Source organism: Molossus molossus, unplaced genomic scaffold, assembly GCF_014108415.1.
Source record: "Molossus molossus isolate mMolMol1 unplaced genomic scaffold, mMolMol1.p scaffold_m16_p_6, whole genome shotgun sequence".
NCBI lineage: Eukaryota > Metazoa > Chordata > Mammalia > Chiroptera > Molossidae > Molossus > Molossus molossus.
The window spans coordinates 28,548,872-28,620,960 of NW_023425399.1; the positions used below are offsets into that span (position 1 = coordinate 28,548,872).

Below are 72,089 nucleotides of genomic sequence, written 5' to 3' on the forward strand. Positions count from 1 at the left end.
GGTGAGATCCACCATTCATTCATTCACTCAGCTTTCAGTTGGCTTTTCACTCTGTGTGTAGCATTGAGGTAGGCCCTAGGGATTCAAAATGAGTGACCAGATCCCTGATATTCAAGAGCTTGCTTTGCTCTTGGCGGAGGAGGGAATTCCACTGAGTCCTGAGAGATGGCTCAGGTCTGGGAGAGAAGAGGGAGTATCAGTTAAAGATGGGGACACTCTTTCTTAGAGGCCAAGTTTCTTGACACTCCACTGTGGTCTTGGCTTGCCCATTCATTCATTCATTTATGAAATATGTGTGGAGCATCTACTTATTTTTAGGGTAATTTTGTTGGTATCTTTCTTAAAGGAATATCCCTGATAGGTAGGTCTTTCATCATGGCATGTCTATGTCTTACTCCTTGAGGAATTCAGACAGCGAAGAGATGGAGTAGGTTCAATGTTTTGGTATCTGTCTTTTCTGATAACTCTCCGACTTTCCCAGTTGCTCTTTGGTTCTCTGTTGACTTCAGACCAGAACTGAATCTAGATCCAGTTTGCTGGAGTCAGAGCCCTGAGGGCCTGAATGCCTTCAGGGAAGTGGAAAGGGTCCTTGGCAGTGTGGCGTTTCCACTCCCCATCCAAGCCTTGGGACTAGGGTTGCCAGATAGCGTTGCAGTGTTATTCCAAAACATTGTTCATTGTTTATATGACATTTATATTTCACTGGGAATCCTGCATTTTAATTTGTAAGTCTGGCAGCCCTGCCTGGGCAGGGCTCTGGCCTGAGAAAGACCAGCAGAGCCACCTCTCAGGTTTTCAAGAGCTTCTTTCCCTATAAATCTTCCCCTCGCCCTGCTGGACCCTGAGGGACCCTGCTGGCGACTCTCCGCAGCTGGCCCTCATGGACGGGTGGAGTGTCAGTGGCCCAGTGTGAGGACCTTACACTGGAGGCCAGGATAGCTTGGTTCTAAACCATGGCCTGCCACCAACACGTTCAGTGACCTTGCACAGGACAGTTTGTTTCTCTAGGCCTGATTTTCTTATTTAGAAAACGAGAGAGCTGAGGGTTCTATGGACCATTCAAACATCACACATGGATTTAGCTTTAGAGTATGACCATGACATGGTCACTTGTCCACTCTGTACCTAGTCAGGACTGTGTGTGTGTGTGTGTGTGTGTGTGTGTGTGTGTGTGTGTTGAGGTATGGATGAGAGATCCCAAACTGCCCTAGATATTGCAGGAAATGGCTTGGTAAGTGCTAATTGCCATGAATTTTGATTGTGCAGTGTAGAAATGATCTTGTACTGACAATGATGGGGGTGGGTGAGGAGCAGTCAGATCCCTGTTCCATTTCTGTCTCAGTTTACCTCTCCTGGAGTGACACTGTGCTCGTGCCTTTGCATCCCCTGGAGAAAACAAAAGTTCTTTCTTTTGTTTCTGGAATACAGCAGGCTGGCAAAAGGGAACAAGAGACAGTGGCAGACTGTTGAGTAGACAGGGGTCCAGTTCCTGCCTGAGCTGCCTGGGTCTCAGGTGGCCTCACCTAGGAGGCTGCTCCTGACAGCTCTGGCTATTCATTCGTTCAGTCTTGTTCTGAAACATAAGTCAAAGAAGAGGGGCAGATCTATACAAAAAAATGACTGCAATAGCACAGAAAAGTACATCACTTAAATGTTGCTTTTGTGCCTCACTCTAGGATCACAGACATTTGGCAGGACAAAGAGACAACTAACTGACAAAGCTTGTGCCAGGGCTGGGAAACCAAAAAGTGTATCCTCAGAGCTGTGTGGGAGACACAGATAGCATCAGGAGGATTGAGATATCTGTCACTCTGAAGTAGGACACTACTGGTTCCTGGGTTTTAGAGAGGAGCCGGTGTGTGTTGTGAACACCGTTGTGCTGTCCAGATCCCTGGAGACCCCTCTGCCCAGTTCTCCATGTACATGCCTAGCTGCTGTGCACTTTGCTGCAAACACTGGCACCTGTACCTTCTGGAAGATTGTCTTGGGCAGTGGAGCCACGTTGCCCCTAAAAGAGCTAGAGGGGTCTAGGCGTTCCGTGTCCTTTCCCCAAGCTCCTCCTTTCCTAGGCACAGACAGGCATTGGAGTTCAGTGGCTCAGCTCCCCGAGGTGTAGAAATTTTGAGGTGTAATATATACCCTGATCTCCCCATGGCAGGCTAACCTGGGGCCCCACCTGAAAAGCCCCCTACCTGGCTTCTTTCCCTTCCATTTCCTGTTTCCCCCTTTCTCTTTCTGGTTTTCCCCTGATTAATTATCTCATTCATTAAGAAACTTATTATTTCTTCTTCTTTTTTTTTTTTTAATCCTCACCCAAGGACATTTTTGCAATTTTTGTACAGATAGAGTGGGAGGGAGAGAGAGAGAGAGAAACATCAACGTGAAAGGGACACATCGAGTGGCTGCCACCCACACGACCGACCAGGGCCGGGGACAAACTGCAACCGAAGTACGTGCCCTTAGCGGGAACTGAACCCGGGTCTCTCCAGACCGCAGGCCAATGCTCTAACTGCTGAGCCAAACCGGCCAGGGCTATTTCTTCTTATTTTTTTAAATCCTCACCCGAGGATACTTTTACATTTATCTTCAGACAGAGTGGGAGGGAGAGAGAGAGAGAAACATTGATGCGAGAGAGATACATCGATTGGTTGCCACCCGCATGCCCTGAGGACATACTGCAACTGAGGTACGGTGCCCTTGGCTGGGATCAAACCTGGGACTCCCTGGTCCACAGGCCGACACTTTAATGGTTGAGCCAAACTGCCCAGGGCAAGAAACTTATTATTTCTTAATTGATCACTTACACCCGAACTTCAGTCTTAGCGTCAGATTCTGAACTGATTAAGAAGGTGGACAAACAAGTGTTTGAACCCAGGGAGGACAGTTTCATGAACATTCCAGGTTTTCAGGAAGGAAGATAATCAGGGGAGCATCAGCTTCACCCAGCTGGGGCCCAGAAGCAGTATCTTCATTCAGAGAAGACCTCAGAACTCTTGTGGAGAAAGAAGGGTGGATGTCAGGAACATCTTGGAGGTCTGCATAACAGTCTCCCATGGTTGTGTCTTCACTTGGGGATCCTTCAGATGATTTACATGGGAGACTCTTGATTTACCATTAAGAGCATGTGTTTTAGATCCAGACAGATCTGGGTTCCTGTCCCACTTCTACCCTCAACAATAGCATGTACTGGGGAAAATTACTCAAGCTCTCTGAGTCTTAATTTCTTCACTTATAAAATGGGACTAGTCATGGTTTACACCTCAGAGGGTAGCTAAAGGGTTAAATGCATTAATGTATGCGCTTTCCTGCTGGTGGTGAATGTATTGGTTCTGGTTCCCAAATCTCAGTGTTACCATAAGTGGAAGCCCACACCCTCTGTTTTACTAGGATGTTGCTCCAAGGTGGGACATGCCAACTGCTAAATAATACAGCCAGCTTGTGATTTTTACAAGAGTTGTTATGGCAACCATATCTTTAAAAGTCACTAAAAGTTGGCAAAAAACATGAAATTGGGACTAAGTGAAAACAAAAAGTGATAGGATGACATAAATAAACCTAGAAAGAAAAGAGAAGAAGGAACTAAGAATACAAGACACATACTAAGTCGGAGCAGGATAATTCTGTGTCCAAGTAAGGGTTGGAATCTGTCCCAGGTCTGGACAGAATGAAGGGGTGAACTTGGAATGGGCACTGTTACATGGTCTTGGCTGTAGCCCTTATCAGGGCTGCCTGAGCCATTCTGTTCTTTGTTGGCACCGCTTGGAAGAAGAGGAGGAGTCATCTCCCCCCATGTTGTACTGGCTTGAGATTTTTAGTCCTGCAGTCTTTCTTTCTTTCACTTCTGTCCCACCTGTCTTCACCTCCCCTGGGAGTTCCCTGGTGGGAGACATGCCCCCCTTGTCCTTTCTCCATAAATCACAGTAATCCCTGACATCAGAGAAAGTTCTCAGAGAAAGCCTCTCCACTCAGGAGTGGGAGAAGTCAGAGTTGTGGTCTCGCTGGTAGCTGGGTGGTTGGAATTGCATTATGGGAACCATGATGCCATGGTCTCTGCCGGTGGACACCTTGTGAGGGACTTAAGTGAGACCCCTGTCAGGAGGTCAGGAGAGTGCAAGTCTGGCCGTGATAGAGCTGAAGCTGTCATGTTTCAGGAGACATGAAGGGTGTGACATGAGAGGTGTAGGCTGTTTGTCTTGTTTGCCCACCCTGGATTTATTCTCTGCCCTGCTCTGTGCCTGGTGGCTAACCCTATGGATGGCAATTTTTTTTGGCTAATGTGCAGTTGGATTCTGGTTGGCTTTGACCACTGGAAGTCACCTGAGACTAGAGGGCAGCAGGGAGGAGAGGTCAGGGTATCCACCCATGCCGCTGCTTTGACAGTGGCTCCAGCTCTCTCCGGGCTCCTGTGTCACCATTTCCTGCCCTCTGCTGCTGGTGTCTGGGAGCCCAGTTACATTTTGTTGGTTCCCCTAGTCCCTCCCACACCTCTATAAATAGCCCCTTCATTAAAGTCTTCTCTCTTGAATCAGCTGAGTTGAATTCATTTCCTACTAAGACCTTGACTGACACATGAAGAAAGAATAAAGGCACCAAGGATACTAATTTAGGGGGAATTGTTTTTCCGGGGCAGCAGGGATGCAGGATGGAGGGGGAAGGAGCTATGGGGGGCAGGACCCAGGGATTAAGCCCAATAGTAGAGCTGGGTCATATGGGTCTAAATTAGAGATCATTTTTACTTGTCTGTGCTAGTGCTGAAACCTGGGAGACATCCTTCTGGTGAGGGGAGGAGGCAGGGGTTTTTGGGCAGTGCAGATACTTGAATTGGGGGTAAAGTTACATCTTTCCTCTGGAGAGCCTTTCTGCCTCCAGCAGGGTTCAGTCCCAGTGGGGTGGGGCATCCAGAGCTAGGCATGAGGCCAGAGTCAGACAACAGGCTAGGAGTCGTGAGAGAGAGTAAGTTCTGCCGAAGAAACTTGTGCAGGCAATGTGGATAAAGGCAGGGAGGCTCAAGGTTCCTCTCATGGTCTTAGAGAAGCCTAAGGAGGGATGAGACCAGGCGCAGGCAGAAATAGACACAAATCAGCTGGTGATAAACACACACTAGCAGAATCATAGCTCATGAGTTATGGAGCTTTGGCTTGCTCTTTAGTGCGGTAGGGGAGGGGAAGGCTAATTAAGATAAAGACATTTGCACAGCTGGTGTGGTTCAGTGGATTGAGTCACCCCATGGACTGAGAGGTCCTGGTTCAATTCTCAGTCAGGGCACATGCCTGGGTTGTGGGCTCAATCCGCTGTAGGGGGTGTGTAGGAGGCGGCCAATGGATGTTTCTCTCTCACATGGATGTTTTTATCTCTCTCTCTAAAAAAAAAAAAAATCAATAAAAGCACATTTAAAAAAAAGATAAAGACTTCTGGTCAAGATGGTGGCGTAGGTAAATGCAGTATCGCATCCTCCCACAACCACATCAAAGTTACAACTAAACTACAGAACTATCATTCAAAACCACTTGACATCGAGCTGAATGGAAGTCCTACAACTACGGAATTGGGGTAAAGTTGCAGCCACAACTTAAAGAAGCAGCCACAGCCCTGGTCGGTTTGGTCAGTGGTTAGAGCGTCGGCCTGCGGTCCAGAGGGACCCGGGTTTGGTTCCCGCTAAGGGTGCTACCTCGGTTGCAGTTTGTCCCCGGCCCTGTGTGCAGGTGACAGCCACTCGATGTGTCCCTTTCATGTCGATGTTTCTCTCTCTTCCTCCCGCTCTATCTGAATAAAAAAAAAAAAAGTGGAAAAATGTCCTCGGGTGAGGGGGAAAAAAAAAAAGGAGCAGCCATATCCAGACTGGTAGGAGGGGTGGAGGGGCTGGTTCCACACCCACGTGTGGTGGATAAAAATCAGGAGGATACCTCAGCTGGGAAGGTCCTTCCTGAGGACTGAGGGGTTCCCGTCCCACACCAGGTTCCAGTGCCAGGAAGAGAAGTCCCCATAACTTCTGGCTGGAAAAACCAGCAGGAACTGAGGCTCATGGAGGCTGAGGCGGCTGGAGCCCCAGGCAGCTCCTCTTAAAGGGCCCGCGCGCGAACTTATCGGACTCTCTCCCTCTAAGCTTGGAGGGGAGGCAGCTCGAGGGGCACCAGAGACATACAGGGAAGAACTGAGCTGTCGGCATTGGAGCAAGCGCTGGAGAGGGGGCTTTCTCTGGGACAAACGTGCTGTTGGAGGCCTTTGTTCCTTTGGTGAGCCCTTTGTTATAACCCAGTAATTCTCCATCTGCTAGAAGAAGGAACCTCTCCTGGGTTCCTTGAACCCGAGTTGTTTTTGCAAAAATTCTTGAAGAGGAAGGTATGCATCAGCCATGACCACAAGGGTATTGACCATGAGCTTAACTAATCAGGAGATGCCAGACGGGGCAATGAGACATTCAAGGCTGGGGTCTAGTAAATGTTAAGAAATATAAAATAAACAACTTGTACAGCTACTAACTGCTGATATCTGCTTCTGTACACATAGCTTGCTTGCTCTGCTAAACTCTTGAGTAACCCCTGTCCTATATAAACAACCCTCCCCCTGAGCTCGGGGCTGCAGTTCTCCTCTGTGTAGGTTGGCTGCAGTCCCTGTGCAGGTAATAAAGCTCCTAATATTCAAAACTACTTTGTGTCCGAGTGAGGTTGATTCTCCTGGATTACAACACCTTCCCTGGGGCGGCAGACAGCCGCCATATCTGGGACTCCAGCAACCTGGCTCACACTGGTTGCCCCGCCCTGGTGATTCCCTGAGGCCCCACCCCACCCAACTTTCAGGCCCACCCAAGCTGTTGCCAGTTGCTTAACCATAGGATTGGCCTGTCTTGGATCCTGCTTCAGGTTTTGCTAAATTCTTTCAAACAAGCAGCATCTGGTCTCAGACAGCCCCATACCTCTTGTTAAGTAATACACAGAAACAAATACAGTGAGGCAGCCAAAATGAGGAGAGAAAGAAACAGGTCCCAAATGAAAGAACAGAAAAAACCCCAGGAAAAGAACTAAGCGAAATGGAGATAAGCAACCTAACAGATGCTGAGTTCAAAATACTGCTTATAAGGAAGCTCAGTGAATTTAGTGAGAACCTCAGTGAACTTAGTGAGGGCCTCAAGAACATAAAAAAAGACAAGTCGGAAATGAAGGAGGCACTAACTGAAATAAAGAATAATTTATACAGATTCAATAGTAGAGTAGGTAAAGCCAAGAAGCAAATCATCGATTTGGAATATAAGGTAGCAAAAAATACACCTAATCAGAACAGCAAAAAGAAAAAAGAATAAAAAAAAAATGAGGATAGTGTAAGGAGCCTCTGGGACAACTTCAAGCGTGCCAACATTTGCATCTTGGGGGTGCCAGAAGGAGAAGAGAGAGAACAAGAAATAAAAAACCTATTTGAAACAATAATGGCAGAAAACTTTCCTAACTTGGTGAAGGAAACAGACATATAAGTCCAGGAAGCACAGAGAGTCCCAAACAGGGTGAACCCCAAGAGGCCCACATCAAGACACACCATCATCAAAATGCAAAAGGTTCAAGACAAAGAGAAAATCTTAAAAGCAGCAAGAGAAAAGCAGTTAGTTACCTACAAGGGAGTTCCCATAAGACTGTCAGCTGATTTTTCAAAAGAAACTTTGCAGGCCAGAAGGGACTGGCAAGAAATATTCAGAGTGATGAAAAGCAAGAGCCTACAACCAAGATTACTCTATCCTGCAAAGCTGTCATTTAGAATTGATGGCCATATAAAGAGTTTCCCAGATAAGAAAAAGTTAAATGAGTTCATTACCATCAAACCATTATTATATGAAATGATGAAGGGTCTTTTTGAAGAAAAAGATAAAATATATGAACAAACAAAATGGCAATGAATACATATCTATCGACAATAGAGCCTACAAGCAAAATGAACAAACAGAACAGAAACATTTTCTTCAATACAGAGAACATTTTGTTGGTTGCCAGATGGGAGGTGAATTGGGGGAATGGGTGAAAAAGGTGAAGGGATTAAGAAGTACAGATTGGTTGCTAGACTGACAACCCTGAATGGGAAGGGGGTTGGGGGGGAGGAAGAAATAAACCAAAGAAATTATATGCATAAAAATATATAAATAAATAAATAAAAACAATTATTTCGTACAAAATTAAAAAAAAGATAAAAACACTTGAAAGTAATGTCTGTGGCACAAGAAGGTCCATTGAACAATATGTTCACGAAGTGAGTTATGGTGTGTTTTCTGTGGTAGAGGAATTCTGTTGTAGTGTGTGGAGGTGTTATATTACATGGGTAGTATTATATATTACTTGGGTAGAGTCATTCATGGGCCAGCCTCCCAGCCCAGTGTCAGGAAAGTTTATCTTTTTTTGTTGTTGTTTTTAAAAGATTTTTTCTTTATTGATTTTAGAGAGAGAGGAAGGGGGAGGAAGAGAGAGACAGAAACATTGATGAGAGAGAACATCAATTGGCCGCTTCCTGCGTGACCCACATTGGAAATTTGGCCCACAACCTGGGCATGTGCCCTGACTGGGAATTGAACTGGAGACCTCCTGGTGCATGGGTTAATGCTCAATCACTGAGCCACACTGGCTGGGTGGGAGAGTTTATCTTTAGTCCTTCTTGAGCTGTCCATCTGGCAGTATCCAGGGCATCATGGTTCCCATGTCCATTTCTGCTCTCTTTACTGCTGGTGACTCAGGAATGCCTGGACACTGCATTCTCCTCATGACCTGGATGTTGCTGCCTCTCTGCAGGCATTAACACAAGGCTGAAGGGGGGAGGGACCACGTTTCCCTTTTCTGTCCTGACCCCTTATTCCTTTCAACACCTCCACAATAGAGTGTAAGGGGTGGTAGGAGGTGTAAATTTTTAGTGAAAGGAAAGTCAAGTTAAAAAAAAAAAAGTCAAGTGTGTAAAAGTTTCCTTTTATTTCTCTATTACTAAGATTGAATTAGCTCTTGAGCCGTGATTTCCACATTTTGGAGAAAAGTTGATTTTGCCAATTTCCATATATACATTCATCTATAGCTGGGGCTTTATATTCTGTTTCATTGGCCTATTTGTTTATCCCATCCCTGAATATCCCCCTCTTTTAATTTCTATAGCTTTATAATAAATATTGTTCTCGCCCTGGCCGGTTTGGCTCAGCGGTTAGAGCATCGGCCTGCGGTCCTGAGAGACCCGGGTTCGGTTCCCGCTAAGGGCGCGTACCTTGGTTGCAGTTTGTCCCCGGCCCTGGTCGGTTGTGCGGGTGGCAGCCACTCGATGTGTTCCTTTCACATCGATGTTTCTCTCTCTCTCTGTTCCTCTCTCTCCCTCCCACTCTACCTGAACAAAAAATGGAAAAATGTCCTCGGATGAGGATAAAAAGAATAAAAAATAAAAAATAAATAAACAAACAAATAAATAAATAAATATTGTTCTCTGGTAGAATACATCATTTCTTCAAAAAGGTGCCTTGGCTTAGATTTTGAGATAAACTTGTCAAGTTTGCTATTCATTTCTGTTTCTGAATCTTGTAGCCAACTACCGTGCTGTACTCTCCTAATAGTTTTATTACTATTTACTAGGTTCTTTTGGGTTTTCTGTGTAGACAGTCAAATCCTTTGCAGATAATGGCAATGGCATTCTTTTTTCCTAATTCTTATATATTTTTCCCTTGTCTTTTTATGCTGACTTCTAGTACAAGTTGAATGGAAGGGATGACAGCAGACACTGGTATCTTGTTCTTGCTTTAAAACAAAGCACCAGCTTCTCTTTAATTGTTATAGTGGAATTTCCACTCACTTCTTTAGAAACTCCATTGTTTACTCAAGGAATCTGCCCTACCCAGGATCTGCCCCCTTTCCCTGGCAGAATTTTCCCTGGTGCTGAGAAACGCCATCTATGAGAGTGACTTGCAGTGAGGGGTGGCTTTTGACATTCTAGTTTCCATAGGGAAAGGCCAGGATGAGCTCTTCCTTCCAGATTTCTCCCCATCTGCATATTTGCAGGCACACCTTCATCCTTCAGGTTTTGCAGGCAGTGACTGCTGAATCAGGCGGAAAGGCATGTGATGAGGTGTTCTCTCTCTGTCTCTCTTGGTCTCTCTGTCTCTGTCTCTCCCCCCCCACTTTTGCTTCCTCCGTCTCTCCAAGAACAAGTGATAATTGTCAGAGACAGTTCAAACCCAAATGGAGGCAGAATAACATGTTCCTTCACACTTTATAATGTTAAAAACCACATCTCCTCAGTGGAGTTAAAGTTCACATTTTTATGTGGGAGATCACCTACTCCTTTCTTTAGTCTCAGCTTCCACCTTCAGACTGTGCACCCGGGTCTACTGGGAATAAGAAATAGCACTACTTCTAAATGACTGTTCCCTCAGCTCTGCACAGACGGACTTGGAACAGCTCTGAAATTGCCACGTGGAGGCTCAATTAAAGTTTTAGCCAAGGGCTACCCTCCTTTCCTCTCTGGGATGGGGAGATTGTGGTTTTCTTCTTCCCATTCCATAATCATATTATAGAGCAGATGAGCTGTAGCTTTCAAGTTCAGTGTTTGTTTTTAGTGAGGAGAAAAAAAAAGACTGCTCTCCTGGACATGTTGTCCCCAGGAAGTGTGGCTGTGGTTTAAATGTGTTTGGCTCAGCAGTTAGAGCGTCGGCTCGCGGACAGAAGAGTCGTGGGTTTGATTCGGGTCAAGGGCACATACCTGGGTTGCGGTTCGGTCCCCAGCCTCGATTGGGGTCTTTCGGGAGGCAGCCAGTTGATGTTTCTCTCTCTCTCTCCCTCCCTCTTACCCCATCTGAAGATAAATGGAAAAGTGTCCTCGGGTGAGGATAAAAAAAAGAAAATGTGTGTTCCCATTGCAGACCTTCCTTTGCAAGGGGTTTCAATTTGTATCTAAGTGGCAGACATGTGTAGGAGGAAGGATGGGCAAGGTGTTGCTGGAAGTGGCAATTTGACCAATTCAAACCCTGAACTCCATGATTTCACTCAACTAGCACTTCAAATTATGTCTTGTGACAAACAAGGTTTCAACTCAGGAGATTATAATCAACTCTCATTACTCACAGTAGTTAGGTTCTATAAAGTTGCCACAAAACTGAGTTATTGAGTATATTGAACCATTGCTCCTACAGGAAGTATAGGGTTAGGTTTCTGTGAGCCTCTGGTCACAACATTTTTGTCAACCAATCATATATAACATTATTTGATATCTGTTTCTATTTAAAGACAGCTAATATATATTGCTGATCCATTAACACTAAACTCATGGCCAACAGCACTATAACTCATGCCTCAATGAAGCTTATCTAATATATGTATTTTTTCTTTCTTCTTGCATTTAGGAGCACTGGACAACACTTCAGCTGTCATTTAAAAAGCATAAAAATGCAAACAAACAAACAAAAAATGCACGGCACTACATAAAACATGAAAGGACATTTGTCTGTAGTATCAGAGCTAAAACAAGAAGGCAGAGTATCAGCTTGCTGGACCTCAGCTGAGAATATGTGTTTTGGGTGGTTCAAAAATTTCCCTGCTCTGTACATGTCTGCAGGTGACCATGAATATGCACTGGTACCAAGTTATAAATAAATTTTATCATGTAAGAGAACTAGCAAGTACAGAGTCCAAGAATAATGAGAATTGACTGTAAAAAGAAAAGAGGCTGTACATTTTAAAAATATTTTTTAAAAATTACTCTGTAAACATATTCTTTAAACAATGCCTGGATGAAGGTAGGTGCTGTGTGCTTCCAACAGCTATTCACGAAGGAGCCCCGAGAACAACTCACATGTCACTCTGCCCATTGACCTCACTTCCCATCAAGGACTTCCAGGCGGAGCAGGGGTGGGAGTAATGAACTGAGTTAAGTGATGGAGTGAATGGCATGGAGGTTTAAACATGCTTCCACACATCACATCCCACAGAGCCTGGCAACCAAGAATGTGGTGATAGAGGTACCTTATTTCCTCCCCTTTCCCCTAATTTGATTCCACCTCCTCTTTCTTCTCTTAAAAAAGGTGCCAAGATGTTAAGAGGATAGTTAGTAATGGGGAAGGTGTGAATGAACCCCTCTGGTTTAGGAATTCCTAAGTGTCCAAGGAGAAGTCATTCTAGATTTGTTATATAAGAACAGGTCCCGTGAAGGTGAAGGATGTGCAAGCAAGTACTTGGCTTCCGATGTGTTTTCTGACATTTTCATGCCTGAGATGTCTGATAAGTGTGTGTAGGTGGGAGGGAACGCAGCCACGTAGTTCTGCTTTGATGTCAGTCTAGGCAGGATTTTCCATGGCTTTTAATCTCTTTCTGTGGTAAACAACTCCAACACTGTTAATCTGCAGATTACGAGAACCAAAGACCAAGATGGAGCATCGCTGGCCTAGGAGCTGAGCACATCAGTGCTGTTCCTTGGGGCTGAGTTTGCTGTCTGACCGCCTGGACTCTGCTTGTTCCTCCTGCTTTTATTGCTCTCCCTAGACTTGACCTGTAGTCTGCCTTAACTGGCAGGCAGTATTGCCTGTCCCTTTCTGAACTGCCTGTTATGTCTTTCCAGGTAAACTACATTCTCTGGTTGACGTTGCTGATGTTGACAGGAGGGTAAACATCCAGCCAGAGGCATGTAGTCTGGAGAGGACCAAAGTGCTTCCTGATTCACCCTTAAAGACAGCAATGGAATTAGTTCCTGGTCTATCAGGATTTTATTGCTACAGCAACAAATCAACACAAACGTAGCGGTTTAAAACAATACAAATTTATTCCCTTACAGTTCTAGAGGTCAGAAGTCAAAAAAGGAGTCTAGGAGGCTAAAATCAGGGTGTTGACAGGGTGGTGTTCCTTCTGGAGACTCCAGAGGAGCATTTATTTTGTTGCCCTTTTCAGTTTTTATTTATTTATTTATGAGTGATATGATTTTATTGATATTTTTACAAAGAGAGGAAGGGAGAGAGAGATAGAAACATCAATGTGAGAGAGAAACATCGATCGGCTGCCTTTTGCACACCCCCTAACGGGGATTGAACCGGGACCTCTCAGTCCATGGGACGATGCTCAATCCACTGAGCCACACTGGCCGGGTGCCCTTTTCAGTTTTTAGATGGCTTCTGCATTCCTTGGTTTGTGGTCCCTTCCTCCATCTTAAAAGCATATCATTCCAACCTCTGTTTTTGTCAGCACTTCTCCGTTTTTCTGACTTTGTCCCTCTTGCCTTCCTCTTATGAGGATCTTTGTGATGACATTGGGCTCACCCCAGATAATGAAGGATTGTCTCTCCATCTCAAGATGCTTAACTGAATCACACAGGAAAACTTCCTTTTGCCATAAGATGATATATTGACAGGTCCTGGAGAATAGGTTTGGTCAAATAATGGGTTTAAGGGGTCATGATCCAGCCTGCAACCCTGGAAAATAGAAGAGTCACTCAGAACCATTCAGTGGGTGTGTAATCAACACTGGGCGATGTTTTTAGCTAAAATACTGCTTGGAGCAAAGAAGTCAGGCTCAGATGGAGTAATGTGAGAAACATCAGCATGATGTGTTTTTGTGATGCTATAATAAGACTCATATAAAGACATATTTTAAAAAGAATTATATTAAGAAATAAGAAATTTAAGATGTTATACTAAGAGCTGACGCTGGGGTTGCCCCTTCATGAAATGATGCTCAGAGATCTGGAAAGCAGCGGCGAACTAGAAAACAAAACGACTGTTGTGAAAACAGTGTGGCTGTGGATGGCAGTGCTTTCTGGGTCATCTAGGGACCTCCCAATTTTCCACTTCTTCTCCCTGACATTCCCACAACTCTCTGCGGATGGTAGGTGGTGGTAATAAAGAGGAGAAAAAGGAGGAAGAGGAGAAGGAGGAGAACTAGTTGCCAGAGTTTATTTATAGCGGCCTCTATGTGATACAATGACCACTTGCTGAAACAATACAAACACTGGACGTTAGGCACATTATCTAGGTGAATAAGGCAAACCGCATTTGAAGCCTTTTGTGAATTTTCCTGTTAGCTGAGGTAGCTCAAACAACTCAAATGATGAGGAAATCATCCAAATTTTCACTGTCCACTCCGTATCTGTCCAGGCCTTTAATAATCTGGCCTTCTCTAGGTTCAGTCAAGTAATGGATTAAATCTTTAAATTGACACAGAAATTTTAGTCACTATTCTTTTAATCAGCCATGAATCAGTATACCTAATCAAAATGTTATTTGGTCTATATTTCCCCATCTTTCCACAAGGCACCCTTGAGAGGAGGTCTCAGAAATGTAACCAAAACATAGAAAAGATAAAATCTTGACATTTCTGAAGGGCCCATTAGACCTTTGGGAATCCTCAATTGTATGACCAGTACAACAGTACTGTCTTCCATAAAATGTCATTTCTTCACAGACTGGAGCATTTGCTAAAGTGTTGTGAATCACTTCTTCCTGGTTTACATTCAATGTATAAATGAATACATTTCATTCATTCATGCCTTACGTTGGAATAAGCAAGGACATCGTGATATTCTTTAAATTTATCTGAACTTCTATTCTTTGGTTAAGAACTATCATTTTCTTAGGGGATTCTTAACTTCTCACTAATTAGATCTTCATTTCTTTCTTCACTTTTAATACCAATACCAATACCAACTTCCATCACCAGATAGCCACTGGCTTTCTTTTCGGGGGCTTTTTTTTTTTTTCTTTCACTAAGAGATACGGCCTTTTATTATTTCATGAGAGCAACTGGATATATAAGAAAGATCCATTGAAATGGGGCTGGCATGTGGTTGGCAAGGCCTAGCCATTGGTGTGCAAGATGGAAACTTCCACCTCTCAAAATAATAAATGACAACATCATGCATCTTTGTCATTGTTTATGAACAAAGTCACAAATATCAAAGCTGTCAATATCACCTGTATTTTCCTGTATAGTCCCTGTTGAGACAGACTGGCTTATTGTTTTGAGTGCTATTCCAGAGGATCTGGATCTAGATTCTGTGTGACAATTTCCATTTCTATTATGTGTTTCCAGTGTGACAGCTTCTCTTCTTCGTTTCTCCCCAACCCAGTCCCTAGTCTTCTGCTGCCTCTTCAACATTGTTATATGTGCAGTGTTTGTCGACACTGCACTTGGATGTACAGGGAAAAGATAGCTTCTTTTTTTTTTAATCCTCTCCTGAATATATTTTTCCATTTATCTTCGGATAGAGTGGGAGGGAGGGGAGAGAGAGAGGGAGAGAGAGAGAGAGAGAGAGAGAGAGAGAGAGAGAGAGAGAGAGAAGCATTGACGTAAGAGAGACACATCGATTGGTTGCTTCCCGCACAACCCCGACCAGGGCTGGGGACAAATTACAGCTGAGGTACATGCCCTTGGTTGGAATTGAACCTGCAACTTTTTGGTCTGAGGGCCGACGCTCTAACTGCTAAGCCAAACTGGCCAGGATGAAAACATGGCTTCTTGGCTTTTCTGTCTTTGATCAAAGCTTCATGAGCCTTCGTCTCATTGTGAAGTGGAGAAGCAAACTTAAATTTAAACTTAGCTATTGATGAAAAATAGTCTTTTTGAACTTTAATAGATTCTCTTCAGTTTAAATCACCCACTTTCCAATAAACAAATCTCTTGGATTTTAGTCCCTTTCCACTACTCCTTCCCATTATGGTGGAGCTTCCCACGACCTCATGTTGGAGGAGAGAGAAGACTCAGAATCATGTACTGTTATATGGATTATAGATCCTTGCTGGCTCCACTGCGGGATGGACTGCTGAGGAATATGGGGTCCCATTGTGTCTTTTGTAGTCTATTGTTCTGGATACTTGTTCTTGATTGCAAAGACCCCACTTCTAACGGCCTCTTTGACCCAACACCAGGCTTTTGTCCACTCATTTATGGCCCCTAAGTGGGACACAAAAATGTATAGATCCCTACCTGCTGATATATTGCTAGAAGTGGAATCACTAGGTCAAATGGCAGTTCCATTTTTAATTTTCTGAGGTAACACCATAGTGTTTTCCATAGTGGCTGCACCAGTCTGCATTCCTAATAGCAGTGTATTAGTGTCCCCTTTTTCCTACACCCTTGGTAATTTGTTGATGGCAGCCATTCTGGCAGATGTGAGGTGATATCTCACAGTCATTTTATTTTGCATCTCTCTGATGATTAGTGATGTTAAGTATTTTTTCATATGTCTCTTGGCCATTTGTATGTCCTGTTTGGAGAGGTATCTATTCGGGTCCTCTGCCCATTTTTAAATTGGATTGTTTGTCTTCCTTTTGTTGAGTTGTATGAGTACTCTATATATTTTGGATAATAATCCCTTATTTGATGTATCATTGGCAAATATGTTCTCCCAGAGAATAGGTTCCATTTTCATTTTGATGCGGGTTTCTTTTGCCATGCAGAAGCTTTTTAGTTTGATATAGTCCCATTAATTAGTTTTTTCCTTTGTTTCTCTTGCCTCAGATGATGTATCAGTGAAAATTCTGCTATGTGTGATGTCTGAGATTTTCCTGCCTACATTTTCTTCTAGGACTTTTATGGTTTCATGAATTATATTTAAGTCTTTTATCTATTTTGAATTTATTCTTGTGTATGGTATAAGTTGGTGGTCTAGTTTAATTTTTTTTGCCTGTGCCTGTCCAACTTTCCCAACATCATTTATTAAAGAGACTGACTTTTCTCCATTGTATGCTCTTCCCTCCTTTGTCGAATATTAATTGCGTATAATGTCTTGGGTCAGTTTCTGAGTTCTTTGTTCTGTTTCATTGATCTATATGCCTGTGGTTTTTTGTTGTTGTTGTTGTTTTTGCCAGTACCAGGCTGTTTTGATTACAATGGCTTTGTAGTATAACCTGATATCCGGTATTGTGATCCCTCCTGTTTTGTTCTTCTTTTTCAAGATTACTATAGCTATTTGGGGTCTTTTTTGGTTCCATATAAACAAAGGCATACAAGGACCTTGAGTATACATGGTCTTTTGTTCCAGGGGCTGACCTCCCTGCTTTTTGGGGACAAACCCCCTGCCTACTTTTCTGTTCAGTAATTACTTATTATTTCTAAGTTCCAATGAATCCCTCACCTCTAACCAATTTGTTATATCTGAAGAAAGTGTCACTTTTTTTTCCCCATACTAGTTTATCTCTTGGAAAAACTGTACTGTATTTGGAACTACTTGAACATCTGTAAAGAAACAAGTGGTTCAAGTAACCCTAAGAGGTGATGTGTGCCTGGTAGGTGGACCTCAATAGAAAGAGGCAGTAGTAATGGATGTGAAGAATGTACTCTCTGTCTTCTCTGGCTCCAGGCTTGCTTTGTCTTTGAATATGAGCAAACCCCTCTCCCACCACCTGCTTTTCCTGGGGCCCAAGTTGCCTCTCATCACAATATGCTGCCCCACATGGCTCCAGCATCACTTTCAAACAGTCCTCTGTACAGTCAAATCATATGTGTTTAGACCTCCACCAACAGGGGCATTTCTCTCACTCAAGAAAAGAAAGGCAGGAACACTGGATTGGTCCCGGTGTAATTCTCTCTCGTTTCTCTGGAATCCTGGAGTCTGGGTTATAAAGTCTCTTGAATGGGATGCACTCTGCTTACCAGAGGGAAGGAAGGTATATTTTGTGCAGCTTAAGATTCTCCCACAAGGTCAGAAACCAGCTTAAATTGCTCTTTAAGCATTTTTAGAGAGGGACCCCTCCTTTGGACTCAAAGGAAGGCAGTTACTGAGTTCAGTTTACTGAACCGGAGGGGGATCTTGGGGCAATGTTATGGCTCCAGCACATATTAGCCCTGTATCATTAAATCATTCCCTCATTTGGAATTTAGATCTTACCTAAGAAAGGAGTGACTTGAGTTATATGCGCTTAAAAGATCTTTTCCTATTCTGGTGTCCTGGTGTGTGTGTGTTTGTATTTTAACCTTGTAGAGAAATAATGGTTAAACTGAAGAGATAAGTTTCAAAGCTATCATTTCCCCCTAGAAATGTAACTCACTTAGGTTTTCTAATCACTTTCCCCATGTCATATTCTCCCTTCTAAGTCTGAGATTGATTTTTATGCCCTAAGGGCTTAAAGCCATCTTTTGATTTCTTCAACTTGAGAATCAACTTATTCTAGATGTTGGATGCTGAAAGAAAAATCTCTAATAGCTTCATCACAAAGACATCGTTTCTTTTATTCTGACTGAGAAAATGCATGCTTTTTGCCAAATGAGATTAAATTTTCCATATATAGTAATATGTATAAAATAACGTATAAATGTTTATATATCTTAGCATATTAAAAGTATCTTAGGCTTACCAATAATTAGTCTTGAAAAGAAAAGCTTAAACACAAGTGCAATTAATTACCTTAACACCAGTTAGATGAATGAACAATTTCCATGCAAACCGCAGTTTTCGTTAAACAAATAAGATAATTTTAAAATGAAGGAGTAACATGGGCATGGAGTAGTGGTTCTTTGCTTATTTACATGCATGAATACACTCCTGGCTGTAAGCTTGAAGGATATAACCAAGATGAGACTGGTGCTGGTATGAGCTGCCACTGTTCTAAAAATGCCTTCAAGAAGTTCCTTTTCTGTTTCAGTATAAAACTGTTTAAATGGCCATTACTTTATTTATATCTAAATATCTACCATATATTAAAGATTAGTGGGGAAAATGCTTAAACACTGTGGTTAAGAATCCATATTAATTATTTCATTTGATAATAACATAGTATTTTTATTCACTGGAAAATCACAAATACACACTGATATTTACAAAAATTCTTTCACTGACATAAAGAGAAGATGGTACATTTTGAGATTAAAAGAAAAAAGGGGATGAATTCTGTTGATACATTTATTACAGTCTACTCTTAAAGAATCTTCTTATTAGGAGAAGAGTCAGGAAGGGGGTAATAAATACAAATACAGTTATTATTATACACTTCAAAATACAGATAACCCCAAATAGTTATTTACTTGACATTAGAATACACTGTGTAATTTTGTGAAATCAGAATTTATAAACCATTTGGCTTTGGCTAAAATTAAAATGAGTTTCCATTTTCTGAGGGTGCAGTGATTGGATATGCAGGTGTCTTCTGAGTAGTGATGGAAAAAAATGTCAATGGAAACTTCACTCTTTAGTAAACAAACAAAAAATAATTTAAGAAACCACACACAAACCACTAAATAACCCTTTCTCTACAGAAAAATAGGAATTTTCCAAATGTGAATGGGCCAATCCCAAATCAGGTACCATTTGTATAGTCTCTGCTTCAGAATGAATCAGGAAGAAATGAGGACAAATACACATAATCACCACAGATCTGTAACAACAGATTATGAGCCTTGGGGCACACAACATGCAGGAATGGTTTTCAACACTTCTAGGACTGCAGGATGCTGAAAGCCTGGGGGTGTCACTGGGACTCTGAGATCAAATCTTCCAGATTATGACCCAGGACAGGGATTCCTTTTTTGCCCCAGTGTAGATGGGCTGCATTGTGAAGAGTTCAGGGTACTCTGGTCCAAACAGGGATAAAAAAGTGGGAGTGTTTCTCCATAATAAGCCACAGTGGATGGGGATTGCCTTGTCCAGACACACCATTCATCTCACTTATCCATTCTTATTACTCATATAGTTAAAAAGCACTGTCCAAGTAGAGCTCATTTTGTAAAAGAGGATTTGTTCTAGAAAAGTGGTCCAGGCCTTAGCAAAGCAGCCACACAAATTATGTTCATTGCCAGTGGCAAGTTCCACCCTTTTCTCTGTCCCCTTCCTCCCTGACACTAGAGCCCTAAAACACTTAACACTGAAGTATCAGGATCTGGATGTGGTCCTTGTTTCAGGGTTTCTGTCTTCACACAAAAGAGTGATGAGCTTTCAAGCATCAGTGGAAAAGATTTTTTTGTTCCTTTCCTGAAATTACACTGCTGTAGATAACCAATGGCCTGGCTATGAGAAAAGTTCTTTTCTGGCAGCCAGAATCCTAGAGAATGTCCTCGAGAGGTAGTAGGAGCTGAGTGGGAAAGCTCAGTTGATGGCATGAACTCTCTTCTGATGAGGCTATAAACCCCATACTCTGACAAACTTATTTTTTACATTTCCATCCAGTCTAAGTGCCTTATTTTATTGATATTCCTGCACTGATGAGATACAGAATGAAGGAAGATGGAGAGTGAGTCCAGATAACTGTTTGTGGCCTCTATCTGAGCATCTACATATCCAGATATAGCTTGGTGATTCCAAAAGTCTCTGCCATTTCGTTTTGTTATTTAAATATTTTTTGCACACAGTAGGTGATCAATAAATGTCAGCTCCTGTTGTCCTGTCCAATCTCCTTGGTGTGGCTAGCATACAGTTAGTTGTTCAATCAATGTCAGTTCCTGTTACTTCTGTCTAGTCTTATTGGTTGTGCATACAGTAGGTGCTGAGCAGATATCAGTAAAGGTCAGCGGTTGAGGTTTGTGTATGGTCTTGTTGCATGCTATGACTGAGAAGCATCCAGCAACTTGAGGGCAGAGAGGCATGAACACAATTGCCCTTGCCGCATGCAGCCTGTGAACTTGGCAATTGGTAAATTTTTCTCTACTGGCTTTTGGTTTCAATTGTGAAACACGAGAGGGTCACTTCAGCCTGATACAGTCCACCTCTTCCGTGGCCGGCATGCCGCTGGTTTTGAGGTCAAGTTCGGCGCTGGACTTGCTTCCGTGGTGGGAGGGGCGCCAGTGGAGCCACATCATCTTCTTGAAGTACTTCATGGTGTTGTTCTTGACGGTCACGAAGCACACGGTGTTGATCATGCTGTTGCTCATAGCGATGCACTCGACGACGTAGAAGGCCGTGAGGTAGTGCTTCTCCTTAACAAACACATTAGGGTAAAAGTCACGCACGATGGTGAAGCCGTAGAAGGGCGCCCAGCACAGCACGTAGGCGGTGAGGATACACATGAGCACCAGGACGGTCTTCCGGCGGCAGCGCAGCCGCTTCCGGATCTGCTCCGTCTGGAAACCAGGGACGGCCTTGAACCAGAGTTCCTGGGAGATCCTGGCATAGCACAGGGTCATGGCGACCACCGGGCCCACGAACTCGATACAGAAGATGAAAAGGAAGTAGGACCTGTAGTAGAGCCGCTGGTCCACTGGCCAGATCTGGCCACAGAAGATCTTTTCCTGGTTTTTGACGATAAAGAGGACCGTTTCTGTTGCAAAGTAGGCAGATGGGATGGCCACGAGAATGGACACCATCCAGACCAAAGCGATCAGTAAAGAGGCCGTTTGATACTTCATCCGCGGTTTCAAGGGGTGAACGATAGCGAGATACCTGGTAGGATAGGGAAGCCATCAATAATAATATGTACTTGAAAACATTATTCGTTTCTAACTAACCCCAAACACACACAAAAGCAGACAGTGTGTCACAATGAGTCCCCATGCTCCTATTTATCCAGCTGCAACAACCTTTGTCTTATTTTAGCAACATCATTTGGCATTTGGAGGAGTGGGGTGGTTACCAGGAAACAGCATAGGACTTGGGTCAAACAGGTGGAATAAATCCCAGCTTTTCCCCTGGCTGGCTTTGCGGTCTGGAGTGAATCACTCGGTCTCTCTGAACTATGTTTCCTCAATAGCAACATGGTATAAAATGACACCTACCTTGCAGGGCTGCTGTGAATATTAAATTGAATAATGTTTGCAAAATGCTTGGCAAGTTGTAGGTGTTCAATAAGTACATGTGGCCTATTATTATTATAAGTCCTATAGTTATCACTTTGGCTTTCAGTCTTGCCATTTTGCTCTAGAACACAATACTTTGAAAACTTTTCATTAAAAATATCTCATAGCTTAGAGAGGTGAGGGCCTTTCTCAAGGCAGTGGACTAGGGCTTTCTGCTACCCCCCCACACCCCACCCATGCACCTCCCCATATCATCCTGCATTACAGAGCAGGGGTGGGCTTGGGGTGGAATCTAAGGAATCTGAGAAGTAAATGACTTGCCCAAGCTCACTTGGTGCCGGGACCAGAGTCCAGACTCCTGATACAAAGCTTTTACACCCATCTCCTTGGGATTTCTCAAGCTCAGATGAGAAGGTGGGAGGGACCGTAAAGCAAGGTCTTTGTTACCATCTCTCTCCTTGGATGTATTTCTTGAGGTCAATACTCTCCTTTAAGGATGTCTATGACTTGAAATAGCATCTTTTCCAGGCCCTCTACACACAAAGCTTGTATTTTTTCTGGGTGTGGCATCCAGAAATGGCAGTATGTAGCCCTTCTGATAGTTATACCTAGTAGGACAGGCATATTTACCACAGGATAAACTGAAGTGCACAGGGAGACCTGTGCTTCTCCCACCCTGCCTGTGTCAGGGTTTGCAGGTTAATCTAATTCTGAGTATGTAGTGGTCTCCACACCCACAGATAAAAGCCCCATTATCCAACATCAGCGTCTTCACAACAAAAGTGAGTTTGGCAATCCATCTTATGTTTTGCCTTATTTTTCAGTTGCTTTAAAACCCGAGTGAGAAAGAGGGGTGCTATTTATTAGGCTCCTGTATTGTAAGGCCTGAAATTTCATGTGCTGCTTGAAAATCTTTGAGCCTTACAGGGCCCCAAAGTCCTGAGTTTCCTGTTCTTTCCAGATACACACTTCCATCCAGCAGGAAAGGCTTCCTGTTCTGCTAGTTCCTCTATCCACCGAACCAGTTGCACTCCCAATCCTCAACCTAATGGCTTTCACCACTTGGCCAGTTGGCAAAACTGTTCGAAGAAGCCAATCACATTTTCACATGGGAATCAAGTGTCACCACATCCTCTTGTCACTATAAAGCCCGCTGCCCACAGCCTCTGCTGGTTCATTCTAATCTGAATGCAACTCCCACATGACCCTGCCTGGTGTGCAGTGTCCTCTTTCCCTGGGCCGTTACTATATGAAATAAATTAATTGCTATTGCTCTTATCTGTCCAGTGTCAGGTGTTGTGTGTTCAGCCATCTTGCACTAGTTAGAGTGGGAGAATCCTGCCTTCATTAATGGGTGAGTAGGAGTTGACCAGGATAGCATACCTGAATATCAACATCTTCTTCATGAAGCATTCCTAGATTATATCACTAACATAATGATCACATCTTCCTCCAAGTTACTCTTACTTGCCACTTGACTATTCTAGTTTTGTGGGAAGAAAAGCTCCCTGAGGTCAAGGTCTGTATTTCCTACTACTTTATGTTTCCATTACATAGGTTGGGAACATACTGCAGGACCAGCAATCGGTTGTGATTTACCATGTGGTAGCAGATGCTGTTGGTGTCCCTCTCATATCCCTTTGCTCTAGTCTCTTCTATGTACACCTGTACACTTCCACTGGCTAATACCTGCATTTCTTCATATGAAGGTCTTCTCTGGCTTCCAGAGTCTTCTAGGCTACCTGAATGGCATTTTCAGAGTAGCCCTCACTAATGACTTTTGAGAGTTGGCATATAAATTCCCCAGCTCCCTTCCACCTGCCATTCCTGGGAGAATTCTGAGGTGATCTACAGTGACTCCAAAAGTTCCTCAGCTGGAATAAGCATCTGGTGCTCATAATGAAACCTTGTTCAATAGCATAGCCTATATTGACTGCCTTTCCATGCCTGCCTCACTTTCTGTCTCCCTAGAGGTGCTTCCTGGGTGCTACCTGCACATGAATCCTTGTCTCAGAGTCTATTTTGGGAGTATACCAACTAAGTCAGAAAGATAGAAGACATGGTTATTGCACTTAAAATACAATGCTTTTTGCAAGACATACAGAAAGGTGTCTCTATACACAGTATGAGATTGCAAAGACAAACTGATTTAAACAGATTTAACAGATTTAAAGGCTCTGGAATGTTAGACTCTGGATTTAGTATGTATTCTGTTAGGTATGGAAACTTTGGAGGTTTGTAAGCAATAAAATACTTTTAGGAGGACTCATCAGTGATGATATTCTGATGCTTAATATGGATGAGTATGAATTTCAGGGGATAGTCAGGAGGGTGGTGAAGAGACAGGTTATGATGGTCTAACTGTGGCTTACTAAGAGATGAGGTTGGAGAGACAGTTGCCTAGACTTGGTGTAGGGTTGAACACAAAGGATGGGTGGTTGGGTGGGGGTGGGACATGAAGAAAGGCAAAAAATTTGGTAATTTTCTCTGCTTGGGTGACTGGGAGAATGGTGGAACTGCTGATGGAGCTGGAAGCTGACTGGGGCAGAGCTGGTTTGGGGTGGAAAAAAACCTACTCTTTGTGTTGTAACAGGATGGTTGCTTCTTAAGAAACTCCTGTTACATTAAAATAAAAACAAAAACAAACCTACAGCCCTGGCCAGTTTGGCTCAGCAGTTAGTGTCGGCCTGTGGACTGAAGGGTCATGGGTCCCATTCTGGGTAAAGGACACAGGTTTGATCCCTGGCCCCCCATTGAGGTAGTGCAGGAAGCAACCAATTGGTGTCCCCCTCCCCCTTACCCTTCCACTCTAACTAAAAATCAATGGGAAAATATCCTCCATGAGGATTAACAAACAAACAAAAAACCCTTCATTATATAGACAAAAAGATTTTAGTGGGACAAAGGGGATGTGGACAGTAATTATTCTCATTTGAGTGAACATCAGAATCTGTCAGGGGATTAAATACAAATGCAGATTCATGAGACCTCACCTAGGAATTCCCATTCAGCAGGGCTGGGGTGGGGCCCAAGAATCTGACCAGTATCACTGTGTTAAATGACAGCCTGGGGAATTTTGCAGTTGGCTGATGGGTACATTTCATAAACACTGGATTCAGGGCTGGTGACCTCAGAACTGCAATAACAAAATTGGTTTTCCTGCAAAGATTTTGTTATAAAAAGGAATATGTCTCTTATGTATGTATATTTTATTATCATAAATAATCACTGGTTGATAAAAAGGACAACAAGCCTAAATAGCACCGCGAAGTAGGGAAAAGTAAAAGGGTTGAAAGGAGACAAAAAGGAAAAAAAGATGAGTAAAAAATACATTATCAAGATGAGGCTCAGCTCACAATGGTGGACCAAGAGGACATGACACCAACACCAATTGCTCCCCTCAAACAGAGCCGCTGCTGGCAGACAGTGTTCACATAAATAAAACGTGTCAGATTTATCATAAGCTGCTATTAGAAGTTTTACTTTATAAACCTATAGCAGAGCAAAGACTTCCAGAAAATTGAATGCAGATGTATGCAAATGAGCATATGAATGCATACAAAAAGCAAAGGGAGCTTGTTCATCTTTCTTTTCTGCAAACAAGCCTTGTTGCCTGATTTCAAAGTCAGCTGTATAAAAACATCACCAGAACCAAGAGTACACCCTGTATAATTCCATTTTTGTGAAGTTGAAGGACAGGGTTGTGTGTGGTGGGAGGACTGCCAGAGGGGCACCAGGAAGTTTTCTAGGTGATGAAAATGTTCTATATCTTGATCTGGGTAGTGGTTACAGAAAAACTGGGTACAATCATTTTCCCTGGAGGCTGCCCTGGTTAAGTCTCACGTGGTTTGTAAGTAGTAAGCTGCCTAAACTTTCTGCTTTTGCTTTTGTGTTTGGTGCCACTCATGGTCATGTAACATGCCTATATTTGAAGCAGAGGTAGTATCTGGGGGCATGGCACAGAGCTGGGGGGCTCAAAAGCCTCACTCTTGCTCACATTTGAGAATATGAGCCACAACTGGAGAAGCCAGGTCTCATCTTGCCCAGTGATAGATCTGCAAGCATTCACTTCTGAAGCAATGCAAACAGTCAGAGCTGAAGTGAGGAAAGGGGCGGCCTGGCCCAGCCCCCATCTTTACCCCTGCCCAACATCCTCACCTGTCGATAGCGATGGCCAGCAGAGCATTGGTGGAGACGTAGAGGGACACAGTACGCAGGTAGTTGACAGAGGCGCAGAGCACGTGGCCATGCTCCCAGGAGAGCTGGCGCACCACATAGTAGTCCATCTCAAAGGGGCAGCAGACAATGGCCACCAGGAAGTCAGAGATGGCCAGATTAGCAATGAGCAGATTGGTGAGGTTGCGTAGCTTCTTATATCGGGCAAGAGCAGCAATAAAGACAAAGTTACCAATGCCGCAAACCAGCATGATGCCTGCCAGTGCCACACCGATGACGATCTTGGCTGTGAAGAAGGTCCGAGTCTTGGTCAAGTCCTCATCCTCATCCAGAGGGAGGTCGTAATCACCATAACTGAAGTTGAAAGGGAGGGAAGAGGCATGGTCTTGGTGTGGATTGAAGTTGGGCGCAAAAGTAGTGTTTCCACTCTGGGTGGCCATGGTGAAGCTTGTAGGTGGAGTGGTGGGTGGAAGTCTTAGGGTCTGAGTACTCTGAGCTCAGGGTCCAGACCTTCTGCTCTCACGAGGTCAGTGAGACTAGCACCCTGCCCACATCTTGGGGGATAGTCAACATGCCATCTGGATCCTGGAAGGAGACACAACCAGTGGACAACATGCAGGAGAACACCTGGTAGCATTCCTACAGAGTCCCCCAGGTATAGGCCAACTAGACTCAGTGCCTACCCACAGTCAGAACTACCCAGGGTACAGGGGACAGGAGACACAAGATCTAGAAATTGGGAAATCCTCCACTGGCTGTTGAGCTATTGGGAGGGAATGGGCATAGGATGGACTGGATTCTCCAAAGATACCTAAGAAGAACATGTATATTTGCCTTTTTTACCAGGGGAAAGTACCACTTTGACTGCCCAGACATCACTCCCTCCGTCTCCGGGACCCTTCACAGGGGTCTTTTGGAAGTTTTCCAAGGCTGCTCCAGGCAGCGAGCTCAGGTATCTATGACAGTCACAATTTCATGCCATCTGGACAATGAAGCTAAAGGACTGGGATACATCAGGGTCTTTCCTCCAAAGCAGGGTACTGCTCTCTCTGTCCTGGCCAAACCACAGACTTGGAAATTACCAAATCCATCTTCACATGGACAGGCTGAGTCATTTCGGGGCAGTGATTTATGCTCTCTGCATGCCAATCTTCCTGTAAACCAAACTCCTGGGCCCAGCCCAGGCACATAGTGGGGGCTGGATAGAAATCTGTGGAATGAATGAATGAAGATCCCAACCAGAATTCCGCAGGTGGAGGGGGATGTGGATGGGAGGGCATTCTTCAACTGCTACCCTACATTCTGAGAACCAGCTTTAGAAAGAAATCCTTTGTCTGCTTCCCTTCTCCCCCTTGTCTCCTTCACCAGGCCCCCAGTTCCCCTCCCAGAATCAGCCCTGACCTGGAAGCACCATGCATGACCTGTCACCAAGGTCTGTATCCTCTGAAAGTGGTAGCTGCTCCAGCGGGGGCCTCACTGAAAACAGCCCCCCTGGGGGCAGGGGCTTGTCAGCAAGGACTTGGGAAGGCCTGAGGACAGAATTGTCCTTTATGTCCTCAAGAGGCCCACAGGAAAGAAAATAAAATCTCTGAAGTACTGAGCCTTCAGGAGGTAGGTTCCCATTGGGTTCAAGGCTTCCAAGGGGTCAGAAAAAGAACTCTGGAGCCCCAACAAACAGAAGGGGGTCCCCCAGCGGTCCAGCTGGGAACCGCCTGCACTCCTCCCCTTAGCACACCTGGAAACGACTCCACGTGTGGGGGCTGCAGGATGCTAGTAGCAAAACGTGGACCAACTGGACAGGAGGTATGATCCGGCCCTGTGAGAGGAAGGGGAGGGCGAGGAGCAGGAGCTGCCCCGGAGGGTAGGGACGGAGGCTGGCTGGAACACTACCTCAGCCAGGGTAAAACCTTCCCAGAGGTGAAGTCCAAGGCCCAGCGGGGGTCCGCAGCCTGGCTGTCCTCCCTCCTGGTCGCCTCGGGTACTCAATGGGAGGCCCATGACTGCAGACGTGCTCAGCCCGAGACGGAGAAGCAGGACTCGTGTCCTCTTGGCTACTACGCTCCCGGGCTCTCGAGTCCCAGGACACCAGAGAAGAGGGCGTACACCCGGACTGGACAGATCCCGGCCCCGTTTCCACAGGATGCACTCCTTGCCCTCTCTTCTCCCCAGATTAACTACCCAGAAAGGCCTCGCGGTCCTCAGGGGCGCCACCTTGGCAGAGGGAAGAATCAAGTCAGAAATTCGGATTCGAAAAGCAAAGCGTGCGGGGACCTCAGGGTGGGAAGAAAACTGGGAATGGGGGTAGATATGGTGAGCAGAAATTTCCTCCCAAACGCTCCCCACTTTCTGTTCTCCTTTCAAGAAAGTACACCCTTCTCCAAGCAGCTTTTTACAATTTGGCGATCGCCGGCTGGCTTCCTTCACCCGCGCCCACACTCCCGAGTCTCGGTTTACCATCCTCTGCCCGGTCTTAGCAGGTCGGTGGGTTGGGACACTCTTCCCGCACCAACTCCTCTACTTTGAGCCATCCCGTGCGCATCCCCAGAGAGGTGGGAGGCACAGCAGCCCCGATCCCTCCGAGAAGAAGTGGGCTTCGGCGTCTCCAGCCCGGGCGCCGTCCCCGACCCTATCAACGGAGCCTTGGACCGCGCTGCCCTCAGCACTTACCGGCCTCGGCGCCTCCTTCCAGCGCGCTCAGTGGCCGGTCCCTTCGGTTCCCGCTCTGGGGACCTGGACTTGCACTTGCAAAGGTGCTGCGTTGGGGTGTCCCTCTCTCTTAATTGCCCCAGCGCGCTTCCCGGGAGCGTGGAGGTCTCCGCCTTCCAGTAGGATTGGGCGCTCGGCCTCCGCAGCTCTTTCAGTCGCAGACCCAGCCAGATGCGCCCCGCCCGGCGTTCAACTCCGCCCCGGCCCCCGCCCGCTCCCGCGCCGAGGCGGAAGGGCGCTGGGCTCCCGCACCTGGCGCCTCCAGGGAGCGGGCGCGCAGAGCTCGGGCCGCCGTGGAGGGCTTTCCCAGTCCGCGGTGTGGATCTCTTGCAGGGGTTTCTGCGTCTTCGCACCCCGGTGTCAAGGGGACCGCAGTAGCAGGATTTAGCGGATGAGATTTGGAGCATCCTGCAAGGCATTCTGCACCCCACTCGGCGCCGCACTGGGAGTGGCCTGTGCAGGAGTTGAGCGTCAGGTGGCCAGGAGAAGGCCAGTGCCAGAGTCAGCTCCCGCCACAAGGTGACTTCTTCAGGAGGAGCCCGGGGTGCTGGGAAGACTCCTATGAACGCAAATAGAGCTTTGTGGGGTGGTGGAGGAGGAGGAGGCCCCCTCCAAGGAAGCTGAGGGTCCGGGGCAGAGTGCCCTGCTCAAAGCTCTGACCCTGAACTTCTCACCAAAACCCTGTGATGCCCACAACTGCCAGATTCCTCGGCCATTCAAAGACCATCCCAGCTGGACTTGTGCCTCTCTGTTGGGAGACTCCGGAGCCCTTCACTTTGCTTCCAATAGGCTTTGGTTTTAGGCAATTTTCATGACATTTCTAGTCCCAGATTTCCCTACACGTTGAGTGAGGGGATTAAACTCTAATACTTGGAATCACCGGTAGCTGGAAAGCGCAGAGAAACTCTGGGTGTTCAGAACTGGAACTGGGAGCTGTGGCAGGAGACCCAGCCCCGCTGGTCAAATCCCAGCCAACCATTGCCAGCTTGGCATATGGACTCTGCTGTGTCAGATCCTCCCATTTTTCCAGAATCTGGAATCTCAGCACTTTATATGCTGTGGGATTAATTTAAAACAAAACAACAAGACTTGTGCTGGCCAAAGACAGCATATCTCAGAATGAATACAGTCCACTGGGATGCCAACTTAAAATTCCTGAAACCCTTTGGGTGGTGACATTCTGTGACTGCCTTTCCCATCTTATGTGGAATTAACCTCAAACACTTTTTCTCCCCTTTAACCCCCCCCCAGCTTTATTTATTAAAAAATTTAAAAAATCTTTATTGAATTTAGAGAGAGAGGAAGGGAGAGGGAGAGAGAGAGAGAGATAGAAACATCGATTGACTGCTTCTTGCATGCCCCCCACTGGGGATTTGGTCCACAACCTGGGCATGTGCTCTGACTGGGAATCGAACCGGCGACCTCTTGGTGCATAGATCAATGCTCAACCACTGAGCCACGCTGGCCGGGCTCCCTAGCTTTATTGAGATAAAATTGACATATAGCATCATGTAAGTTTAAGACATACAACTCGATGACATGATACACATATATATTGTGAAATGATTACCACAATAAGGTCAGTGAGCACATCCATCACCAAGCATAAATTATAATTTGTGTTTGTGTGTGTAGTGTGAACTTTTAAGCTCTGATCTCTCAGCAACTTTCAAGTATACAATACAGTATTGTTAACCATAATCATGATGCTATACATTAACCAGAATTTAATTTATCTTGTGAATAAGTGAAGTGTGTGGCCTTTGACCAACATCTCTCCATTTCTTTCATGCCCTCCTCCCACCCCCACTCCCTGGCAACCACCATTCTACTTTTTTGGTTCTATGTGTTTGGCTTTTTTTAAAGCTCTTACGTATAAGTGAGATTGTACAGTATTTGTTTTTTTCTATCTGACTTATTTTATTCACCAAAATACCCTTGTTTCGTCCATGTTGTCTCAAATGGCAGGATATCCTTTTTTATGGTTGAATAATATTCCATTTTGCATATGTTTGTGTGTGTATGACATTTCAGACACTATTGTGTACCATCCACACTTAGGTTGTCTCCGTGTCTTGGCTATTGTGAATAATGCTGCAATAAACAGGGGGTGCAGACATCTCTTCAAGATAATTATTTCACTTCCTTCAGATATATACACAAAAGTAGGGTGGCTGCTTCATATGGTAATTCTATTATTAGTTTTTTGAGGAACCTCCATACTGTTTCCATAGTGGCTGTACCAATTACAGTCCCATGCACTAGAGTTTTCTTTTCTCCACATCCTCACCAACACTTGTTTCACTTGTCTTTTTGATAATAGACATTCTGACAGGTGTGAGGTGATATTGTGGTCTTGATTTGCATTTCCCTGATGGAGAGACATTTAGCATCTTTCATGTACTTTTTTTTGGCCATTTCTATGTCTTCTTTGGGAAAATGTCTGTTCAGATCCTCTTTCTAAGTGAAAGAAAGCAATGTGAAAAGGCCCCAATCTGTATGGTTCCAACTACATGACATTCTGGAAAGGACAAAACTATGAAGACAGAAAGATGAGGGGTTGCCAGAGATTAAGGGGGAGAATGAATAGGTGGAGCACAGAGGAATTGTAGGGCATTGCAACTACTCTATATGATATAATGGTGGATACATGTCATTTATTATACATTTGTCCAAACCCATAGAATGTACAGCACCAAGAGTGAACACTAGTATAAACTATGAACTTTGAGTGATAATGATGTGCCAATGTAGGTTCATTAATTGTAACAAAAATACTACTCTGGTGAGGGATGTTGAAATGGGGGAGACTATCTGAATGTGGGGGAGGGGACATTAGAAATCTCTTATTTTCCACTCAATTTTGCTATAAACTTAAAATTGCTCTAAAAAATAAAGTCTATAAAAAAAAAGGGTACAAATTTTCCTTGAGCTTGGTTTGTCAATACATAGGAAAACCTTGAAAATTTTACATCCTCTAATGCAGAATTTATATATTTATGAACCTATCCTATAAAAATAATAATTGAAGCAAGTAAAGATTTTACTACAAATATGTTGATTGCAGCATTGTTTATTATAACAAGGAATTGAAATGACCGGAATTTCTCACAAATTCATTAAAATATGATAAAAGTGTCTTTAACCATGTAAATATTAAAAGTTTTGACTCAATAATATATGCACATGATTAAAATATCAAACACACAAAATTATACATTAGGATGATCACTCTCACCTCATCCCTATCTATTTTGTTTCCTTTGTCCCCTTGTATTTGTCTCCTACATATATTTTTCTAATATTTCTTTTGCAAATACAATGATATATCTCATTTATTCCCTTTTAAAAAGTTTTCATATCAAAATATGGAGCACTTCTTCATTTTTCTTTTATAATTGTAGAATGACCCATTGTGTGGATATACTATAGGTTTCAAAAATATGTCTATTGCTAGACATATTGGTTTAAAATTTTCAAAATATGCCTGTTAAATCACAAATTGGATTATTTCCCCCAATTTAGCAAATCTAGTGCTATAACAAAAAATTAATAGTTCTTCAGTGAATAACTGTACATAATATCTTTTTGTATATGTGCAAATGTATTTGAATGACAAATTCCTAAAAGTGGTGTTGCTCAAAACATAAAAACATTTGTAATTTTTGTAGAGACTGCACGTTGAACTTCAGAGTGGTCTGAGCACTCTGACCAGTCCTCACTTTTGCAGAAAGATGTCTTTGGTAGTGGTGACTGCCTGGACTGCACTCGAATCAATACTCAGATGTCTGTTCCAAAATATTCAAAAGCTTAATTTCTCAGGAATGCCATCCTCTCATACCTGCCTTGAGTTCTTTCTTTAAAATTTGTTATGTTTTTATTGATTTTTTTAGTGAGAGAAGAAGGGTGAGAGATAGAAACATCGATGTGAGAGAGAAACATTGATTGGCTGCCCCCTGCATGCCCCCTACTGTGGATCGAGCTGGCAACCTGGGCGCATGCCCTGACTGGGAATCGATCCTGGACCTCTCAGTCCATGGGATGATGCTCAGTCCACTGAGCCACCCCGGCCAGGTCTGCCCTGAGTTCTGAATGCAAGGTGCCATCTCAGTCAAGCAAAGAATGGTAAGGAGGGGCACTGTTCTTGAGAACACAACCCCAAGTTATTTCTTTGTGGTTTGTGTGTTTCTCCTGGAGTAATTAATAATCAAATTTAAAATGTACCCTTATTATTGACTGTAGACACACTGTTAGGTAAACTCTTTAATTACTTTAAAATTAAATGTAATTAAGCTCTATCAATTATAGTTGGAAAAGGTGGAGCATAATTAATGGTTCAAGGTGCACTGGCCCTGGCCCCTCTCTTTCATTCAATCCACCTGGCTTCCACGGGGTTCTGGAAGGAGTGGCTCTGTAAGACACACTGGCTGGCTCACCTGACCAGGCAGGGTATTTTTTCTTCTCTGGTTTCCACGTGCCTCCAGGGCATGACAGGAAGATGCCGGTCCAGAGGGAGGTGAGGCATTAGGATAGGTGCCTGCCAGCCATACTCCCTGTCTGTTGGGGAAGACACAAGAACACAATAGCTTACGTGAAAGCTAGATTTTTTATCATGAATTTGTGATTATTATTATTATTTTTTTTAATCCTCACTCGAGGACATTTTTCCATTTTTTTTGTTCAGATAGAGTGGGAGGGAGAGAGAGGAAGAGAGAGAGAGAGAAACATCGACGTGAAAGGGACACATCAAGTGGCTGCCACCCGCACAACCAACCAGGGCTGGGGACAAACTGCAACTGAGGTACATGCCCTTAGCGGAAACCAAACCCAGGTCTCTCTGGGCCGCAGGCCAACTCTCTAACCGCTGAGCCAAACTGGCCAGGGCTGTGATTATTTTTAATACTGTTTCAGAAGGTTTTCAGAGTCCTTAGGAGGAGGCAGTTGTAGGGAGAGGGTGGCTTGAGTGAGGAAAGTCCTTGCAAGAAGCAGGTCATCAATGGACTGAAAGCTGAACTTGATAATGGAAAGTTCAGTTAATGAAATCCAGTTGGTGGTAATGGCATTGTTCTCTGAAGGACAGATGATGCCTACACTATAGTTAATAACACTGAATGCTTTCAAATCCAGAGGCACATTGAGTTGAGTTTGGAAAGAAGTTAGTTTTATAGAAAGGTATGTGGGTATAGATTTATGTTGACCTTGTTATTAAACAATGAATGGGTTAACAATGAGATCAAGGAAGAAGTCAAAAGTTACCTGGAAACAAATGAAAATAAACATACAACAATCCAAAAATCTATGGGACACAGCAAAAGCAGTCCTGAGAGGGAAGTTCATAGCATTACAGGTCTACCTTAAGAAGCAACAAAAATCTCAAATAAACAATCTAACCCTAAACCTAAAAGAACTAGTAAAAGAACAACAAAAAAAAGCTCAGAGTAAGTAGAGGGAAGGAAATAATAAAAACCAGAGCAGAAATAAACGACATAGAGACTAAACAAATGATACAAAAGGTCAATGAAACTAAGAGCTGCTTCTTTGCAAAGATGAACAAGATTGACAAACCTTTAACCAGACTCATCAAGAGAAAGAGAGAGAGGGAGGACCTAAAAAAATAAAATTAGAAATGAAAGAGGGGAAGTAACAATCGACACCACAAAAATATAAAGGATTGTAAGAAAATACTAGGAACAACTATATACCAACAAACTGGACCATCTGGAAAAAATTCCTAGAAACATACAATCTTTCAAAACTGAATAAAAAAGAATCAGAAAACCTGATCAGAAAAATCACAACAAATGAAACTGAAGCAGTAATAAAAAAAAAAACTCCCAGCAGACAAAAGTCTTGGACCAGATGGTTTCACAGGTAATTTTAGTAAACATTCAAAGAAGAACTAACACCTATCCCTCTCAAACTATTCCAAAAAATTCAAGAGGACATTAAAATGTCCATACTACCCAAAGCAATCTATAGATTCAATGCAATCTCTATTAAAATACCAATGGCATATTTCACAGATCTAGAACAAATATTCCAAAAATTTATATGAACAACAACAACAACAAAAAAATAGGAGAAAGATCCTGAATAGCCTCAGCAATCTTGAGAAAGAAGAACAAAGTTGGAGGGAGCACAGTACCTGATATCAAACTATACTACAAGGCCATTGTAATCGAAAAAGCCTGATAGTGGCATAGGAACAGGTAAATAGATCAGTGGAACAGAACAGAGAGCCCAGAAATAAAGCCATGCCTTTATGGTCAATTAGTATTTGACAAAGGAGGCAAGACCATACCATAGAGTAAAGACAATAAATCGTGTGGGGAAAATTGGACAGGTGCATGCAAAAAAATATAACTAGACCACTAACTTATACTATACACAAGAATAAACTCAGAATGGATAAAAGACTTAAATGTGACTCATGAAATCATAAACGTCCTAGAAGAAAACATAGGTAGTAAAATCTCAAACATCTCTTGTAACAATATTTTTGCCAATATATTTCCTAGGGCCAGGGAAATAATAAATAATGGGACTACATCAAACTAAAAAGCCTTTTCACAGCAAAATAAACCATTAACAACATGAAAAGGGAACCCAGCGGATGGGAGAACATTTTTCAATGATATATTTGATAAGGGGTTAATTTCCAAAATATATAAAGAACTTATACAATTCAACACCAGGAAGACAAACAACCCAACTTAAAAATGGGCCAAGGACCTGAATAGACACTTCTTCAAGGAAGACATACAAATGATCAATAGACAAAAGAGAAAATGTTCACTGTCACTAATCATCAGAGAGATGCAAATTAAAAACACAATGAAATATCACTTCACACCTTCCAGAATGTCTACCATCAATAAGTCAACAAACAACAAGTGCTGGTGAGGATGTAGAGAAAAGGGAGCCCTACTGCATTGTTGGTGGGAATGCAGATTGGTGCAGCCACCGCAGAAAAAAAGTATGTAGTTTCCTCAAAAAAATAAAAATGGAACTGCCTTTTGACTCGGCAATCCCAATTCTGGGAAAATATCCAAAGAAACCCAAAACGCGAATTCGAAAGAATATATGCACCCCTGTATTCATTGCAGCATTATTTACAATAGCCAAGTTTTGGAAACAGCTCAAGTGCCCACCAGTAGATAAGTGGATAAAAAAGCTGTGTTGCCCTGGCTGGTTTGGCTCAGTGGTAGAGCATCAGCCTGCAGACCAATGAGTCATGGGTTTGATTTCGGCCAAGGGCACGTACCTTGGCTGTGGTTTGTCCCCGTCCCTGGTTGGTGTCGTGTGGGAAGCAACCAATCGATGTGTCCCTCTCACATCGATGTTTCTTTCTCTTTCCCTTTTCCCTCCATCTCTCTCCCTCCCTCCCACTCTGTCTGAAGATAAATTAAAAAATATTCTCCGGCCCTGGCCGGTTTGGCTCAACAATTGAAGCGTCGGCCTGTGGACCAGAGAGTCTCAGTTCAGTTCCCGCTAGGGGAAGATACCAAAAAAAAAAAAAAAAATTCTCAGGTGAGGATTAAAAAAAAATAAAAGCTGTTTTACATTTACACAGTGGAATACTAAGTGGCCATCAAAAAGAAGGAAATCTTACCCTTGTGACAGCATGGATGGACCTGGAGATTTTTATGCTAAGTGAAATAAACCAGTCAGAGAAAGACAAATACCATATAATCTCATTTATATGTGGAATCTAATAAACAGAATAAACTGATGAACAAAATAGAACCAGAGGCATGGATACATGGAACAGACTGACATCTGTCAGAGGGGAAGGGTTTGGGGGACTGGATGAAAGAAGATGAAGGAATTAAGCAAAAAGAAACACACCAAAGAACCCACATATGGAGTGGAGGCGGGCAAAGAGGGGGAAAGAGGGACGGAGAGACTTTGCTTAGGGCAATGGGCACACGACGCAGTGTGCAGAGATGTTTTGTTGAGTTGTACACTTGAAACCTGTACTCCAATAAATTCAATTAAAAAAAAGATTTATGTTGACCCTGAGCTTCGCTGGTGCTTCCTTCTCCAGGTAAACATCCTCTATGGAGGTGCTCACATGCTGTCTCTACCTGAGTTCCAGAAAGGACCCCAAACTCCTCTCTCAGATATGTCACCTGAGGCAGGGTTTGGAAACGTGTGGAACAAATTCACATAATGTAGAAAGTCAAAAGTTAAATTCTTCCTCTGCCCTCTCACAATCCAGCCCATTAGAGGTGAGCCCTGTATCCTGGACTTAATTATACACACTCAAATGCAAACAAGACTAAATTTGGGGATGCTTGGGCACACTATGGGAGGAGGCAGGGGAGGGAGGAAAGCCATTTCACTATGGGTGACATAGGGTTCTGAATTATATAACTAAATATGAAAAGGAATGTAAGGTGAAATAGACAGTCTTAGTTTGGGTTTCCTTACAAGCAGAACTTGAGATAAAGATTTGAGTGGGCTGAGTTTACTGGAAAGGTGATACCAAGAAATAATGTTAGGGGAGTAAGAAAATGAGACTGGAAAGGGAAGGCAGCCATTAAAGGATGTGAAATCATGCAGGTTACCACTTGGGCAGATGGAACTCCATTCCACTGAGAGCTCTGGGCCAGGGGGTGGAACAAGCACCTCAGAGTTCTACCAGCAGAGGGCGTGAGGGAGCTCACAGTTATCTGCTGAGAACTGTCTGAGGGGCATTAATTTCATGTTGTCCTCAGGCAGAGGTGCCCATTCTGTCAGTTGGAAGACATGCACTGAAATAGTGATGATGAGGGGGGGGTGGGGGGGGAGAGAGAGAGAGAGAGAGAGAGAGAACACTAAAAACATTTGCCACATGGGCATTGCTTTGCACAGTTGTACTGGAATTCTTGGCTGGCACTGTTCTTCATGTGTCTCACCCCCAGCCCAGATGGCACAGTATTATTCTAGCTGTTACGGCAGTTCTCAAGTTGGAATGGGTATCAAGATCTTTCTCAAAATACACATGCCTGGGCCCCATGCTGGCAGATTCTTATTCCACATATCAATAAAACTGTCCTGTCTTTTTCAAGTGTTCATTCTTTTATTTATTTATTTATTTATTTATTTGTTTATTTATTTATTTATTTATTTATTTTTCTTATCCTCACCCGAGGACATTTTTTTCCATTTTTTGTTCAGATAGAGTGGGAGGGAGAGAGAGGAAGAGAGAGAGAGAGAGAAACATCGATGTGAAGGGACATATCGAGTGGCTGCCACCCACACAACCAACCAGGGCCGGGGACAAACTGCAACCGAGGCACGCACCCTTAGCAGGAACCGAACCCGGGTCTCTCTGGACCGCAGGCCGACGCTCCAACCGCTGAGCCAAACCGGCCAGGGCTCAAGTGTTCATTCTTTATCAACGTTCCCACAAAGGACAGCACCCAAACGAAGACTACCCTGGTGGAAATCACTGGCTGTGGGAAGGGGACCGCAGTGCACCTACCGCAACACAGCACAGCGTCTTCCTGGCAGAACGGCGTTTCGTTTCCTTACTTGTAATCTCTACTCCCTATTTCTCTGAGTTTGACTACAGTCTATCATCTTTGCATCTACCTCAGATATCAAAGCAGTACTTTCATTGTGCCTAGTGGTAGCTCAGTAGGTTTCTCTAGTTATCCCCCCACCCCTCAAGCTCTTTTAGCCTCTCTTTAAAAACTATTATGAATGAACATGGCAGCCAAGCCAGACTGGCCCTCTGAGAAGTCAATGTTCTGTAACAGAAAGCTGTTCATACTCTTGATACTTTATACACGTGAGAAAAAAATCTCAAAAAAAGATACTGCAACATGTTAACAGTGATTGTCACAGGTGGTAGAATTATGAATGAACTTTTAATTTATCTTTATTTTAAATTGATGCATAGAAGACTCAGATTACTTGTCTGACAAAGAATAGATACATGCAAAACAAAAACAATAAATTGTCCAGATATTTGGTACCATATAAACAACAATGTCTCTTTTTGATACTTTCAATGTTTTTGAAAAGCTACTCGGGGAATGAATTAAGCCACTCAGATAGTTCTGCACAAATGTTTTCTAATAGTCAAACAATTGGTTACAAACCATCTGCTCAAATGGTCAAACAGTGAAAAGGCTTTTCATTCAAGCAGATGGCACTTAACCAATTGTTTGGCTATTAGGAAGCTAAACACACTGGCGAACCATCTTTAGTCAAGAGGCCCCATCAGTAGAGAAATATTAGGGGAACTTATTCTGATTGGGCACAGAACTCAGATGATTCAACTCAAAGTCGCCTGGGGAGCAACTTTTCACAAGGCCTTTGCCTTGCTCAAGCATTATTGGTTGCAACTTGAACCAGTCTATGCTGAGAGGGTAACCTGGAGCACGGAGCCAGGCATTGTCATGGAACCTAAGTCCAAGCTCTTGGGGTCCAAAATCTCAGCTGCAGGGTCACCACAGCAGGGTGTGTCTCCACCCCGTTCTCCTCTCTCCGTGTCTCAGACCAGCACCATCTGACTTCTGAGTTCTAAAGCCCAGGAATCCTACATGTGTAGGAGAGAAAGAGAATTTAACTGACTCAGCTTGGGTTGGGCACCTGCCCAGGTGGCCACTAGCCTACAGAGTGCATTTGTGTAATTTGGAAAAAACATCCTTCCTCCAGAAGAGGCAGCCCTGAATCAGGGCACACACTCACTCCTGTCCTTGTGCAGGGCACAACCCACACGACAGGACACGGCAGCCCCTGTCCACCGCTGGCGCTCAGCTGTGCCTGGGGTGTGAGCAGGCAGAATCACAGAGTCTCCCCCAGGAACAAAAACAGCTCTAGAACTTTCCACCCTGCTTCTTTCAGGCAGATGATGTTACAGTTGGGCAGGAGGGGCTTCGTGCTGGCATAGTCCATGGAGAAACTGTAACTTTTGCTTGTAAGCATAGAAAACCTGATTAAATTAAAGTGGATAAATGTGTTACTCTGGATAGCTAAGGGAAAAAAAAAATAGAGATCACCTGGCCTCAACTTGCATCATCAAGTAACAGTGAAACAGGAGATACATTTTTGAGATTTGTCACTGAAAAACAAATGGTTTGTGAAAGAAAGGAATAGTTCTTCAGGTGTTCATTCTGGAAGGGTTCAGGAGTGCGTCTGTAGGGAGGGAGCCAGCGCGAGCGGGTCTGGAGTCTCCTGGCCCCCAGGGGACCAGGGCACCTGCACAGAGAAAGCCATCAGAGTTTCCCTTTTGAACTCTCTCTGAACCCACTCCCATAAACTGGCTCAGGGTTTTCTGAAATCTGTTTGCAATTGTCAACCTTGTTTCCCTGTTAGACAGAAAAACCCATCTGGTTTTTCTGGGAAAGATGCTGGTCTCTTCTGTGTGTGTTTTTCCTCCCTACTCGCTGCTTTGACAAGATTCCGGCTGTGTCGGGGGTCCCCTGGTTCCCCTTTCTCCCTGAAGAGCGGGCTCTCCTGCTGGGCCATCACTCACACAGGCTCCACTTCTGGTGACATAGAATTTCCAGTTTCCTTTGACCCCCAACTGCCACTAATAGACCTTCCCAGCTCCTCGCCATCCCTTAGACCCGATAGAACTGAGCACACATTTCAAAATGTCACTCCATTGGCCTTTGTGAGATGACAAGGCATTTTCTTCTCTTGTACTTGTAGGTCAACTATTTATAATTGACCTTAGAAAATTCTTTAAGACATTGGAACTGCTCCTAGGGTTTCTGCTTCAGATTTTGCTGCCTATTTTCCGCCCCCAAACAACTCCAACTTCATTCAGTTCAAGGCAATGAATACCAGCTCTGGGCTGGAGGGGGGCATTCTCGGCGGGAAACGAGGATGGGCACACTTACAGCGTGGGCATACTTGGGTTAATGAGCCCTGTCTGGGGCAGGAGGTTTGTGAAGTTTCTGTATCCCTTCCAACCCATCATTCTGGTGTGTTATCTTTTTGTTTGAAGAGTATTGAGTGATACAACATGTTCGTTCAGTGGTGGCTTGGAAGGTTTTAAAGCCTAGGGAGAAAAATAGTTCGGCTCATTCTCGAGGTCTTTGGCTTAGAAAACTGGAGAGGATTTGTAGGAGCCAGATTGTAAAATGTAGACAAATCCCTGAGCAACAAGAGACCCTTATGGGAAAGACATGGTGTACATGCAATGACTTTCTGTGCACACGGCATAGGAGTCCCATGGTTAAGCCATAAGACTGTTAGAATGTAGGGTCCGAGGAACTCAGAATAGTAAGCCAAGAACAGTCTTCAGAAGAGATTTAGAAGTGTTTTCTGCCAGGTAGGCAGAGACAGAAAAGGGGCACCCCAGAGTGAAAAAGGCTATTGGGAAAACAATTACAGATGCAATCCTCTAATTAAACAGCTGGACACCTTCTGGGGTGTTCTGGTAACTTTCCAGAGTTTCAGGAGATGCTCTCGAAGAGAACAATGTAATTAAGCATTATTGGATAATTGTGAAGCTTTGGTGTCAGAGCACTCGTTCCGTATTACTCTCCCTAGAATAGGAATTGTTGGGAGTAGAAGTTGGGGATGAATGAACATGCCTTCTGATGCCTTGTAAAAGGTATCACAGAACAAGTAGTAGTGAGTGTATTCTTTCAGTTACTCAGACTGAAGAATGATTACATCTGTTGATACACTTGGAAACAGGCACATTCAGTGTGTCTGGTTCTCAGGCTTGCTGTACACTGAAATCACCCAAAGGACCTATAAAAAATACTGATACCTGGGGTCTGGTCCCAGGGATTCTGACTTAAGTGGCCTGGGTATTGAGAGTTTTCAAAGCTTCACCAGATTTTCTAATATGCAGGAAAATCTGAGCACTCCAAGGTATTTTCTAGTTACTTTATACATTTTTCTTTTTTTTATCCTCACCCGAGGACGTTTTTCCATATTTTGTTCAAATAGAGTGGGAGGAGGGAGAGAGAGAGAGAGAGAGAGAGAGAGAGAGAGAGAGAGAGAGAGAGAGAGAAACATCGATGTGAAAGGGACACATCGAGTGGTTGCCACTTGCACGACCCAACCAGGACTGGGGACAAACTATAACTGAGGTACGTGCCCTTAGCGGGAACCGAACCTGGGACTTTCTGGACTGCAGGCCGATGCTCTAACCGCTGAGACAAACCTGCCAGGGCTTAAACATTTTTCAACAAATTTACTCTTTGAGGTTGGATTAATTGGCCTCTGTTGAGGCTTAGTGTTTCTACTGAACAGCGTTTTTACATTAACAATACATTTAGAATGTTCCAATGTCTTCTTCAATTACTCATGTCTATCTTATACTAAAATAAGTATGTATGTAGCCCTGGCCAATGTGGCTCGGTTGGATTATCGTCTTGGCATCAAAAGGTCACGGGTTCAATTCTCAGTCAGGGCACATATATAGGTTGCGGATTCAATCCCTGGCCCTGGTTGGGGCACATGTGGGAGGCAACAGATCGATGTTTGTCTCTCTCTTCTTTCCCCTCTCTCTAAAAATCAATAAACATGCCCTTGGGTAGGATTAAAAAAAAAAAGCACCGAATTAAAAAAAAAAAAATGTATGTAGACAAGATATTGATTTTGAGTTCAATTGAATTTAGAATTTGATGAAACCATTTTAAGTTTCTTTTGAGAGCCCTGGTAAAGATTCAGTGTAAATTTTATTTTGAAAAACTTTTAATCTATGAAAGGGGATCTGATTTTTTTTTTTTTTTTTTAAAAAAACAAGGTATAGGGGACCTGCGTGGAGAAATGGCGCTGCCGTCCGAGCACTGTCTTCCGGTTGGCCCCAACAATCACAATCCGTGCCCAGGCTCTGCTGCCCACTCACTGCCTCACCAGGCGTGATGTGGAGAGATTGAAAGCTTCTCTGAGAAACAACAGCATTGTTTGTGGTTGTCATCTACGAACTCATGAACCATGTGGAGACCAAGACACCCATTAAGGAGAATCAGGTCATCCAGTGAATGAATACAATCTTCAGCAAGAAGAACTTTGACTTGTTCTCAGAAACCTTCAGAGTGACCTCTGCTGTCATGTGCCAGTTGTGGTTGTGTCCGAGCGCTCTCCCTCCGACACTCATGAACAGGCGATCCTGCAGGTCATTGATGTTCTGTCCCAGCCTCTGACTCAGGCCACTGTTAAACTAGGACATTCTAAATCCATTGCTTCCAGAGCCACTGTCCTTTAGAAGAATTCTTTCACCCCTGAAGGGAATGTTTTTAACTAAACTTTATGACTGTTAAGTTGTCTAGTGGTTATTATGACTTCTCAAAGTTGAAGGTGACACCCATTATATTGCAAATAGTGTAGAGCTCAGAGTCAAGATCCCCACTGAAGTTAGCATCACAAATGTTGATCTCTTCACTGTGGATGAGGATCAGAGCATTGTCCCCAAACCACATGGGTGACCTACCCAGCCAAGGCCAAGGGCTCATTCATTGCAGGCAGCCAGAACTTTGCTTTGCTCTTCCAGCTGGTAGATGTGAACACTGGTGGTGAGCTCACCCCTCACCAGACATTTGTCTGACTTCATAACCAGAAGACTGGCCAAGAAGTAGTGTGTATTGCTGAGCCAGACAGCAAGAATGTGTACAAGTTTGAACTGGATAGTTCTGAGAGAAAATAGAATTTGACTCTGTGTCTGGCACCTACACTCTCTACTTGAATATTGGAGATGACACTGTGACGAATCCAGCCCTTTGGAATGTGGCTGATGTAGTCATCAAGTTCCTTGAGGAAGATGCTCTATTGACTGTCCTGTTCAAGAACACTTTCACCCCCAAACAGGATTCAGCACCTGTTTGGTGAGCCGGAGAAGAGGCCCCCACAGTGGTGTCCAGTACACTCACTGCCCTGATCCTCTCATTCCTGCTCTTTGATCCATGGATCCAAATTGGTGCCAACGTCTCCAACTTCACTTTTGCTCCTAGTATGGTTATCTTTCACCTGGGACATGCTGCTATACTGGGGCTCATGTATGTCCACTGGACTCAGCTCAACAAGTTCCAGACCTTGAAGTTCCTGGCCAGCTTGGGCAGTGTGACATTTCTGGCTGGCAATCGGATGCTGCCCCAGCAGGCAATCAAAAGAGCAGCACCTTAGTTCCAGAAGAAGGAAGGAAATTCTGAAACCTGAACTCAAAGGCAAGAAGAGGAGTCAAGAACAATTTAGTTTGAAAAGAGGATGAAAAAAAATGTGGTTATACTTTTGCTTGCTTTTCCATTGCCCCCACACAGAGCTGATACCTGTGAGCCCAGATACTCTGTTTCTTTGGTATGATACCCTAGCAGGATGCTGTGAATATTCCTAACTTACTCAGATAAATGTGTTTTGGACAAAAGGGAATAACGGGGTGCTGATGGGGAGACAAGGTATAGTCCATATCTTGAACCAGTTTGTGAGTTGGAGTGATTTCTAAGTGTATCAGTTAGCTTTTTCTGACTAACATTTGTCCCAAAATGTAGTTACTTAAAACAAGAACTATTCATTATTTCTCATGAGTTTATGAGTCGGCTCGTCAGTTCTGCTGATCTTGGCCAGACTTGGCTGAACTCCACTGGGCTTGTTCATGTGTCTGAGGTCAGCTTGTGAGCTGGACGTGGGCTAGTTGGTCTTGGATGGTTTCACTTGTATACGTGCTGGTGTCCCAGCTATAGACGGGGGCCAGAGGAGTGACTGGGCCATGTGGTCTCTCCCTCCACCAGGCTAGCCTGGCCTCAGTCACATGGTAGTCTTAAGGTTCCAAGAGCAGCAGGAGGGCAAGTCCCAACGTGCAAACCAGCACTTTTTTCGTCTCTGCTTGTGTTGTTTGCTACTGTCTCATTGGCCAAAGCAAGTCAGACAGCTAAGCTCAGAGCCCATGTGAGAGGACACTACTAACGGGCATAGATTTGGAGGACCACAGAACAAACAGACTTCATTGCTGCAAGCAATGCACCAGGACGCCTGCCACCTCAACGCCACCGCTCCTTCCAGCGTTCTGGGTGACCTTTTCCTTTAAGTTGAAAATAGAATGGTTCAAACTCTCATCCCATAAACCTTGGGTATTCCATTATTTCTCTTCCCAACAACTCTAAGGATCCTTGTAGTTTGTGTGTGTGTGTGTGAGTGTGTGTGTGTGTGTGTATGTGTGTGTGTAAGGGAAGTGGTGTAGCAGGGGAGCACTTACTTTCCTCCCCAACATTCTTGCTTTTTTTTTTCACAGAATTATCCATGGATCATGGTTTTCACTCCACCTCCAGTAATTGCTCTTCTTTTTTCAGACTTCAGCCTGGAAGTATGAGCCCTCAGACTACTTGTTAATGATCATGGAGGAGAGATAGCTCTACAACACAGTTATCCAGAGGGCAAGGGTCAATCTGAACATTCTCAACCATGGAACAGTCATATCAGGTGAACTCTGATGTGAACTGAGGGGGCAGGACCTCATTTCTGGGGTTGTGCCCCAAATGCATAAGCTGAATATTGTTATGAGGAAGAAAGCCACACAAACACAGGTGAGGTGCATCATGCAAAATAAATGGTTTGGCCACTTCAAAAGGCCAATATCCTGTAAGACAAAAAGTGGCAGAACTATGTAGATGAAAGGAGATTAAAGAGACATGAACATCAAATGCAGCATGTGATCCTAGAATGGATTCTGGATTGAAAAAGAAGCTATAAGGATATTGGTGGGGCAATCTTGGAAATTTTAAATATGGATGCATATTCAATGGTATTAAATTGAGAACTTTCTAAGGTGTGCTAATAGCCGTGTAGGAGGATACTCTTAGAGAAGACAAACAAGCAAATGTGACATGATATTAATGATGGGGTTCTGGGTAAATGGTATATGAATAGTTGTTCTGTTCTTTCAAATTCTAATAGGTTTAAACTTTCAAGATAAAAAAGATTGAAGAAAATGTTTTGGATATTTGCACTAAAACTGAAATGACAAACTTTCATTCTCTATCATGGTCTGAATTTTTTGAGTTTGCTTTGGGGCCAAAAAACAAGAACCAGACCCAAAGCCTCGGAGCTGTTCTTGTACTGCATGCCAGGGAATCGTTGGACTCAAGTCCCTCAGGGGGATGGGGTGGGGAGAGTCCCAGGACCCTTGCCTGTCCTGCCCTGGGGCCTCTCTGCCACGTGCTCACCAGCAGGGCTGAGAGCTCACTTCGGCTTTTGAAATCATTTTAGCTGCAGAAAGTGCCCCACTCCCCCTTCTCCTGCCCTTTCTGGGAGGGTTTCGGTTCCACGCTGCCTTGGCGCTTGGTGTGTTCCCGGGGAAGCCACAGGGAACGGGGAACTGTCATTATCACTCATCAACCCCTCCACTTCCAACATGAATCCTCCTGAATGCAGTTGGGAAATTGGAAATGGATACTGTTCTATGAAATGTTGGCTGTCACCATTGGGATCGACTCCAGGCTCACGTATTCCATGTCAGCCAGGCATGCATCACTTTTAAACATTGTCTCTAAAGAAAGATGTGAAATTGAGAATTTAAAATTTCCTGTTTCCTATGATTTCTTCCAAGGGAAGACCCAACTGGGTCTCTGAGCCCTGGACAGTGAACTTTTCCTCTCCCTGTACATTGTAGGTTCTCATGGTGACTTTCCAAAACCGGGCAGCTACCACCCATTTGTGTCCACTGTCCAACCCAGCAGCTCCTGGTCTGAAGAGCAGCGGCCCTGAGCTGACAGAATCCAGTCCTGAATCAGTTCCAGAGTATTCTTCATATTCTTTTGTAACATTTGGACGTGGTTTTAAAATACAGGTAACAGTATGCTATTGCTTTCTTTCTCTGACAAGAAAAGAAGATCATCAGGTTTTGCATGTTAGCAAAACTAGGTATGGGAGGTGACTCTGAACTGGTTTTAGATGACAAGGTAGTCACCCAGGGGAGAGAAAGAAATGGGTAAGAGAGGAGAAGACAGTTCAGGCTGGTGGCCATTGGTATGGAGGTGTGAGGCAGCAGGGGGCATTCTGGACACCAGAGAGCATCGGGCGAGGCTGGAGAAGAGCGTGAGGCAGAGGGTCACAGTAAAAGGTAACCCTGAAGCGGTGGACAAGGAGCAGACCAAGGGCAGTCTCACCTCCTGGTACGTTAAGGAGTTTAGACTTTATTCTGTAGGTCTGTAGTTTTCTATTTTTGCCATTTGTGAATCATTTGTTGGATGCCGTTCCTGAAAAGGATCACTGATTACAGGCAAACGAAGAAGAAAAAATTGAACACCGTCTTAAAACAATATACCGATGCATATGTTTTTTAAAAAAGAAATGAAAGAATTGTTTCACATCAGTGAGATGGTATTTCCTGCACTTTTATCAAAGCTCAAGGGTAGAAAATGTGTGCTACCACATCGCATCGATTTATTTTCCCAGTCTTTCTAAATTCAGAAGTTCCCCCGTACACACGGGGGTCGGCAGCCAACATTGGCCGCTCTCTCAGATGGATCTACGAACTTGGACTGAACAGAGACAGGCACCGTGGGGGATTCTCCGGGAAGCCCACACTCAGCACTTTGTTGGATGCGAAACCAACAAGAACGTGGTCCTCAAGGCTGGAGAGTCAAGTGTTTCCACCTGGGATGGAGCCCTGAATGAATTTGTATCCACTCTTTGGTTGAATTTAGTTCCAAAGTATTCTTCATAGTCTATTGTACCATTTGGATATGGTTTTAAAATATAAATAATAGTATGCTATTGATTTCTTTCTCTGACAAGAAACGAAAATCATCAAGAACTGGCGAAGAATCAAATGCTCAAGGATCGAGCCATTTGCACAATTTGTTTCCACTTGTTTTAAGGTTGTTTTTCTTCAGCACTCTGAGGCTATGTATGACTCACGTGGCTTCTGCAGCCAAGTTGCTGAAGACAAACCTTTGTAGCAAATCTGCTTTTCACTCTGACTGATTTGGGGTTTTGTCTTTACCTTATTTAAAAAGTTGTCATTTTTAATAAGCCCTGGGAGGAGCCCAGGACTGCAAATGCCTTTCGGGTGTTGATGATTAATTGCACAAGCTCATTGCTAGCTCATTCTTCGTCCTTCGCTGACACACAGCCAGGTAATCCAACACTAGGGTGTCCTTTAGTTTTGAAGTTGCACCATGATATGTGCATGTGTGAATTAAAAAAACAAACAAACACTAGACTTATTTTACTGAGCTCTTGCCAGAATATTTTAATCTGTGGACTTCTGTCTTTATTCAGCGCTGAGAAACTCTCAGCCATTCTCTCTTCAGCAGTATTTTTGCATCATTTTCTCTGTTTAAATTTTTATCTTTCTTCTACATTCTTTGGGTTCATGTTGTTGACTCTGCTTTCTGTAATCTGAGCCTTTGTTTCCTGTCTCTGGAATGTACTTGCCACCAAACCCTCTACCCTTTTCCTTCAAGGTTCAACTTAAATAACTCCTCTTCCATGAAACCCCTTTTGACCTCTAACTAGACATACCTAGTTCTCCAGTCATACAAAATTATAAGCCCCTGAAACCAGAATGGTGCCTTCTGTTCCTTTGTATTGCTCAAGGTCCCCCAAAGTGCAGGTAATTTAGGGCATGTTGATTGGTTGACTCTGGCACATGAAAAAGTGTTGGAAAGTCACTATAAAGAAAGAAAATAGAACTCTGGTTCAGGGGGAAGGATGGGGAACTCGGGGCATTCCTGGATAATACCCTGCACATATGCAGACATAATTTATGTGAGTAAACGGTTTCGGAAACAATGATAGCCATTAATAGCCAATATCTGTTGAGTCTCTACTGTGTGACAGCTTCTGTGCCAAGCACTTTAATTTGTTGTTTCAGTTTATGCTCAGAATAATACATGGAGGGAGGTAGCAAAATTCTCATTTTCCAGTTGGGACAGCTGCAAGCTACGCTGGGACTGGAGCCCAGGTCTGGCTAACTGCAGGGCGTGCTTGGTAACCACCGTGTTCCCCGGTCTCCCGAAAGGCGATGTCAGAGCACACAGGACCAGGTCGCTTAGTGACCATTAAACATTTTGAGAGTGTTGTTTGGTCAGTGCCACAGCTAAACTTGCTTCTGTCCTAAAAATGTGATGTTTGTGGCAACTGGGAAGTCTTATGGCCCTGGCAGCTCTAAAACCAAAGCAATCTTAGGCTTTAAAAAATATATTATCTTTATTGTTGAAAGTATTACAGATATTCCTTCCCCCCCTTTTTATTACCCCAGTTGACCCCCTCCACCCGGCTCTGCCTCCCCACCCCCCAGGCCTTCACTGCACTATTATTGTCTGTGTCCATGGGTTATGCATAATATGCATATAAGTTCTGTGGTTAATCATCCTCCAACCCCACCCCATTCCCTCTAAGATTCATCAGTCTGTTCCCTACTTTCATGTCTCTGGATCTATTTTGTTCACCCATTTATTTTGTACATTAGATTCCACATAGAAGTGAGATCATGTGATACTTGTCTTTCTCTGACTGGCTTATTTTGCTCAGCACAAGACTCTCCAGTTCCTCCATGTCATCTCAAAGAGTAAGAGATCTTTCGTTCTCTTACATGCAGCTAAAATACAGCTGCATAGTACTCCATTGTGTAAATGTACCACAGCTTTTTTATTCACTCATCTACTGATGGGCACTTGGGCTGTTTCCAGATCTTAACTATTGTAAATAGTGCTGCTATGAACATAGGGGTACATATATTCTTCCTGATTGGTGTTTCAGGCTTCTTAGGATGTATTCCTAGAAGTGGGATCACTTGGTCAAATGGCAGTTCCATTTTTAATTTTTTGAGGAAACACCATATTGTTTTCCATAGTGGCTGCACCAGTCTGCATTCCCACCAGCAGTGTACTAGAGTCCCCTTTTCTCCACACACTCAGCAGCACTTGTCATTTGTTTATTTGTTGATGGCAGCCATTCTGGCAAGTGTGAGGTGATACTTCATTGTTGTTTTAATATGCATTTCTCTGATGATTGGTGACTTTGAGCATTTTTTCATATGTCTTTTGGCCATTTATGTCCTGTTTGGAGAGGTGTCCATTTGGGTCCTTTGCCTATTTTTTAATTGGATTGTTTGTCATCCTTTTTAAAGTTGTACCAGTTCTTTTTATATTTTGGATATTAACCCCTTATCAGATGTATCACTGACAATATGTTCTCCCATACAGTGGGATCCCTTTTCATTTTGTTGATGGTTTCTATTGCTTTGCAGAATCTTTTTAATTTGATACAGTCCCATTTGTTTACTTTTTTCCTTTGCTTCTCTTGCTCTGGGTGATATATTGGTGAAAATTCTGTTACATGTGATGTCTGAGATTTTGTTGCCTATGGTTTCTTCTAGGATTTTTATGGTTTCATGACTTTCATTTAAGTCTTTTATCCGTTTTGGGTTTATTCTTATGTATGGTGTAAGTTGGTGGTCTAGTTTCATATTTTTGCATGTAGCTGTCCAATTTTCCCAACACCGTTTATTGAAGAGACTATCTTTATTCCATTGTTTGCTCTTGTCTCCTTTGTAAAATATTAATTGAGCATAATGTCTTGGGTTCATTTCTGGTTCTTTCTTCTGTTCCATTGATCTGCATGCCTGTTTTTGTGCCAGCATCAGGCTTTTTGATTACAATAGCTTTATAGTATAATTTGATATCCAGTATTGTGATCCCTCCTACTTTGTTCTTCTTTCTCAAGATTGCTGCAGCTATTCAAGGTCTTTTCTTGGTTCTGTATACATTTTTGAAGTATTTATTCTAGATCTGTGAAATATGTCATTGGTATTTAATAGATATTGCATTGAATCTATAGATTGCTTTGGGTAGTATGGACACTTTAATGATATTAATTCTTCCAATCCATGAACATGGTATATGCTTCCATTTGTTTATATCTTCCTCTATGTCTTTTTTCAATGTCCTGTAGTTTTCTGAGTACAGGTCTTTTACCTCCTTGGTTCAGTTTATTCCTATAACACTCTTAGCCTTTTGGAATCAGCATTGGGCCACTACCTACATAACTGATGAGTAAGAGTGAAAGGTAGTAATTGTATTTACCTTTGAAGTACTATTCATGCAGTTCTCAGGGAGTATTGGAACAGTCTTACACTTCTTAGATAATTTGCAAATGTCTTAAATGTCAATATGCAAAAAAGTCAGTGACATTTGAAGAAGCTCTCTACATTTATATCTATATATTAATAGAGGGAGCCCATAATTCCTGCAAAATTATTAAACCCATCATTTATGGAACAAGCCTGAAAAACCTGCCAGATTTTGCTGGTCATAAAAATTTTGTTTTAGCTTGATCTACTTTGGCATTTTGAAGAGTTGTGATTTTCTTACAAAGTATGTGATGCTAATTACATGACAGCAAAGTACTCTCTTTCTGCAATTTTGTAAACAGGTCTAAGAACAAATTAGGGTGGTGGGGGTAACCAGGCACCAAGGGTATGGGTTTTGTTTTCTTGAGTGTTGAGGTCAGGGTGGGCTCTCTCAAAATTGGGTGGCAAAATTGAAACTACCAGTTTCTGAGGTGGTGTTATTTCGGGTGGATGGGAGGGAATGTGGAAAAGACAGGCCATACAAGGTGACAGTCATCTGTACTACCTCCTCAGAATACTCTCAGCATGTCTGCCTAAGCTGTAACCCCTTTCTGAAAGGTTCCTATATAGGGTCAGTGTTATCAGTTGATTGTGTCCCCCAAAAGGTATGTTGAAGTTCTAACTTCTATACTTGTGAATGTAACCTTATTCGGAAGTAGAATCTTTTTCTTTTCTTTTCTTTATTGATTAGAGAGAGAGAGACAGAAACATCAATGAGAGAGAACATCGAGTAGCCACCTCCTGCATACCCCCCACTGGGGATCAGGCCCACAACCTGGGCATGTGCCCTGACCAGGAATCGAACTGGCGACGTCTTGGTACATGGGTCCACGCTCAACCAGTGAGCCACACTGGCTGGGCCAGAAATGTGTGTGTGTGTGTGTGTGTGTGTGTGTGTGTGTGTAGAAAGGAAATAATACTTTTAGTGACAGTGTAAATGGACTTGGTTGATTGTTATGTCAAGTGAAATAAGCCAGTCAGAGAAAGACACACCTTACATGATCTCATACGTGGAATCTAATGAATGGAAATAGAATGTTGACAGATGTAATCAATGTAAGATTAAGTCATTAGAGTGGGCCCTTATCTAATACAACTGGTGTTATTATAAGAAGAGAGAAATTTGGACACACACACACAGAGGGCAGACAGCCACGTGAAGATGGAGGCAGAGAGTGGACCTGGGGCCCCAAGCCAAGGGCGCCTGGGGCTACCAGAAGCTGGAAGAGGCAGGAAGGATCCTGTCCTAGAGGCTTCAGATGGAGCCTGGCCTTGTCAAGACCTTGATTTCAAACTTCTAGCCTCCAGAACTCTGAGAGAATACATGTCTACTCTTTTAAGCCAGTGTGGGTACCTTTTACAGCACCCTTAGGAACATAATGTAGTCATTGACTCTCAGCACTTGCTGGTATTTAAAAATACGTAGGGAGCTCATAGACAATACGAATCCCCACCCCCCATCAACTAATAGAATTTCCATGGTATTAGCATTGGGCTGGGTATTTTTTGAATTTCTCCTTTCCAGTAGTGGGTAATTCTAATGTGCAGCCAAGGCTGAGAACCACCAATGAAGTAGTCCTTCTTTGTACCCCATACCCATGTTTTTCAGGCTACTACCAATGAGGCCAATGACTGGCACCTCTGACCCACAGGTAGGTGTGCTCTGCCTTTGAAGTGGGAGCACTCTGCCCAACAGGAAAGACTTCATTCTGACCCAATCAGATCTTCTCTCTTGGGGAATTTGAATGTAAGATATAGAGACAATATCACCAGATAGTCGAGAGGCACAGAACTGGAGAGAAGGCAGCGAGAACACAAGCTCAAGGCAGAAGAAACCCCGGCATGGGCATGGGGGAGTGGGGGAGAAGCTACAGAGAAAAGCAGAAACAGAGGTGTCGTGTCAAGCTTGGGAGACTTCCTGAGTTGCCAGAGGGTCTCAGAGCTGCCAGGGGATAACCAGCCCAGCGGCAGTGTCTGCACCAGGAACAAAGAGGCTCCGTTCTCCACAAGCTTATCATTCTGTGGACCAGAAGCAACAGCATCCTCTGGGAGCTCATTAGAAACCCAGCATGTTGGGCCTTATCCTTGACCTCCTTACTTTTTCACAAGACCTGCAGGTGATTCATTCGCTCGATAGGTTTGTTATGCACAGCTACATAAAGCCTAGCGGAGTGGTTCCTGTAGTATTCCCTGGGCTTCTTCACTCCCTGTTTCTTCTTATAAATACCAAATTACCCAAGAGAACCTGAGTGGGTCGCTGTTTTTTGCAACCTGAAAGATCTCCTCTCTATGAAAGGAAGAAATACTTTTCTGGATAAGTGCTGTATAAAGTTGGAGCGATTTTGAAAATGTCTGTGGGCATTAGGGATTGCTGCAGACTGTCATTGCCTTCATTGGGCACTGGTCCTGCAGAGGCAAAGCTTTACAGTATCTCTTGTTCAGTGGTTCTCAAAGTGTGATCCCTGGACCAGCTTCGGCATCACTCAGGAATGTGTTAGAAATGCAAATTCCCAGGCTCCACCGCAGACCTACTGAATCAGACGTTGTGGGGGCGGGATCAGTGATCTGTGCTTTAGAAAGCCATCCAGGGGATGCTGGTGCACCATGGCACTTGAGAACCATTGTGCTGGTTCATTGGTTTTATTCCACTGACTCTCTCACCTTCACAACTACTGGACAAAGGAACCATGCATGTCGCATCTAAGCCATTAATAAAGATACTGGTGGGAGCCCTGGCCAGTTTGGCTCAGTGGTTAGAGTGTCGGCCCATGGACTGAAGGATCGTGGATTCAATTTCCAGTCAAGAGCATGTACCCGAGCTGCAGGTTTGATCCCCGGCCCCTGTTGGGGTCGTGTGGGAGGGAACCAATCAATGTGTCTCTCTCACATTGATGTTTCTCTCTTCTCTCTCTCTCTCTCTCTCTCTCTCTCTCTCTCTCTCTCACTCCTTCCTTCCTCTCTCTCTCACTCCTTCCTTCCTTTCCACTCTATCTAAAAAAATAAAACACTGATGGGGTTGCTGTTTGTGATAATCCGAAACGGAAAGGATCCCAATGTCCACAACAGCAAAATAGGTAAACAAATTGAGGTATATTCACACACTGGAATATAGTAATGAGAATGAATGACTTATAGCTACAGACAAAAAGCCAGGCACAAAAGAGCATGTACTATATTATTCCATTTATGTGAAGTACAAACACAGGCCAAAGAAATCTCCATTATGAGAAGTCAGGCTTTGCATATGGTGCTCCACCTCCCTGGGACACTGCTTCCAGCCCAGCCTTGCTCTTCCTGGTCCAAGTCCTACTCATCCTGCCATTTGTGGCTTAGATGTACCTTTGCAAGTGCCTTGCTCTCTCACCTCATGCAGAAGTCACCTTGGAGGTAGAAGTACCTGGAAGGAGGCCCGAGAGGGGCTTTTGGGGAACTGGTAATCTTCTGTTTCTTGCTCTGAGTGCTCAGGACACTGGTGTGTTCATTTTGCAAAAGAAAAAAAAACGTATCTAGCTGTACACTTACCACCTGTGCACTTTTCTGTATCTGTGTTATTATACTTCCATATAAATTTTAAAAAATACTTGTGGGTGTTGTAAAATGTTTGAGCCCTGATGTAATTTTTCTACTGCATATTTTTTATAACCTATGATTTGTGGTTTTGGTCCAATCTCTTGTTTGCAATGAATGAGCTCAGGAATGTTAGTGACCAAATGGTTGTTTGCGAGGATTAATTTCCAAAGCCTTACTTGGAACAGAGTGTTGACACTGGAAAATGATTAGAAGTTTACAGAGTGCTTTAAAATATATCTTGCTAATATTTCTGAGTAAGGTTTTGCAATAACATTTATTTTTTTGATCCACAATAAATTTTACCAGGTTGTTTTTCTGAAATAGTGGTCTTGCTGTGTTTTTGCTGTGGGCCCTCCTAAATCATCTTTGGAATTCTGTGGAAGAAAAAATGTCTGTGATCATTTGTCCTCCACAAGCCCACTCAGTAAACGCATGGGCAAAGCTTTTTAAGGAAGCAATTGTATTGAGTCAGATGAACATCTAAGGGATGCTATAAAACTCAAAATGAAGACATTTACAAATCATTACAGCCTCTTTCCAAAAAACACAAATACTCATTACATATGCATGGCCTAACCTGCATTTTAGATAAGTAATCAGAAAACAAGGTGAAACAGGAAAACATACCAACATAATCAGTGTTTATTTCAACCCTCTGCTGTTCTAATTTACAAGGTATCTGAAGAAAGAATAATGTCCCCTTTTGAGAGTTGCAAGGCTTGGTTTCATTTCCGTTAACCAGACTGAGGTTTCACGGAAAATCCTGCCACCATTCTATCTAAATTAGATTTGAGGTTGAAGGGACTTTTGGGGTCCTTTTGTGCGATCTGCTTCTTTGACAGATAGGTCAACTGAAGCCCACAGAGGCAGAGTGGCTTCCCCAAGGCTGTGCACCTGGTTAATGAAAGAGCTTGGCTGGACTCAGTCTGTGAACTCGTCTGCCTGGGCTTTTCCCATGGACAAGCCAAAAGCCCAGCAGGGAGCCAGCCCCAGAGGAGAGGGAGCAGCAGTGACTAGAGCCCCAAGTGCCTAAAGCAGAGCAAGGCACTCTCCGAACCCGGATGTGCTCAAAATGGGAGAGGGGCATTCCAATCCTGCCTCTTCGACTTTTTTGTTTTTTTGTTTTTTTTCTGGTGCATATTCAGACTGGATCCCTTTATTCTACTGTGAATTTTCTTCCTTTTTCCATCTTTCTCTACTTATGCAATTCAGTGCATGAGATTTCGAGAGCGATGTGCCTGCCAGGCACTTAGCTAGATGCTGGGGATTTGCCAGTAAACAACGCTGTTGCAACCCTCCTGGTGTTGAAGGACAGATAGTAAATAACTCATAATGAGGGGAAATGCAGAGTGATGAGAGGTATAAAACAAGGTTTTGAAGTGGTCCAGGGTGACAGAGAAGAGCTCCTACAAAGTTTCCCATAAGCCAGTAATGGCAGGATGCATTGGCTTAAGACAGAGAGATCAAGGGGCAGCTGGGCTGGGGACAATGTCCCAGTCAGATGGAACATCGTGAGCAAAGTCTGGATTCAAGAGACCCAGCATCACCTCCAAGGAGACCTCTGAGTGTTAGTCCCTCAAGGCCTGAACTATTCCACACCCAGCCTTAGGGGAAGAAATTCTCTCCTCTGAGAGATTTGCTGTCATGATAATAAGGGCCTGGAGTAGCCAGGCACCCCCAGGTGAAACCCGAGAATGCAGCTGAGGTGGAAGGGGGCATGGCTGAGAGAATAGGGAAGTCCTGATCTAGATGTGCATGAAGCCAAATCCACCCTGAATCCTTGTAACATGAGCCAACAGTTTTCCTTGGTTTGGGTTTTCTGTTAGTTGCAACAAAATGAGTCCCAAACCTGGCCGGTGCAGCTCAGTGGGTTGAGTGTCATGCAATGGACTGAGAGGTCCCGGTTTGATTCCTGGTCAGGGCACATGCCCGGGTTGCAGGCTCTATCCCCAGTGGGGGTGTGTACAGGAGGCAGCTGATAGATGTTTCTGTCTCACATCAATGTTTCTATCTCTCTCTCCCTTCCTCTCTCTTTTTTTATCCTCACCCAAGGGCATTTTCTTTTTTCCATTTATCTTCAGATAGAGCGGGAGGGAGAGAGGGAGGGAAAAGGAGAGAGAAACATCAATGTGAGAGAGATACAGCAAGTGGTTTCCACCCACACGACCCCAACTGGGACCGGGGACAAATTGCAACCGAGGTACATGCTCTTAGCGCGAACCAAACTCAGGACTCTCTAGTCTGCGGGCTGACGTGCTAATGGCTGAGCCAAATTGGCCAGGGCTCCCTTCCTCTCTCTCTCTAAAAAAAACCAATAAAAATATATTTTAAATAAAATGAGTCCCAAATGTTACATGTGCCAACTCTGATCAATTGCTAGTGACTACTCACAGCCCTGTGTTGGAGGAGGCCCTGAGGCCAAAGCCTGACAGAGCGGGAAGAGTAAGGCTAGGGGTTTTGTCACAGGAGTGGGAAGGTTCATGCTTGCCATGCGTTTGCTGTTCTCGGGCTAGATGTTCATTTCTCAGGGTATCTCAGTGCAGATCCATATCATCAAGGCTGGGCAGGTGGTCCATAACAGCACTGTTCAATGAAAATTTAAGGTGGGTCATGCATGTTATTATAAAAATTTTCTAGTAGCCGTATTAAAAAAAGAAAAAAAGTTAATTTTAATATCTCTTGTTTAACTTACTATATCCAAATATTATCATTTCAACACATGACACTAGCCATATTTCTTTAATCCTCACCTGAGAATATGTTTTATATTGATTTTTTTTTTAGAGAGAGAGGCAGGGGGAGTTGTGAGAGAGAGAAAGAGAGAGAGAGAGATCAATGTGAGAGAGAAGAGAGAAACATCAATCAGTTGCCTCCCATACATGCCCCAACTGGGGTTTGAAGCCACAATCTAGGTATGTGCCCTGACCAGGAATCAAACCCACAACCTTTTGGTGTACAGCACGATGATCCCGGGCCAGGGGAACACTAGCCATATTTCAAGTGCTCATTAGCCCTATGTGGCTGTTGTCCCAGCAGCACGGTTCTAGAACCGCAGAGTATGGGAACTGGAAGACCTAGAAACAGTTTGTACCGCCACCCCATGTACAGCTGGGCAAATGGGAGCTGAGAGAGAAGTAAATTTCCAAAGCACGTGAGTAGTGTAATGACTGGGATACATTTCCTTCTTTTCTAAACACAATGTCCATGTAGTGCGTGTGGTAGACAGAATAATCCCCTCCTCCAAAGATGTTCATGTCCTAATCCCCAGCTGAGAATATGTTACCTTACATGGCAGAAGGTATGCTGGTGTGATTAAATTAAAGATCTTGAGATGGAGAGAGTATCCTGGATAAGCCAGGTGGGCACAACGTAACCACAAAGGTCCCTGTAAGAGGGAGGAGGTAACAGTTAGAAAGAGATGGGCTGGCGGAGGCGAAGGTTGGAATGATACGCTTGGAAGACGGAGGAAGAGACTGAGTCGAGGAATGCAGGAGGCCCCGAGAAGCCAGAAAAGGAAACATGCTTCTCGAAGCATTCAAGAGGAACAGAACCCCACCAACATCTTGATGTTAGCCTGGTAAGACCCGCTGCAGACTTCTGACCTCCAGAACTGTAAAGGAATACATGTGGGTTGTTGTAAGCCACTTTGTTTGTGGTAACTTGTTATGGAAGAATCATAAACCAATACAGTGGCTCTACCCAGTGAACCCCACCCCCCTGGGGGACAGCTCTCAGCACCCACCAAAGCTTTCACCAGTGAAAGGTGACAAGATGAATCTTTCTACTCTAAATTTGCCTTTGGGGAAATGACAACTTTTTGGTGGGTTCCAAGTCTGAGCTGGGGAAATGGTCCGTTTTTCTTGCCTTTGTCTAGGTGGTGCGCTCTGGGATCCCCTGAATAATGAGGGTACAAAAGAAAAAAAAAGACAGAAAACACCATCGTTCACCTCTTTCTTTCCTTTTATTAAATGCCAAAGCACAGCTAGAGAACTTTAAATGTGACATTTTCATCATCCAATTTCCCCATTTGGAAAATGCAGTTTAATAAAACCAGTTGGATTAATTAGTTCTCAGAGCCCCAGACAGAATGTCAAAGACTTAGAACCAACTAAGAATAAGCTTGTGACGACTCTGGGTCTGTGTTTCTTCATCATAAAAAAGAAAAGATGAATTGAGAGTTCCTTTGGGGCGCTCAGATTTTCTTGTTTCAATTATATATAGGAACTTTACTGCTGGTTTGAGGAACAGCCATCATCAAAACATACAACACTTGGGGGTGTCCCCAAAGTCTAATTTCTACATTAGAAACATTTGTCATCATCTTGACTTCGGGGCTGTTTTGAGTTTCACAGAATCGTACAACACTGAAGGGGCTCCCGGGACTGTTGTCTTCAACCCCTCATTTCACACGTAAGAAGACCAAAGCTCAGAGAGGTGAAGTGACTCGCCCAGGTCTCAGAACTAGAAATGAGGTTTCCTGATGCACAAGCCAGAGTTCCTCCTACTCCTTCTTCAACTCCCTAGTATTGTCCTATATAAGTCTATAGTTTTTCTTAAGAATAGCCAAGGGGTGCGCCCCTCCCATCCACGCCAGTGCAGTGCTGAGGAAGGAGGGACATTGTTGAGATGAAGAGGTCTGTGAGGCTTGGCTGTCTTCATATAAATAACTTAGGGTGGAGGCTTGGCCACCTTTGCTGCACTGGTCACTGATGGTCACAGAAGTGCCTTCTGAAGGGGACTGCTCTTATTAATTTCTTCTTTTTTTTAATCCTCGCCCGAGGATATTTTTCCATTTATCTTCAGTTAGAGTGGGAGGGAGATAGAGAGAGGGGAGGGGAGAAACATTGACTTGAGAGAGACACCTCCACTGGTTGCCTCCCACACGACCCCCACCAGGGCCAGGGACTAACCGCAATTGAGGTACATGTCCTTGACTGGAATCGAACCCACGACTCTTTGGTCTGTGGGCCGACGCTCCAACCACTGAGCCCAACTGGCCAGGGCTGCTCTTATTAATTTCAAAGCTTATATTCACAGAGTGGGGCAACCAGTTGGGGAGAGGTTGAGTTCTGCTACAAAGGGTTCTTTTCTTTTCTGGCTCTTATGTTCACATAACACTCAGTTTTTCCTCCAAGAAATTGGCAAAGACAAATAAGTCAGTTCCAAAATATCAGTTCTCCTCTAAGATATTGGCAAATAAAGAAAAACTCATAGCATTCCTCCGTGCTTGTCCTAGCTCTGACGTACCCAGCGTACACCTGTGAGTCCCCGGAGAGCCAGGACGCCATGTCCCTCCCAGTCTGTCGCTGGCGAACACGGGTAGCAGCAGGCACTGACTGACGACCACCAAACGCAGGTACCAGGAAATCATATTTCACCTTCCCTACCTTACACAAAAATCAGTTTTAGGTGGATGGTCGCTCTAAGTGTGAAAGGTAAAGCAATATAGTTTTTAGAAAAAAAAATAGGAGAATATATTTATATCCTTGGGATTAGAAAAGCTTTCTCAAACAGGTTACACATTGCAAAATTGGACTACATCAAAATCTAGAATATCTGTTCACTAAAGGCTATTCAAAGAATAAAAAGGCAAGCCACAGAGTGGAAAAAGATATGTGCAATATTTATGTTTGCCCAAGGACTCATATCCAGAAGACATAAAGAACCTCTACAAATTGATAAGAAAATGTTGGACACCCAAACAGAAAAGTGGGCAAAACTTGAAAGGGCACATCCTACAAGAGTGTACCCATGATGACCAATACCAGCCCTTGTGTTAGGGTTTCATCTACATAACAGTTTGGGGCTAGCATCAATGGGAGTACATTATCTATGTATACAATACATTGCAAGCTTTTAACTGTATGTGGGTCAAGGTCAGCAGATCAGTCAGAAACAAAATTTGGCAGCAGATAAAGAAGGGATAAACAAATGTTTATTCAAGTGTTTAGTTATTACTAAAAAGAAATGAACTTTTTTTTTTTTTTGGTATGTGCCCCTAGCATGAACCGAACCCGGGACTCTCTGGTCCACAGGCCAACACTCCAACCACTGAGCCAAACCGGCCATGGTGAAATAAGCTTTTTAAAAAAGGTGTTGAGTGATGTTTTAATCAAAGGACAGACTGGGAGAGGGAAGCAGAAAAGGCAAGTGTGCTCTGGGTGGATTAGGGTTATTGGTTACAAAGGAAGGTAACATTTTTATTTAGCTATCAATTTTTTTCCAATATGCCAGAAATTACCTTGTTTTTTTTGAACATTTAAAGTTACGATGAAAATATTTATATATCAACCTAATACTGTTTGGGTGAAGGAGAAGAAGTTAGGCTATGGCTAGTTTGGCTCATCAGTTAGAGCGTTGGCCTGTAGACCAGAGTCTCGGGTTCGATTCCCGTCAAGGGCATGTACCTTAGGTTGCAGTTTGGTTCCTGGTCCTGGTTGGGGTGCATGCAGAAGGCATCCAGTCAGTGTGTCTCTCTCACATCAATGTTTGTCTGTCTCTCTCTCTCTGTCTCTCTCTCTTTCCCTCCCTCTCTCCCACTCTATCTGAAGATAAACCAAAAAATATCCTTGGGTGAGAATTTAAAAAACAAACAAACAAAAAACCACCAAGAACTGAAGACCAGTGGCCTTAAACTGGTGTAGAATGCAGGGACAGTACTTGGTAGGGGCCCCACTGAGCTCCATTTGGCTCTCAGGCCCTCAGAGTTCAGGAAGGGGGCATGTTGGGTCTGGCACGCACGTAGTAAGGGCAACCCAGATGTTTCTGACTGATAGACAAGTTCACCTTTTCACCTCACCACACATTTTGTTGTAACTTCCAGAATTTAGCAAACTGGATGATGAGTCAGTTGTTCTCATTTTCTGACTCATCACCCTCTAGAGGGCAACTGTCCTTATAAACTCACATTTAAAAAAAAAATTAAAGAAATTATAGATGAAAAGGTATATGGTAAAAAAACAAAACAAAAACAAACAAACAAACAAAACCCCAAACAATGAAAACAATAAAATTAGCATTTAAAATGGTTCTTTGAGAAAGTGGCTTGGGGATGAGTCATTTGCATGTTATTGTTTATTTATTTATTTATTTTATTTATATTTTTTAAATCCTCACCTGAGGACATTTTTCCATTTTTTGTTCAGATAGAGTGGGAAGGAGAGAGAGGAAGAGAGAGAAACATCGACGTGAAAGGGACACATCGAGTGGCTGCCACCCACAGGACCCAACCAGGGCCGGGGACAAACTGCTACCAAGGTATGTGCCCTTAGCGGGGCCCAAACCAGGGTCTCTCTGGACTGCAGGCCAACGCTCTAACCACTGAGAAAAACTGGCCAGGGCAAATTTTATTGTTTATTAATATAATCTTAATTCTACCCTTACACTTTAAATTTCCCCTTATCTTATCTAGCTAAAGAATGGAGTATTTGGATTAACTAAACAGTTACTAAGTAAGTATTATCATATATATTAGTTTTCAAAATATATCAAAGTACATCTGATATTGTTAGCATGATTACTTTTCCTTTGACCAATCAGAAAACACTTCAGGATTCTGGGTGCTTTGGGACCTTTCTTATGGATGCAACGGTCGTTGTCTTGTAGATGTGCAAAAATGTTCATCCAGATAAACAGAATAGCAGAAAAACTCATTTTTCTTGTCAAAATGGAGACTGAAAAAGGTTGGCAGAAGCAACAAAAGGCATACAAACCATCACATGAAGTATTTACACCCTAACCAGGGAGCATTTTATAAGGCTTTGAGTTTTAATTAATAAAATGCGCTTCTCTCTGGCTTTTGTGGTTCCAGTTTTATGGTTTCAAATGGTTCTCTCATCAATGAGTAGCTTTACATATTAGAGGAAACAAAGAAATGGTGAATAAATAGTTTGATTTCCTCCAATTAAACAATCAGGAAATTTTAGAGTTGGAAGAAAGTTTAGAAGCTATTGACGTGTAGGAAGAGAACACCAAGGATAGCTCTTCCTCCCAAGTCGGGCATTCGTAATTGGCCAGGAGCAGAATAAGCAGGATCCCAGTGCACAGCGTTCTGAGTCTGTTCCTTCCGGGCAGCATCCGCTCTGAGATGCGTCTGCGGCAGGTGACTCCACCTGATGAGCGCCATTCTGCGTCCTCCCCAGCGGAGGGGCAACCCTAATCTAGGTACTGAGGGCTGTTCTTGTTCTTTGAGTTTTCAGGTGAGCCAGCATTTATTTCCCCTGAGGCAGATCTTGTTTGCAGCTGCTTGAACCCTGCTCCACTCTCAAATGCTGTGGCCAGAAGCCCTGCTCTGCCTTTATGGTGTCGGGGAGAAGGACTCCCCGCTCTGTTTCTTCAGTTCTTGCGGCCGGGCTACTAATAGCACTGGAATAAGGCAGAATAACAGAAGAAGAATAACATGTTTTATTATGTATCCATGGGAGACCTGAAAGAATAACTCTCCGTGAGAGAAGTGGAACAGGCCATTTATTTATATGCTCTTTACATAAAGAAACTCTACGTTTGGGCGAATTTGACAAGACGTAGGCGCGTAGACTTTGCGCGGCACATAGTTCGTGAGGAACTGAAGTAGAATGTAGGCTTAGGGCCGTAAATCCGCAGAAATCACATGCTCTGCTCACATTGCTTCCTGGCTCCGAGTCCCTCTGGCAATGAGGCGGCCTCTCCATGAGCTGGGTTCCTTGTTCACCCTTCTGCGGCAGGAGGGCAGCTTTCCCAGGGAGATGCGCTTCCTGCAGTTAGAGAGACAGAGGAGCGAGAGCAACTCCACTCCACTTCTCAAGTGGTTTTCGTTGGAAAGAATCAATATGCCACTGTGGGATAGTTTCAGGCCACTGCTCTGAACCCCAACAATGGTATGGTGAGGAGGGAAGCAACATGCAAATGAAGTAAACCCAGCCTGTGGAAAGTCTGGGGAGGACCTGGGAGGGGTGTACTGCAGGACTGAGCATAGAACAAACAAGAAGAATACGTAATGAAGGGTTATCTATCTCGAGTCGGCATGCCCAAGGGAAAGCTGACCGTACTTTTCCAGTTGAACTTATTCTTAGAGAATATAGCTCTAGATCTGGATGTACTTTGTAGAGACTGGTCTACTCCAGCCCTGTGCTTTAAAGGAAATTCTGGAAGTCAGGAATGCAGACCGTCACTGACCCAGTGCCCTGAGGTAGGATTCTCACCTTACCTGGAGGGATGGATGGATCCACCCAGAACAGGAAGTAGAAGAGGGAGTCACAACACCACATCCAGATTGTCAAATAAGACTCAGTGGCTGTTGCATCCAGATGGCCTTTAGGGTTTAAAGATGCATCTGAGGCTGCTGGTGGCTGTCCACAGCCCATCAACACGCACTGTTGTGCTCCGTGGGTTTCCCGCCACAAGCCCTAGGGCTCTCCACCCACTAGAGCATGCTGTGCACATGGGCAGGGTGGTCATGGTCGTGGCAGTTAGTCCTCAGTGGAATGATGCACAACGCCGGTGTGGTTTAGGCAGTCTCCCAGAGGCCCTCAGTGGACACCTTCACCCTCCCTGTGCTGGCTCCCTCCTCTGTCTCACTTCCTCACATCCTGGGACCACTTCCCAAATCAACTCTTTGCACTTGAATCTTCATCTCAAGGTCAGCAGAAGAGGTTAAGCTCCTATATGGGGCCCAGTGTGGCTTCAGAGCCTTCTTTGGCTAACAGGCACATCTGCTCAGATGGACGGTCCCGATGAGAACTTACTTCCTGGCCCTGTAACTGCTGTCTGCTTGGCTGTCAGCTGCTAAGTGCATGGTGAAGGAGATAATCGGCTCTCTCTCTCTCTCTCTCTCCCCCTACCTCCCCCCTTTTAACACAAGTCAAATTCCTGGCATATACCAGGGCTTCCATGTCATTGCTGTTATTGTTGATGAAGATGAAATGGAGATGTAGAAACTAGGAATGTATGACCCATATCTGAAGATGAACCAGAGAGGGAAGAAACCACCCTGAGCTCCTAGTAGTTTCAGGACATGCTTGGGAAATTTTATTAGTATTTTTTCCTGCTTGGGTGAGTCATGAGGCTTTTTCTGAGCTGGGTGGGAAGGGATAGAGTTGTGAGTGTGGGTATCTGCCTAAACACTCTCCAGGTCATTTAATCTATTTGTCTTTTTTAAATTTTTATCCTCACCCAAGGACATTTTTCCATTTTTTGTTCAGATAGAGTGGGAAGCAGAGGGAGGAAGAGAGAGAGAGAGAGAAACATCATTGCGAAAGGGACACATCGAGTGGCTGCCTCCTGCAGGGTTCAACCGGGGCCAGGGACAAACTGCAACCGAGGAACCGAACCCGGGTCTCTCTGGACCACAGGCTGATGCTCTAACCGCCGAGCCAAACCAGCCAGGGCTAATCTATTTGTCTTTTGTCTCATTGTACCAAAGTCAACTTGGAGAAAGGAGGCAGAAGGATCTGGAAGTCTAAGGCTCCAGTGTGGAGGTTCCAGTTACCTGACGTCTCTGCTGCTCTCCCTGGGGCCCCTCCTGACCATCTTATTATCTGCTTTATGGTGATCTATGGTCTTGTCACCACCGAGCGCCCTCCTGCCCCATGGACTGGCTCCCCCCACTGTCTGTGCGCCTGCGTTTCTCGCACCATTCGCAGAGGGGCAGGGAGAGCCTGGAGCCCTGCACGAGACTGTTTGGCTTCCAGTTCCAGCTGAACTCTTTGAGCTATGTGACCAAAAGCAGGCTCTAGGTCTCAGTCTTCCCATCTATAAAAGGGGCAAAAATAATAGCGTCTACTGCACTGCAATTCTTGTTTTAAATCTTTTGAAGAATAACATACATAAGCATATACACTGGAAGTGTACAGTCCACCATTTTCACAAACTGAGCACAGTCGGGTCCCAGCATCCAGATCAACAGCCCGAATGTTCCCAAGACACTCCCTCCCTCCTCCCCTGCAGTATGGGGCTGTGCTGAGAATAAATGAGCTGATATTTGTAAAGTCCTTACAACAGTGCCTGGCGTATAGTGATCACCTTATCAGGGTGTGTTAGAAAACACATTAATTAGCAGGGAGCTGTGGCCCCCTGAAGCTGCAGCTGCTCACTCCATTTTCAGTGGGACTGTCACACAAGTTCAGGTCCCTCTCTCTTCATTCAGTGCCGCAGGCATGATGAGTTAAGAGTCTTCGAAATAATCAATTATTTCCTTATCACAGAGGACCAGATGGTACATTATACAGCAAACAGCTCCTGTGGAATGCCAACAATTTTCCTTCAATGAGAAAATAAATACACAGTTAGGTTGCTGTCACCCTAACAAAGGCCCAGATGCATGGCAGCCGGGGTCTCCCATGAGAAGCCTGAGCAGCCTGGCCCAGGTGAGGGGGCCAGATTCAGGGGTTCATGGTGGAAGTGGAGAGGGGGTCCTGAATGTGGCTTCTTTTGTCGCCGGCACCTCCTCTGAGACAGACAAGGAAAACTGGCCTGAGGAGAGTTTCTGTAGAAATGGCTAAAGAGGGTTGGAGCAGGGTTGGGAGGGTTGGCACATGCCCAACCAACTGCTCGCACAGTGTTCCAAAGTTTACAAACAGAAGAAATGGTTTTACCACTTATGGAGACTTTATTGTACTTTTATTTCACCTCAGAATACATCTAGCTCCTTCTCTTGTCTTATAAAAAAAAGACAAAAACATCAAACAATCAAATTAAACCATTTAGGAGAGGGGACATGATGGCCAGACAACCTGTTTCCCAGAACACATTAAATTTAGGGAAAATACTGGGTATTCTCTTTTGCCATTGCTTGGAGCCACCTATAGAGATATAAAGACACGGGGAAGAGAGTAGAAATGTTGCAGGAGAAATGAGTGGGACAGCTTTCCCTGACACTTGTGGGAGTGGGGTTCCTGCAATATCTTCAGAAAATGAATTTTCTAAGACTCAAAAGGAAGAGTGAATGGTCTTTATTTGTGTGGAGTTATAGTCCTTGGGTTCCAAAGTCCCAGTTCCTTTAACCCAGTTTTGGAAAAGGGTCAGCTGTGGATTCAGCAAAGCTAGAAGCAGGACCAGTGTTCAAAGTTTCCTTTCCATGTTGCATCCAGGTCCGGTCCAGTATCAGGCTAGATTCAGTCCATTAATCCACTTTGTGAGTCCACATGGCTGTGGACCATGTGGGCAAATGTTAGGGAGCGTGCCCCTGCATGAGGAGTCCCAAGAGAACAGGAGGGCCAAGTACCAAGAAAGAAAGACAAAGAACCTTTCTTTGTTCAGGAGATTACATATTCAGGTTTCCCATGCTTGTAGTGGCCACGCCTATTCTGGCCACTGACTTGCTCCCAGGTGTGACCAGCAGGTAAGCACCTTCCCACATCATTCAGACCTGACTGGGCTTGCATCTAAACTGCCCTTGTCCAGTCCCTTCCCCAGCAGTTAGCGGGGAACAGACCTGGAGAATGTTAAACTGCGGCTTTCTGGCACACCTGTGTAAATGGCATACCTATATTATCTAGTCTCCCTTTTTGTTCCTTTCCTGTTAAATAATAACCAGATCATTACAATAGCATCAGAAAATGACCTGAAGACATTTCCTGATGGGGTGGACTAGGGGACAGGAGGCAGCCAGCTCCTGGAGTTGGTGGTGCACCCCTTTTTCTGAAAGAAGTGTTATATTTTGGAGGGAGACATCCTACACAGTAATAGCAATAAGGAAAACAGCCAAGCAACAGTTTCAGAAAATTTGTAGCATTCTCCAGTTTGCAAAGAGATCCTCGTTTTATTCCTAAAACGTACTGATTTTTCTAGACAAGAATAGATATAACTTTTAGAACTTAATAATTTTGCCACTGTGGTTGTAGGGCCATGGTTTATCCTCTGGAAATAAAAAAAATTTTTTTTTATTAGACTTAGAATCCTCTTTGGGCATATTTCAGAGGCCAGAGCTGCTTCCACGTTGCAGAGTGTAACCCCCGCCCCGCGCAGGGCCTGTGTGTGTCTCTGCGCAGGAACTCAGTGCAGAGAAAGGCCCAGTTGGGAAACCAGTTGAGAACGTCATAGCTGCTCTAGTTCTTTCTTCTGTCCAGCCATAGAGAACTTGAATGCAGTCCCCTTGACCTAATTTCAGGTTTTTTTCTCATCAAGAAGAAATGTATTGTTCCTTTGGGGTGGATATGTGTGTGTTATGTGTGTATGCATGTGTATGTGTGTGTGTGTAAGAGAGAGGAGTTAGAGCGAGTGCTTCATTAAATCCTGGTGCTTGTCTAAATTTTAACAACTTGGGTTTGCAAGTTCCACAGAAACAATTTATACATAATGTCCAAAAATAATTTCATTAAAATGAGTGCCTTACACTGCACACAAGGTATTCTAATTTCAGATCCTGCGCAAATGCGCAGCGGAGGCTGTGGGCTGGAGGGAAGTTTATGTCATATAGCTGGTGGCACCAAAGTCCTTCCTGGATGGATAAAGATAATTCCCAGACTGTTTCTGTTATAGCTACATTCTACATTAGCGACAGTATTAAACTATTAGCTCATTCAATTTGTGAAATCCCACAAGGATTTTGTGAACTTGCAAGAGTCCACTAATTGTTCCAAGTTTCTGATATGACGTATCCTGTTTAGATTAGAGTGTTTCTCTTACCTCGTAGGCATTAGTCCCTTGAAAGGTAGTAGGTGAAAATATTGTTTATAAGGATTTGTAAGTGTATGAGGATAGTGGATAGGCACAGCTCAATGATAAGTTGGTGAACATGGGTTTCAAAGTCTGTCTACATTCATATCAGCACCCAGCGTTCTCTCCTAACTGACGAAGGGCAATGACACGCAGCTTAGATGCACCTGAGGCGTCCTCTAGGACGCCCGTCCAGCCAGACGCAGGTGCCACCGGGGGTAGGTTAGAGATGGCAGTGAATTCTCACACTCCTCCCACTGCGAGGCGGCTGCCACTTCTCCTCCCCTTGATTCTGAGCTGGACTTGCGAATGGCTTGTCCTAAAGAATGCTGTGATGTGCTGGAACTCCTGAGACTAGGTGATACGAAAGATTTGGCCTCTCAGAACACTCCCTCTCAGACCCAGATGCCGTGTGGGGAGGCTCCAGAAGACCTGCAGAGCAGCCCACGTGGAAAGGAACTGAAGCCCCAGAGGCCAACTCTGGCTGAGCTCCCAGCTGGCAGCTAGTGCCCTCTTGTCAGTCTACTGAGTGAGCCATCGTGAAAGTGGATATTCAGTCCCAGTCTAGTTGCTGATATCCCATTAGAAAGAGAGAAACTGCAGCAGCCAAGTTCTGTCCAAATTGCAGGTTTATGAACAAAATGACAGTTGCTATTTTAAATTGCTAACTTTTTAAAAAATAAAGCAAGAGATAACTGGAACATCACCCAACAACTCTGGTCCACAGTGTGTTAGAATTCAATGGCCAGAACTGGTCTTGGGGGGAATAAGGGTGCCTGGGATTTTGGCTTAATCTCCATGGGGCTCACCAGCTCTTTAGTTCTGCTTAACTCCATGGAAGGAGGTCCGCCTTGTTAAGCAGCTTGGGGCATGTTGGAGGTGGGTGAGTTAAGCATCTTCATCTTTTGGATCAGGAGGTAGATGTTAGAATTTCTGTCTGGGGCAGCCAAACTCCTCCCACTGTTGTGCTTCTGTAGCTCGCTCAGCCCTCTTAGGGAGTTCATAGCTGTTGGGCAGTCCCTCCTGAGATGGGGGGCTTCTCTTCTCTGTGATCTTGTGTGATCAGGAGCTTCTTGTGGAAGCCATCGTTGAAGGTCTCCTCCTCTGCTCTTGCCAGTTTGTTCTCCATTCTCTGGCTAGAATGAACTGCTTGTCTAGACCCTCAAGCCTGCTGCGTGTCCCTCAGAATCAGACATCTGTTTCTGCACTGGGTCAAGTGTCTGACTGGCCAATGTTGTTGAAGCCTTTGTTTGCTGGAGTCCTGGAGAAAACAGAATGCACTGTCTAGAAAGTGCATCTTGAAAGCTATGGACACCACCAAATTGCTCAGGACAGAATCCGTAGCCTGTATAACTACCTTCACAGGATTATTTTTTAGGATTCATCATCACCACTGCATTGAGTTGTAACTTATTTTGTTCCACCTGGTCCTGAGCTCCATACTCTGCAGAGTGAGACCTTACTGAATTTTTGCTGTGTGTGGGGAGATGCAGGTCTGGGAATGAGGTCTGTCTGTGCAGGGTCCTGGCTGGGATGGCCCTGCGGGTTACTGGGGCTGGAAGGCACCACATTTCCCCCTGTCTTTGTGTCCACTCACTGTGCTTTTGCATGATGGGATAGGTCTCCATGTTTTGCATGAAGTCAGGTCTGCAGGTCACAGGAAATGCTGACTGCAGGTCATGATCACTCTGTCACCCCTCAATGACAGGGTAAACCAATATAGTTAAAAATGAAAAGTACACATGCCCTTCACCCTAGAAACTCCAGTACTGGGATATTTTTACTAGTTATATACTGTAACGTTTTTAGTGGAAAAATGTTTGAAACATCATGAAAGCACATTAATAGGTGATTGATTCAATAAATGGCAATTCATTCTTTCCAGGAAATTCATGTTGCCTTTAAACATATGCATTAGAACTATATCAGTTGATATAGCAACATGTAAATGCTTAAAAGAGTGCCTGGCACATATTATGTGTAGAATAGCTAATGGCTTTTGTTGTTATAAATTGAGAAAAATAAAGATGCAGGTATACAGCTATATAATACATGCATTATTTATGTAGGTAGTATGAAGTATTACACTCAGGAGGGGCCCAATTGATTCCTATAAGATTGTTCCCATCATGTTTATTTCTTTGTCAAGCATCCCAATAACCTGAAACCATTTCGCTGCATGTTGGACAGTTGGTTGGTAGATGTACCTTTCTTAACCAAGTCCTCCTGCCCCAAGAGAAGTGGTACTTTGCAGGTAAAAGCACATAAACAACAGGCGTTGGAGTGGTGCCCAGAGGCTGGGAGGAAACAAAAGAATCAGAAAAGACAGCCCTGTTGAATAATGCACATTTGGAAGAAATGCAGAACCATTTAAGTCATATTATATGTAATCGAAGACTAGAGTGAGTGGTCATGTTAATACATAGCAATTTCTTTGGCTTTGAGGGGTCAAAATTCTAAATAGGTATCAGGGCATCAAGACTGCATCACCTGGAAAGCCTCTAACATTTAAAAATATTAATACTATTAATAACTCCCTTCTCATGGCCGCCTGGCCCCTCAGTGCCTAGGCTCTTGGAACCATTTCTCACCCTAACTGAACTGGTTTTAGAATAGTCGCAGGACATGATTTATTTTATTTTATTTAAAATTTATCTTTATTGTTGAAAGTATTATAGATGCCCCTTCTCCCCGCTCCCACCCCGTCCCCTTTACCCGCACTATTGTCTGTGTCTATTGGTTATACATATACTCACTCATATGCGTTCTTTGGTTTGCTTTGAAAGCATTGTTAGACCTCTAACAGCAGCTTGTTGGACTTTTCAATTTGGTCCCTGTACTTGGTGTTAATCCTCCTTTGTTTATATGGAATTGGCGTAATTTTCTCTCCATGTCATGGATATTCAATCTTTTTTATTTTGGGAAGTTATTTCCACTGTCAATTTTTACTAAGTGGCAGTAAGTTAACAAAAACAGAAAGGCTGTGAAAAACTCTGACAGTAAGAAATCAGCCAGACTCTTTCCATCTGACTGTGGGCTTTTCCTGTGTGGATATAGCTTTATTTTATTCTTTTCAACCTTATTATAGCAGCAAAGAATAAGCATTCAAACACAGCCCCCCATGGTGGCTGCTCCTTGCCCTGCACAATGAAGGGGAGGAAGGCTTTCAGCCATTCTCAATTCAGGGAGGGGGAGAGGGAAAACAATGGAACAATAACCCCAGGTTGGTCATTGAATGTGGGCTTTGGCGAAACAACTTTAAAAAATACCCACCATCCTCCCCAATCCCATTTCTAGAGTATTTTGTAATTTACTGGTTTTAGCCCAGTTTGTTCAGATGGTTAACTAGGGATGCCAGTGAGGCAAAGGTCACATGGTTATTGTCCAATATTATCTGATGTTGACCAGTGGAGAAGCAAATCAACGTGATGGCAGGATGATGGATTCTAGAATCAGAGAGATCTGGGTTTGAAATTCAGGCTCTGCTACCTACTGTGGTCCTGGATTGGTCGATTAACTTCTCTGAACCAGTTCTGAATGACAAAATATGAAAAATATTATCTAATTTTTAGGGTTGTTGAGGGGGATTAAATGAGGTGATGTATATATGTGCCTGTCATATATTAGTTTCTCACTAAGCAGATATGCTTTCATTAGCTCTTCTAAAAAATAAAAAGAATTGTTTCCCAAACTGCAAATAGCATCTTATTTTCTTCTGGCCAATTGTCTTATCAAAGGTTGAACCTCTAGCACCTAGGCAGTGCTTGGCACACAGTATGGTTTCAGTACACATTTAAATAAGTAAACATAGGCCGCTGTCTTTCAGGGCATTTACATTTGTGGCACGTTCTGCGTTCAGAAGAAGAGGCCCTTCTCTCACCTCCTCTTCTTCGAGCAGAAGAGCATCTGAGCAGGTGTAGAGTGGGGCTCTGGAGGGAAAGAGGGAGAAATGGGTTCTGAGGGAGGGTGGGGGGGCGGGGAGAGGCCCAGCAGATGACTCCAGTCACCCAAGACATGTAGGATATTCTGGCCTGTGTGCCCTGGGCCTCTGGTAAGAGGGCACACCGCTCTGCTGGGCTGCCTGGCCTCCCCATCATTCCTGTCCCCAGACATGGGGTGTGGGTCTTCCCCCTCTTTCCCCACATGTACTGTAAGGCTCTTTCCAGCTTGATGCCTGTAGGATCGGATGCTGTCTCTGTCAGGGAACATCTGTGCTGAGGAGAGACACTGGAAATGGAATCCAACTGAGCAGGACAGGGACGAGAGGAGCAAAAGAAAGAGAAAGACAAGATAAAAGTGGAGGAGGAGGGAGGCAGCCACATCTCTCCCAGAGCGAG

The 72,089-nt window shown here is 44.0% G+C and overlaps 1 protein-coding gene and 1 pseudogene across 1 annotated transcript; one reads left to right on the plus strand and one right to left on the minus strand.

Annotated features, from left to right (window-relative positions):
* Window positions 1-20,257: 20,257 nt before the first annotated feature.
* PROKR2 (prokineticin receptor 2) lies at window positions 20,258-26,263 on the minus strand. The gene is made up of 2 exons (XM_036245479.1): window positions 25,800-26,263; window positions 20,258-21,288 (listed from the first exon to the last, which is right to left on the minus strand). The coding sequence occupies exons 1-2, from the start codon at window positions 26,255-26,257 to the stop codon at window positions 20,592-20,594; spliced, it is 1,155 nt and encodes a 384-aa protein (XP_036101372.1). The 5' UTR covers window positions 26,258-26,263; the 3' UTR covers window positions 20,258-20,591.
* Window positions 26,264-38,335: 12,072 nt separating this feature from the next.
* Window positions 38,336-43,630, plus strand: LOC118618511 (annotated as a pseudogene).
* The last annotated feature ends 28,459 nt before the right edge of the window (window positions 43,631-72,089 follow it).

Coding starts and splice junctions, on each gene's coding strand:
- PROKR2 (XM_036245479.1), bottom strand. CDS start 26,257: ATGGCCACCCAGAGTGGAAACACTACTTTTGCGCCCAACTTCAATCCA. Junction 21,289..25,799: donor CTGGCCATCGCTATCGACAG/GTGAGGATGTTG, acceptor CTATCCTACCAG/GTATCTCGCTATCGTTCACC.